At 45.8% G+C, this 70,933-nt stretch overlaps 2 protein-coding genes and 1 long non-coding RNA gene across 9 annotated transcripts in view; 2 read left to right on the forward strand and 1 right to left on the reverse strand.

The window, feature by feature from the left end:
• The window catches only part of Gm33019, a 7,693-nt gene extending 4,000 nt beyond the window's left edge, over positions 1 to 3,693 (forward strand). Inside the window, exons 2-3 of the long non-coding RNA XR_382497.2 lie at positions 820 to 1,165; positions 3,017 to 3,693. This is a non-coding gene — a long non-coding RNA (predicted gene, 33019). The remainder of the gene's footprint in view (positions 1 to 819; positions 1,166 to 3,016) is intronic.
• A 12,713-nt stretch (positions 3,694 to 16,406) lies between these two features.
• Smad5 (SMAD family member 5) lies at positions 16,407 to 55,775 on the forward strand. Of its 7 annotated transcripts, none has more exons than XM_030247171.1 (8): positions 16,791 to 16,973; positions 19,473 to 19,594; positions 36,826 to 37,393; positions 40,801 to 41,052; positions 41,907 to 42,026; positions 46,247 to 46,468; positions 49,197 to 49,453; positions 50,732 to 51,522. In XM_030247171.1, the coding sequence occupies exons 3-8, from the start codon at positions 36,991 to 36,993 to the stop codon at positions 50,873 to 50,875; spliced, it is 1,398 nt and encodes a 465-aa protein (XP_030103031.1). In that variant the 5' UTR covers positions 16,791 to 16,973; positions 19,473 to 19,594; positions 36,826 to 36,990; the 3' UTR covers positions 50,876 to 51,522. The 7 variants fall into 7 exon arrangements, with proteins under 7 accessions (NP_032567.1, XP_006517182.1, NP_001157513.1 ...); XM_006517117.2 differs by having other exon boundaries at positions 16,819 to 17,219; NM_008541.3 differs by lacking the exons at positions 16,791 to 16,973; positions 19,473 to 19,594 and adding an exon at positions 16,407 to 16,528 and having other exon boundaries at positions 50,732 to 55,775.
• A 7,665-nt stretch (positions 55,776 to 63,440) lies between these two features.
• Gm45623 (predicted gene 45623) lies at positions 63,441 to 67,224 on the reverse strand. Its single transcript, NM_001378296.1, has one exon. It carries the CDS (start codon positions 66,686 to 66,688, stop codon positions 66,377 to 66,379), a length of 312 nt encoding a protein of 103 aa, NP_001365225.1. The 5' UTR covers positions 66,689 to 67,224; the 3' UTR covers positions 63,441 to 66,376.
• Positions 67,225 to 70,933: the final 3,709 nt, after the last annotated feature.

The following is a 70,933-nucleotide window of genomic DNA, read 5'->3' on the forward strand; positions in this document are numbered from 1 at the left end:
GTTTCTGTAGCTCCACTGCCTCTCTATGCAATGCCATTTTCCCAGAATTCTCTTCCCCCTTTCCTGTCCTGGCTAGCTTTTACTCTGGTTTTGGATGTCGCCTCACACATCAAATCTTTAAGGAGACATCTGTCCATCATCTATCGATACAGTATCATCTGTCTCATCTGAGCTACTATCTTAGGGTTTTTATTGCTGCGATGAAACACCATGACCAAAAGCAAGCCGGATAGGGAAGGGTAAATCTGGTTTACATTTCCAGGTAACAGTCCATCGCTGAAGGAAGTCAGGGCAGGAACTCAAATCGAGTAGGAATTTATCGGCAGGAGCTGATGCAGAGGCCATGAAGGAGTGCTGCTTACTGGCTTGTTCCTCGTGGCTGCCCAGCCTGCTTTCTTATAGAACCCAGAATCACCTGCCTGGGGTGTCCCCACCCACAATGGCCCTCCCACATCAATCACTCATTTTTAAAAATGCCCTACAGGCTTCCTAAAGTCAGATCTTATGCAAGCATTTTCTCAAATGAGGTTTCCCCCCTCCTATGACTTTAGTTTGTAGCATGTTGATGTAAGACTAGCCGGTACAGCTACCATCTACTGTCTTCATCATGCATGTGCCTTTGTATCTCACCATAGGGTTAGCCCCTTGAAGACAGGAATCTGAAATCTGCTATGAAGTAAAAAGATCTTGGCCCAGTGCGTGGCATATTGTAGTAGTCACTCTATTAAATTTATGTTAGATAAACTAATGAGCCAGTAAGTAGTTTTCAGATGCTCCCATTCCTTTGTATACTCAACCAACCTTTTTTTTTTTTTTCAGTACCTGCTAGAGGCCGGACCCCAGGCTAGCTTCTAGTCATGCAGAAGGAGGGAAGCAACTTTCCATCCGATCAATGTGTGCTCTGAAAACAAAGAGGCTGTTTGGGAACCCAGACTGAAAGCAACACTCTATCATGGGAAGCCATGGCGAACACGTGATGTTTGAGCCGGAGGACAGGAGGCCATGACGAGCATGTGATGTGGGAGCCCGTGAGAGGACCGGCAGTGGGAAGGGAAGAGCTCACGAGTGGTGAGCATGTGGTCTGGGGAAAGAGAGGGAGGACACAGGATGCAAGAGTCTGAGGGAAAACCAATTCTGATGGAGCTTAGAAAGCAGAGGAGAAAAGGTGAGTCAAGGGGTAGAGCCGGAGGCCATGGCCTGACAGCTGCTCCTTATCCTAACAGCTGCGGGAGACAATGTAAAGGCTGCTCATCCAGATGGTGGTGGAGTTGCAAAGATCAGATTGGTATCAGTGCAAGCGAGACGCATCCAAAGGGTCAAGGAAGGATGGAGGAGATGTTGTGGACCTTCTAGGCAGATGCTGGTGCCGGGAGTCGGGCAACGAGGGAGATGGTGAGGTGGGGATACAGATGAGAAGGGAGGGGTAATGAAGAAGAGAAGAGAATCTTCCTCTGGAGCCACACAGGGCCATCAACATTACTACCCATGCATGTTTGTATATATACACATAGCATGGCCACCACCGTACATACATACACACACATGTGCACATATACACATGAACACATACATATTCACAGATACACACATACACAGGCACACACATGCACACACGTGCACATGCACATATACACTCACACACAAGTGCACATGCAGGCGTGCACAGACACGAACACATGCACGTACATACACAGAGCACATGTGCACACATAATGGCACATGCATACACACACATGCACACACACACAGCCTCTTCTCATCTTATTTGGAATAGATGGAGGGGGAACTTATCCAGGTTAAAGGATTCTTCACATGTCTGGACCCCCTTCTTTATTAACCAGTCATTTCTTCAGTAAGGGGAAAACAGTGGGGTTGACTCAAGTGCCTGCTAGTTAAAAAAAACAGCGATAGTTAGATCTGGAGCCTGAATAAGCACAGTAAAAGTGTGCCATGGACAGCCTAGCTCAGTCTGTCACTGTCACTGTCACTGTCACTGTCACTGTGCAGGAGTCTAAGCTCCCATACTGTCTAATCAATACCGTGCATATCTTGTCCACATACTCTGGCTTTCCCCTTTCCTTAGGAAACCCAGGCTGCTGCACACAGCTCAGACCCCCACACCTTTCCCCTCTTCAACCCAGAGAAAGTTGACTCAAAGCGTTGAGCTCCCTTCTCTGCCACATTACCCGACCCCTCTGTCACCCTCACAAACCCTAAGTCCTTCCCTCACAGTGACTCTGAAGTCCCTTCTGAACCCATTCTCACATGCCCGGCACCCCTGCCTGTCAGGAAGAGCCTCCTCATGTGTTTCCCTGTGCTTGGGGCTAACCTTCTTTCTCTCTGTTCTCCTTGGCTTGATGAATCCGTGGCTCCATTTTTTTTTTTTTTGTCTTGGACCAAACCCCAAAGCGTCTCTTGTCAGAGTCCTCAGGCTGCATACATGGAGAGAGAATGAGAAAAAAAAATCTCTCAGGATCCTCAGAATCCAGGAACAGGAGTAGTGGCCCCCACTGCCCAGCCACCGTTCTGTCCCCTTCCCTATCTTTGACCTCCCAGTAGTAACAATAGTTGAGAGATTTCTTTGGTCTGGGGAGCTGAACAGAGATGTGGACTTAGCCGGTTACAAGGGTAGAGAGTGTCTAGTAGTGAGTTCCACTTCAAAACAGGCAACCCTTCTCCTCTGCAAAGCTACCTTCTCCTCCCTGAGAGCATTTCCTAGTTAGTTGCTTCCACTGTTGGTGTGTGATGTGTCGTGTATTTATAAGAGATCCTGGAGCAATCATAAGCTTTGAAAACAGACAAAGGGTCCTCTCAATAAAAACATTCACATTCGTAAAAGTTCAATTTGCTTGGTGTGTCCTGTGGGAGGGCCAGGTGTTGGTTCCAAGCAGCAAGCGGGTGGGTCCCTGATCCTTTCTCCATGCCAGAAGGAGAGAGAATCCTGGCTTTATCCTGAGCGCAGTCCCCAGGTCCTGGCTAGGGGGTGGATCACATGATAATGTTTTCTTTCTCCTAGGCAGTCCCATCAAGTAGGAGGCCTTCCTCAGTTTTGCAGCTGGAATTGGACTCTCTGAGATTTCCCTCCAGTTCACAGGTAAATGTGTGATGTTTATAATGTTACCTAAGGGAAACATCTACTCCAGCCTCACCCCTGATGGGCTGATTCCTTACCCAGGAACTTTTCTGACTCAGACTCAGGGACGTTCCTTAGGGCACTGTGGACAAGAGGATCCTTTCACAGCCCAGAGACCAAGTGAAAAATGTGCCTGGGCTCCAGCCATACTGCAACACTGGCCTGAGTTCAATAACTAAAGCCCCCATAATTGAAACGAAACACAAGCAAACAAATCGTATGTTGTAACTCGGTAGGAACAAATTGTGTGGGCGTGGGCTTAGTTCAAGTCTTATTGTTTAGCATTTTGTAATTAACTCATGTGGCCCTCACCCTGTGCACAGAAGTTATTTGGCTGCTAACTTTGGGGGTGTTCTTCCCGGACTTTCCCTTCAAGGTTACTCTCTCAGGAGATTGAAAACAGCCAGTCAGTCTTCGGCCTGCCTTCCGTGCTCCTCCACCTGCCCTCTGTGCTCCCCCACCTGCCTTCCGTGCTCCTCCACCTGCCCTCTGTGCTCCCCCACCTGCCTCTGTGCTCCCCCACCTGCCTTCCATGCTCCTCCACCTGCCCTCTGTGCTCCCCCACCTGCCTCTGTGCTCCCCTACCTGCTCCCGTGCTCCTCCACCTGCCCTCTGTGCTCCCCCACCTGCCTCTGTGCTCCCCCACCTGCCCTCTGTGCTCCCCCACCTGCCTCTGTGCTCCCCCACCTGCCCTCTGTGCTCCCCCACCTGCCTGCCATGCCCCTTCCATTTCTTGAGCATGCTCTGCCCATCAGCAGATGTGCAGGTAGGGGACCAGAGCATGGCAGAGGAGCTTTGCAAGGCTTCAGGAAGGCCCAATAGGTGATCAATACATCACAGGATAGGGAGTAGGGTGTCTTGCAATGGCCCTGAGTAGAAGTCACAGGTAAGACTGTGGCATTGCCCTGAAAGGTCAGATGAAGGCTAAGACTGGTGTTTAAGTACCCATGTGTTCCTGACACCTCCCCCTCTGCAATCACTTTCTCTGGCACCCCCTTCTCACTATCAAAGTAACTACTGAAGACCCAGAAGAATTTGGTGTCCACCTCTGGCATTTGGTTCAGTTTGGGACAGCTCTGGAACCCTCTGGTGTCCAGACTCTGACGTATGTACCCTGTCCACTTGTGCAAGCTGCCTCACTCTGCTTCTTCTCCCCGACACCTTGAACTGTCTTTGGTTTCTCATAGTCACCATCATGATCACTCATGTGGCTGGGATCACTCTACTTAGAAGGCTCATCCATCCCTATGCCCCTCGGACATAACTTATTCAGGTTCCTTTCAGGTCTTCCCCTTGAGCAGAGCAGCCTTCTAAGCCTCTGGCTTTGTAGCTGTCTTGTCCCAGGCTCCTTTTTACACAGTGTGGCTCTTTGGTCATTGCCTCATTTCTCCAGCTGGGTTACACAGTCCAAGTGTTGCTTGTTGAGACGAGTGTTGCTTGTCATTGTGCCTGGTGCCCGCCATCACATAGTGTGGTATCTCTGTGTATGTATTACATTTACATACACATTGTAGAGGATGAATGAAAGCCTGCCCAGTGTGTACATGATTGGAAGCCAATGCCTGCCTTACGTAGGAAAGCTCTCTCTCTGAAGCAGATGCCCTGGCTCTGACTTTGAGTGCTGGTCTGGCTGGGGTGGGTTGCAGGAAGCCCATGGTGTCTACTATGCTCACAACACAACTACCTTCTTTTTTGTGTCAGTGATTGGCTTTAGATTGGCTTTAGCCCTGTGATTGACTGAAGTAGAGGCAGTTCTGGCCATGGTGGTCCAAGTGAGGGCCAACATGCTCTGCCTGACAAGTTGCAGGTGACAGAGGGTGGCAGAAGCCACTCCTTTCTTGAACAGCAGCTTGGCATGATCTTTAAACAGAGAGCGTCATTTTGCATGGTAATGGTGGACTATGGAGTTTTTCTTTATAGAATTCTAACTACCAAAAATTCTGGGGATAAAAGAACAGGAAGGCCATTCTAGGGACTGTTGTTATTCTAGAAGCCTGGTAGCAATGTCCCGACCAGAGATCAGAAGGACGTCGAGGCTAAAGAATAGGATCTCATTCAGCAATCATAAGCAAGTAAGATAAGCATTCCACGATTTGTAAGAAACACTCATTTTCCTGAGGCTCTGAAGCTAGAAGCAGACCCCTAGATGGCTTTTGTTCGACTTCGGGGCCATCAGAGCCAGGACCACATTGGTCTACTGAATTCACACAGATTCTTGATTCTGACAGTGACCTGGTAGGGGCTCCTTCTACTCCATCACGACACAGCAGCGTGGAGACATCGTGTGACCTTCTTCCTTGCTTTTTCAAAAAATCCAAGCTGCAGTGTTTAGCCTATAGTGAATGCAACAGGACTCTCTGAATCTGGGTCTGTGGAAGCCACTGCTCAGATCGCAGCCAGGCTGCACCCTGCAGGTGGCTCCTCTTTGCTGTGGAAACCTTACCCCACCTCCACGTGAGTCAGGGAGCCCGTGTTGACTTTGAATAACTTCCCTGACTTGAATCATCAGTCCAAATCGCCTCTAATGTGGCATGATAGTAACACCCACGTGTTGTCAACAGCACAGCCACACAAGCATGTGCCACTGAGCAGAGAGAATAAATAGGTTTCACTATTCCCCTATTTCCTTCCAGATAAACATGCTGGAACACTGACTCCGTTCAATTAGGGCCCTTTAAATCTTGCCCAGGGCCCTCGCCAGACTGTTAGAATAAAGTTTTATGGCCTGCTTGCTCTGTATGACTTTGCCGCCACCAAATGACATGGATTCTGATTACAAATTGCAATTATGTGTGCCAACACATTTATTTATTTATTCTTTTGCTTAGTAACCTGTTATTTTCCCAGCTTGGTTCTCAGAGCGTTGTGACTCCCTAAAGTTTGGCATGAAAATCCTTGTTGTCCGAGTACACAGTTGAGGATGGTTCTGTGTTTCATGGAGCCAAGAGGGTAGGTAGGCAGTGTGGTGCAGTGGTTAGGCTCAGCTGGATGTGAGTTCTAGCTTTGTTTCTGCCTACCTGGATGCACTTGAGAACTAGCTTCACGGAGCTCCCATTTCTGCGCATGGGAAACGGCTGTACAACCCCCTCACTGCCTTACACGTCCCACTGCCTTTCCTTTTGACACACTTCCCAGAATACCAAGTGCCAAGAGAAGATTTCTAAACTCAATCTGTCCTCACAGAGAAGGAAGAGAACTATAAGACCGGGAAAGAGATGGGTTAAGAGATGGGACAGTCATCCGGTCCCCTGGTACTCCAGTTTCAGGCAGTTGTGAGACTTAATTAAACTTAAGTCTTCTGGAATGGCAGCGAGTGCTCCTAACCACTGAGCAATCTCTCCAGCCACAGAGAGGCACCTTAAGATGTCGTTTTAGGAAGAGCCAAAACCTCCTGTGGATCTGTGGACTAGTCTAGAATATGGTGACAGTGGCACTTTTTTTTAATGGTTCATACTATAGCTTCTTAATTTAAAAAAAGAAAACAGTAAATATGATAATGTTATTAACTGTTGCCGAGTTGTAAGTTGCCTGTGGCATCCCATGAAGCACAGGAGCAGGACAAGTAAGTACTTGCTCAGTGTGCATTGTCACCCATCCATGTGTGGGGATGGGCAGATAAAGGCACTTCTTCACCTGCTGGCCACAGCTATGTTTATTCATAGGGATTCAAGCACTTTTATCTTTTCTCTGTGATTTAAAGTTTCCAATAAATATGTATTTATCTTTAAAAAGTGTAACTGTAAATTTGGGGTGATTGTTGTCTTTCTCTTCCTCTCTCTCTCTCTCTCTCCCTTTCTTTTTGAACAGGGTTTCTTTATAAACCCAGACTGGCTTTGAACTCATGGTCCTTCTGTTTCTGCCTCTAGAATTGCAAGTTTGTTTCATCACACTGAGTCCTGAAGTTCCTTCTTTAAAATCCGTATTTCAGGAAGAGTTGTCTATAGTAAGTCTGATTCTACTTAGCATATGAATGACGACTGTGAGTAGTTTCATTGCTTAGGGGTAAAATCTTCACCTCAGGAAAAGTTCATTACTTTGCATGTTTTTCAACTGAATGGTCCATATTCACGGCCAATCTTTGCCAAACAAGGAGCTCCTTCATTCATTCATGTATGCATGCATGCATGTGTGCAATACAACAGTATTATGCATAAGGGCTAGGAGATGGCTCATCCATAAAGGACCTTTTCACACAATCATTAAGCCCCAAGTGCAGATCCCAGAACTCATGTAGAGAACTAAGCATAGCAGTTTATATGCCTGGGACCCCTGCATGAAGGGGCTGAAGGTCCCACTCATCTCCTCCACGGGGGACAGTTGGGTTGGCAGATTGAAAATGACAGATTTTGATTTTCTCATTTCTAGTTCTTACATGAAATATTTGAGAAATTTGAAAACAAAACACACCAAGCATGCTCAGGAGACTGGGAGACTGGGAGACTGGGAGACTGGGAGACTGGGAGACTGGGAGACTGGGAGACGACTGGGAGACTGGGAGACTAGGAGACTAGGAGACTAGGAGACTGGGAGATTGACTGGGAGTGTCACCAGGGCAGGAAAAACATCTTTGTATGCCTGATGTTTGACACTTCATTTAGCACAATCCCCATTGCTTAACACAATGCCTGGCACATAGGAGTCACTGCCTGTGTGTATGTGTGTGTGTTCATGTACATGTGTATCAGTGTATTGTATGTGTGTGTGAGGAAGAGTGTATATGTGAGTGTGTGTGTGAGAGCATGTGTGAGAGTGTGTGTGTGTACATGTGCATCGGTGTGAGTGTGTATGTGTGAGACAGTGTGAGTGTGTGTGTGTATGTGTGTTTGTGCACATGTGCATTGGTATATTGTGTGTGAGAGAGTGTTCATGTGAGTGTGTGTGAGCATGAATGAGAGTGTGTGTGTCTGAATGTGTGTACTAGAGTATGTGTGGTGAGTGTATGTGTGAGAGAGTACATGTGAGAGTGTGTGTGTGTGTGCATGCATGTGTGTGTGTATGTACACATGTGAGTATGTGGAAGCCAGAAGTTGATGTTGAGTATCTATATTCCTTAATGACTTCTCACCCTATTTTTTTTAGGTGGGGTCACTCACTGAACTTGGGTCTCTCCATTCAGTTAGACTGCCTGCCCAGAAAGCCCTCGGGATCTTCCGGCCTTCAGCCCCTTCATGCTGGGGTCCCAGGCATAAACTGCTATGCTTAGTTCTCTACATGGGTGCTGGGATCTGCACTTGGGGCTTAATGATTGTGTGAAAAAGTCCTTCATGGATGAGCCATCTCCTAGCCCTTATGCATACATACTGTTGTATTGCACACATGCATGCATTCATACATGAATGAATGAATGAATGAATGAATGAATGAATGAATAAATGCTAAATCTAAAGGTTGATTTTCTGTCCCAGGAAGGAGGGAGTCATACCTTAGTACATAGTAATTGAGGGCCTGCATTCAGTTGTGAAGTGGAACTTAATTACAGTGGGGTATGCAGACTTTGATCAAGTCCTGACCTGTGAGAAGTGAATCCCAGCAAGGCAAGAACTGGATGTTCTCTGAGTGTGAAAGGGAGAGCAGCGGAGTAGACATGGTAAAGAGGGATGGGGAGAGCACAGATGTGGCAGAGAAGAGCCTTTGTGAGAAACACACATCTAAGCAGAGATGTTGGTAGACAAGTAACAAGATAGTTCTCTGCTATCTGGCATGGCATTCCAGAAGTTTCCACCATGGAAGGATGGTGTTGGGGGGGGGGTGGCATATCCATGAAGGCTCTGATTTGCTGAGAGCATGTGACACCCGAGGGTGGGAAGATACCCTCTGGGCAGGCAGTGGGTGGGGGGGAGGTGTCTGAGTTTCATCTTAAATCCAGTGAGAGGCCTTGAAAGGCTAACATTCTTATTTAAATTTTCAAAGCTGGACACAGCAGACACCTCACAGGTACATGGTAATGAGCTGGGCTTGAATCTAGTGCTGCTTGTCCTAGACAACAAATGTGAGGACAAGCGGACGAATCTGAGATAGTTTCCAAGTAGGAGCGGTAAGTCTTGATGCTGGACTCAGAGTGGAGGGCTGCCCTTTGGAACCAACCGCAGCTACACAGCAGCCACAGGCTCTCTGCATCCTCTTAGTTTTTCTCCCAGCCTTCCTCTGAGGTTCTAGATTCCTGCCAGGTCCCTACCCCCTTGTTACATATTAACAATTATCTGCTTTTCTACTTAAAAAAGGCTGACCTAGAGATGGCTTAATAGTTAAGAGTGTTTCTGGCTCTTCCTAGCACCGTGTTGGCAGCTCACAACCCCTGTAACTCCAGCATGCATTGGGGCCTCCTAGGGCAACTATACTTATGTGCACAAATCCACCCACACAACCACAACTGCAGAAGCAAGAACAATACATCCTTTAAAATGACATATTGACACCATACTAACTTAGGTTTTAATCTGTTTTGTCTAATATCCCTGACATCTAAAACACACTTAATCCCTCGTAGGCGTTCAGTAAATGTTTACCATCTTCTTGAATTTAGGAATAAGTAAATGAAAAAAAGATTGGTTGCCCACCGCCACAGAGCAAATTACCGTCTCCGTGGGCTGCAGAGCAAGATGTTGACTTTTCCCACACGAGGCTGTGAATCTGCTCGGGCAGCTTGGTGATTGGCTCCCCATAGGGAGCTGTTGGTGTCAACTCCATAGCATGTGTAAGTGTGTGCACTGTGGGGCTCATGCTGGCCTCAAACTTGAGATCTCCCTGCTTCCACCTCCTGAGTATTGAGATTCTAAGTGAGTGTCACTATGTCTGGCTCTGGGGTTGATTTAAAGGTGGACAGCAAACACTTTGAACAATTATATCCCATCATGTTCCCTGCCAAAGTCATCACAGCAAGTTCTCCTGAGAAGCAAGGAAGCAAATCCCATCATCAATCGTGTAAGACGCCGCGTGGCATCCGTAGCAAAGGCAGACAGAAGACTTGTGCACATCACCACAATCCTATCATCACCGATGGATCTGGAGAACTGCTCTATCTCCTGCTGTAGGGAAGGTTGGGGCAGGACCAGGCAGCAGGGGCAGGATGTCAAACATCAGACTTTCAAATCTGTGCCTAATACATCCAGTGAGCTTGCCGTGGTAGATGTCGCAAGAGGCAGAAGTGTAACTTGTAGAAACAAAAGCAGACTGTAGGAGGCTGGTGGGGAGAGGGTAGCTCTGTGGGTCAAAGTGCTTGCTACCCAGAGCTGATGGCCTGAGCTCAGAGCTCCAGAGTACACAGAGCAGTGCAACAGCAACAGACAAGAGACCCTGCTCACGCATTCACTTGAGCAGAACACATACACAAACACGCATGCACACTCATGCACACCCACAAAGACACAGGCACACATGCACACACACTTGTGTACACACACAAAAACACATGCATGCACATGTATGCACACAAACACACATGCGCACACATACACACATGACACATGTGCACAGAAACACACATGCACACTCATGACACATACTTTCACACACAGGAATAGACCCTAGTGGCTAAAGTAATTGGAAAGTCTAAGAAGCATCTCCGAAGCCTCAGGGGAAGCTGGATCCAGAAACTCAGACTCTGACAGGCATTTGTTACCTCAGCTCTGATTCTCTGTGTTGGCTTTGTTTCCAAACAGATTTCCTCCATATGGTATCAAGATGGTCCCTGTTAGCCTCAGAACCAGCACAAACAGAGAGAGAGAAACTTTTTTCTCTTGTCATCCTGGCATCTCTCATCTACTAAGAGATAATAGGTGTCTATTAGCTTACTGTCCATATGTGAGCTAATCACAGTGGCCTAGATGGCTTAAAGGTACTCTGCTAGCTCCCTGGGTCTTGTGCCTCACCTCTCGGATAGGCAGTATGCACTGTGGTTAAAGTAGGAAAGGAATGGTGTCCCAGAGGAGGCAGGAGAACGAGCATCAGGAGGTAAGAAGGCAGAAAATAACCCTGCAGCCACTACCCTACGGTGGGGAAGCTGTGGGTGAATGAGGTGGATTAAAGTGTCTGGAGTTCATTAGCCACCTTTGAATTAGACACAGCCATTTAGAAATTGTGTAGTTTACTGCTACAGTGCTTGCCTAATATATGCAGGCCCCAAGAATACACAGCTCTCTGTTCTCTGTCTCTCTCTCATCTCTCTGTCTCTCTCTCTGTCTCCCCCCTCCCCGTATGTGTATTCTCTGCAACAGATGGTATCAGAGCCCCTTCAGATGAGTGAGATCATCACCTATTACAATGTAGAGAAAAGGCAAGTTATTTTCCTATAACGTGGATACATTTCATGTAACTAACACATTTGCTAAGAATACATGGAATTTTCTGGCATATCAGCAGGAAACAAAACACCATTAAGCCTTTGCCTCATGTCAGCCACTATTCTGCATGCCTTGAAAGTTCCAGGCATTTAATCCTCAGGCTAATTCTATTGTGTTGATACCCCTGTTATCTCAGTTTTATAGACAAAGAGACAGAAGCAGGAATTGGCTATATAACCTGCTCAAGGTCACACAGATAGAAGTTATATGGCCCTGTTTCACGCCAAGAATTCTGGCTTCAGAGCTCTCGTGATTAACATTACACGCAGTCAAAGGCTTCCTGGAGACATGCATCTTTTGTCTCCTTCCTCCCTCTCTTCAATTCCTTCACACTCCCAGATTTTCACCTGCTGTTCTGGATTTGAAGTGTGTTGGCGCACATATGGTTTGACTCCTCTGAGATGGAGTCTCTGAGGATGTAAGCTGAGAAAGCAGAACCTTGGGAGTTAGCGGAGTTAACTGGGGGCTGTTCGCCAGCGGGAGAGAACAGATGCCGCTTAAACCAGAGAGAGACGAATGTTCCCTCCAAGCCCGGCTGTGGAGAGCCTCTTTGTTTTACGACTCTGGGTGCAAGCAACCCTTTTAATTTCATGTTTTGGATTCCAGCCACAGGAAGTCTTCTTTAATGTAGCAGATGGTTGCAGACAGGCGAGCCAGGTTCTTGCATTCTACATTAAGCTGCCTTCCCCAGAGAGGAGTCTCCTAATTATGTTGATGTGAATAAAAAAGGAAGAAAAAAAAAAGAGGGGCTGTAATGTAACATAGACACACTAGTTGTTTACCATGCATAAAGCAACTGCCGCCTTAAGTGTCTATAAGTATGTGCAAGTTTGGAAACAATTTGAGAATCTGATGAAAGTCATGGACTTTGTCTTTAGAAAATTCACATATAGGTACACACATAAAGTGTGCTCAATAATTGTGGGGGCTTATGGTTTCTCTGCTGTCATCCCTGAAGCTTCAAAGAGTTTCCTGGGCTTTGAGTGGACACAGCTGTCATTCTCTTCTTCCCCTTCTCCTTCTCTTCCTCCTCTTCCTCCTCCTCCTTCTCCTTCCTCCTTCTCCTTCTTCTTCCTCTTCCTCCTCCTCCTCCTTCTCCTCTTACTCTTATTGCGTGTTATTGCTTCAGCTTCCAAGTTAAGAATTTTATCTTTCAATACGTTCTTTTTGATTTTTGAAACGGGGCCTCACTATGCAGTCCAGGCTGGCCTTGAACTCACATGTCATCCTCCCATGTCATCCTATCCAGTGCTGGGATTACTGGTGTGTGCTTCCACACCTGGCTTACTGATTGGTGTGGAAGCCTTCACATTAGAATTTTACTGGAAAATACTTTAAATTATTCTATTAAAAACCACTTTGGTGTAATCTCTAGTTGGTGTGGCCCCTTGATTTATTCTCTATCTTTTTTAAGATTTGTTTTTATGTTTAATTATTTGTATATTTGCTCATCTCTTGTGGGTGTGTGCATGTAAGTGCAATTGCCCACAGAGGCCAGAAGAGGGCGGTGGCTCCCTTGGAGCTTCAGTTATAGGTGGTTGTGGACCACTCCCATGTGGGTTCTGGAATCTAACCCAGGTCCTCTGGAAGAGTAGTTTGTGTTCTTACCCGCTAGGCCAGCTCTCCCTCCCTGGTTTATTCTCCTAAAAGACAACCACAAAACTTCTGGCCAGCTGGGCTGTAGGTGCTCTCCTCTCCCTGGCCTGCCTGGCGTCTTCATGAGTCGATTCTTTGTAGCTCACTGGTTTTGGAGCGCTGCTTGGTTTAGCTGTGCTTCTTACAGTGTTTCCAGTACTAAGGATAGAGGCTGGGGGTTGTCTGCCAGGGTAAGAAGACAGAAAGCACTCAGAGTTTGAAACGGGAGCTTTATTCTACCGTAGGATCCTGTCTGCGGAACGCATATAAACTTAGGCATTTCTTCCTCTGGTGCCCACGTTCCATAACTGAGGATGGCGGGTGTCTCTGGGGGGCTATGAAGGTGTGGATGCCTGTGATAATGTCACTCCTTGATGCTTCTGTTGGGTGATGCCACCAAACCCTGGATTCTTCTAGCTCCACTGGATGTGTAGGTATATTAGGGAGGGTCTTCTGAGTTAAAGCAAAAATGTGGACTTAAAATATTTATTAATAATTTTCAACCAAAACCCACCTCGCCTCAATTATTTTATATTTAAAAATAAAACATAAGAGAAGATGATCTATGTGTTTTCCCAATTTTCCTGAAAATTGCTTACTTCTTGGGTCAGGAAAAATGTAAAGTGGGAGTGGGCCATGGATAAACCCTTTAGGCTAATTCTGTTTATCAAATGACTAACGTAATCAATATCGAAAGAGTTGGGGAGAAAAGGCCCAATTTCTTCTTAAAGGAAATGTAATCAAGTACAAAGGATTTGGAGGTTGAGGTTTCTTGCTCTTTCACGTCACCATGGGAGCTGTGTAGTTCTTAGCACAAGGAGGTCATTGTATACATTTAAGGCAGTTGTTCTCAGCCCGTGTGTCAGAATCCCATTGGGGGTTAAACAACCTTTTCACAGGGGATGCCTAAGACCAGCAGAAAACACAGACATTCATAGCAATAGCGAAATTCCAGTTATACAGTAGCGAGAAAAATAACTTTATGGTTGGGGGGTCACCACACATGAGGAACTATATTAAAGAGTCACAACATTAGGAAGGTTGAGAACCACTGATTGGGGTGTTTATATCATCTCTGGCATCTACCTGCTAGGTTCCCATGGCCATGCTGCCTGGGACAACAGAGAAAGTCTTCAAATTGCAAGGCAGGGGACTGTGTTTCCTGGCTGACAACTGCAGGGCTTAATGATCCAGAAATCTTGAAATTATGTATGTGTATATATAGATATATATACTTTATATCTATATTATTTATCATATTTCTCTATATAGTTATATATTTATATTATTTATATTACTTATGATATATATTTACAGATCTTGATTCCCACTGCATGCATCATGTATCATCTGGTCAGATCACACTGTGCCACATTTGTTCTTAGATTCAGTTGATTACCCTAAGCAAGACTTCTTTATGCCTCTGGCAAGCCTGACAGTAATCTTTGACAACTGTATACTGGGCCCTCTGAGTTCTACATCCTGTGAAGTTTAGGTTACTTCTCAATTCTCTGGAAGAGTCCTACTGGCTGCTAAAGCCCCCATGCTTCCTTTCTGTGTTATTATCTCTTGTAACTGAGGGCCTGGCCTGAATGTACAAAGCCACCCGAGAGCCTGGAGTCTCAAGTTAATTTGCCCAGTGTGCAGATACACAGTTGAGGAAGTGAAATACTTGCTTTTAGGATTATACCCACGGTTCGGGACAGGACCCCAGTACTCACGAAGTGTTCTTACAAATATGCACACAATTTGTGAAATGATTTTTAATAGTTTCTTGAAGTGAGGAACGGCGCTGATACACACAATATTAAGCAAAGTCGGCTGCAAACATCAGTTCCGAAAAAAGGGCATTCTTTCAGTAGGGTTATAGGTACGTCTGGGAGTTGTAAATCCATGCCAGGCTCCAGAAGCCATGCCTTCCAAGGGCCGGTAACAGCAAAGACTTAACAGCCAGGAATCAGTAAGCCAGGCAGTGTTGGCGCATACAGAGTCCTCCTGCGCAGAGTTTATGATGTAGTAAAGAAGTTTAAGATGGAGACCTGAGATTGCACACTGATGGCCTGTAGGCTATATTGGGACCATGGGCTTGTTTTGTTTGGCTTGTACCAGGGTGAGTCTTCTCAATGTCTAAAAAAGAGAAGGGGAGGGCAGGTCAGGGAGCCCAGGAAAGAGACAAAGAGGCAGCTGATCAGATAAATGTGTGATTTCCTTTTAGTATAGAAAAAGATGCATTTCCAACTTTCTTCGAAAAGCCAGAAGATCTGCCAATAATGGGCGGACACTGCCACATTTCTTCCTGCGGATGGTTGGCTGCAGTCACAGCTGCTGCCTTCCCTTGGTGCTCTCTCTCTAGTTCCCCAGCTCTGGCCGGATTCTCACCTATCACCCTTTGACATGGCTGCTTCCATAAACGCCTCCTCACGGCATTTATTTAATCTCTTCCAAATAGAAACAAGCCGTTGGAGTCTGGAGAAACATGGAAACCGCCGCATTTGTGTGTCAAGTGAGGTGACCCTGGTTCAGGCGGAGGAGGTGGTAATAAAAGTGAGGAGAAACTGTCAGAATTAGGGATCTACAGAATTGATATTGGAGGATGGGATTGACTGGGAAAGGTTAAAAATAGTTCCAATTTACTCAAAAAGAAAACCGGTGTGTGTGTGTGGGGGGGGGGGGGATCAGTTTTAAAGACCTTTAAAAATAAACACGAAACTATTTTAAAAAGCTTTCCCTTGCTGTCCAAGCTGACCGTTTGGAGGGGAAGAGAAGCCAGACAGCCGGATTAGTACAGAGCTACCCTGTAAGACAGCTCGAGCACCTCTAAGCCTCCACTTGCTGAAGCCTGAGAGCTCAAGGCGCTCCCGGCTTCCAGATGTGGGGCGGTGTCCCGTGAACAGCTGGGACTGTGTCCTGAGAAATGGCCACTCGTCCTCAGCTCCGGGTTCAGCACTATCTCCACCTGCAGAGGATTTTCCCCCTTTGGGAGCAATATTAAGGCTACATCTAGTAAGCTGTGTGGTATCTGATGCTCAGCCAGAGGTCTCTGTCTCTTAGGGTTTCTATTACAAATCAATGAAAACGGCGAAGTTGTAGCTGAAGATACTTTTTAACGCTTTAGATTGGCTAGAAAGGTCTCCAGCTCTCCAGAGCGAGGACGACCGTTTCGCTATAAGGCGGGTGAGCTTGGCTAACCCAAGTGCCACTTCCAGGCTCGCTGCGGACAGCAGAAGCCAGGCCTCGGCCACTCCCGACGCGCATGCGCCGGCCGCCGCGGCCCTCCGCCGCCGCCCCCCCTCCCCCTCATCATCCGGGTCCCCGGCGAGCGGGCGCCGAGCGCTTGTCCCGGGGCCGAGCTGCTAATAAAGTTGCGGCGCGTGCACAGCGCGGCGACGGCGTGAGGAGAGCGCGCCTGGGCGGCGGGGAGGTGAGTGAGGGGCCCCAGGGCGGGCGCTCGGGGCCCGGCGGAGGGACAAGCGCCGGCGGCAGCGGCCCGCGTGAGGCTGGAGGCCTAGAGGCTCCCCACGCGGGACCTGACGGCACGGGACGGGGCTCCGCGCAGCGCGGGAGGCCCCGGTGCTAAGGAGGCCCCGCGCGGCCGACGAGGCCGGCGCGGACGAGGCCGCTGCCACCTCGGCGCGCCACCGACGCCCGGGCCCGCGCGCGGAGCCGCGCAGGCGGCCTAGGCCGAGCGCGCGCCCCGCCGCTTTGTGTCTGGGAGATAAGGATCCGCGCTTATCGGTGGGAATTACACTCCGGCCAGCCGGCTGGCGGCGACCCGCCCCTGCGCCCGCCCGCCCGCCCGCCCGCCCGCTCGCCCGCCCGTCACTCTCCGGACGTCGCAGAGGCTCCCTCGCTGCGCTAAACTTTGTGTGAGGAAGCGAAGCAGCTTTTGTCTCTGCCCCGGTCCCGGTGGTTCCCTTGGGCATGCGTGCCCAAGTTCAGACTCCATCCCCTCCCCCTGCCCTTTCTCCTCTGCGCTTCTGGCTGCGCCGAGCCGGGAACCCTAAGCTCTGGGAACTTCCCCGGTGGCGGCCGTCTTAGGGTCAGAGCATGCTCAGTGGCCCGGACTTTTCGGTTGCAGAAGGAGCTGGCGGGGATGGTCGAGGTATTTGGAGGTGTGCCAGCGATCCGAAGCGTGTCTCTGTGTGTGTGTGTGTGTGTGTGTGTGTGTGTGTCCGGTTTGTGATGGCCCCGGCGAAAGGAGTCCCGGCCAACCTGGAAGGCAGGAACGGCCGAACACTGTAGGCTAGATCTTTATCTTGATCGTAAAAGACAGTGTTTCCTGAGCAGCTGGAGGGGGGTGGGGGGTGGGTATTTCTGGCTGCTGCTGCGTTTAGATGGGTGTGGTGCTAAGTATATCTTGTTTATCTTTCTGTGGAAAAAGTTTTGAAGTCTGGTGGAGTTGATCACATCATGCCTGTTGCCTAGCACTATCAAGTGTATGCCTACCTAGCAACGGACACTGGGCGATCAATGGAATTTGTTGGTTGCTTTGACAGAGGCTAAGCGAAAGGGTACATGTGATTTCTTTTCTTTCTGACAGGGTTTTGCTAGGCAGACCTTGAACTCTGGCCAATCCTCCTGCCTCAGCTTCCAAGTGCTGGGATTACAGGGGTGAGCCATCACCAACTCTGGCTGTGTGTTTCTTTTTTAAACAAAGAGTGCTTGGATTTTCTTAGTGTATGGGAGTTACCGTTAAAGTTGAAAACCCAGTAGGTTTAGAAACGCTTAGAGTAGTAGTTGAGGGTTTCTGCTAGATGCCAGCCCATAATGCCTGTTGTATGGAAACAGTTCCTCCATGGAGCAGGACGGTTTCACACTCAACTGCTCTATCAGAGCTTATGATCCAGATGAGGTTAGTAGCAGTAGTAACAAATCACATTATTCCTTTTACCCTTTTTGGTAACATTTTCCCCCTCTAAAATGAACCCCAGAAATTATAAAATTCCAAAACAACTTAGAAGAATTGGTCTATCAAAATCTAACCTATATAAGGTTTGTACATATTAAGCTTAGAGGAAAAATAGTTTTGTAGCCATGCATGGTGGCCCACACCTCTAATACCAGGCAGGTAGACAGGTGTGAGGTCCAGGCCATCTGGGGGACTGCATAGTGAGGCGAGTATGATTGCTAGGTGGTGACCTCCTTGGCACTCTCCTTCTTTAGTGTTTCCCCACTCAGTCCTTTAGATAACTGTTGTTACCACTTCAACTTCTGCAGTGTCTTTGTCACAAATGCCGTTCATCATTTTGTCACTTCCTGTAGGTGAATCTTTTCAACTGACTTTTCCTTCCTTCCTTCCTTCCTTCCTTCCTTCCTTCCTTCCTTCCTTCCTTCCTTCCTTCCCAGACAGGTGTTCTGGTGACCCAGACTGGGCCCAGACTTGCTATGTAGTCCAGAATGCCCTTGAACTCGTACCTCTGCCTCCAGATGCTAAGATTACAAGCCTGTGCCATCACATCTGGTTATTTATTTTGGTTGGGTTGCTCTATCAGCTTCTGGAACCTGTGCACCCTACTGTACCAAACACTCAGATTGAGTTTTCCTTGTGTCCATATAGGATATGGCATAGTTAAAAGAAGGAAGAGAGCAATGAGCCTGGGGAAAGTAAAATGTGTGGTGTGTTCTGGGCCGTCTGGCTGGGGCTGCTTAGCTGGTTCTTTGTGGTGGGGGCGCCATAGCATTGGGTAGATGATGTGTGTGTTGCCTTTCTTCGCCCTCTGGCAAAGGTAGCCATTGATTGCAGTGAGAAACAGTGGCAGTCTGTGGCTAATGAGGTTTGAATCAGATTGTTGTGTGCTGCTAGTTATGTAACATGGTGAGAGTATCATTAAAAGTTGCAGGCTGTAGCAAGGTAGAGAGTGAATTCTGCTGACCCTCCTCCTTGGGCTTTAATTTCTGGGTGAACCCGAGGCACTTTAGGCTACAGCTGTAATTATACCTGGGCAGCCTGTTTCCTGTTTGCAGGATGGACTCAAACATCATGATTTCATGGGATGATATCCTGCCCTCTGTGTTAAAGGCAGCATGTTTCCCCTACTGAAAACAGATTGTAGCTCAGTTGAACAAATTTCTTTTCAATGTTTTGAAGATTAGGCAGTAAAATGACAGTGCTTTACTTCTTAGTAACATGTATTGAAATTTAATGTAAACTTCTTTTCCACATGCAGATTCTTCGATGGTAGGCCTTAGTTTACCAGTGCGGTGTGGATCACAACAGTTCTTGATAACTCTCAGGTGTTTGTTATTACCCGGTGTGCATGTTGGCTGGGCAGTGAGAGTCACAACAGCACTGACCTCCAGCCTTCGCCCCTCTGCTGATCTGTCTCTGCAGTACATTTATTTCTGTTCTGCATGGCTTTCTTCAGGTGTTGAAGGCACTGTAGATCCCATGGTTTCCCAGCATGCTTCCAAGACGTCAGGTACTGGATACGTTCTCCCTTCTGTGATGGACAGTCATACCCTGAGGAATGATTCTCATCTTCACTAGGTGACTGACTTTCTGGAGAAAAGCTTGGGAAACTTGGCTTTAAGGAAGCTGCAGTGCACAGATTCCAGTTTCTCTCACCGAAAAGATGATGAAGGGTTTGATCTTCAAGGCCCTGGAAGTTGACCTGTGCCTTTTTACAGCTTGTTTTTCCACTTCTGAGCTTAGTGCAGAGCATTAGCAACTGGAAGTTTCAGGGCAGGGGTCATCCACTTATTGCCACTATCATACATCTTTTACCTCCAGCCAAAACCTGAATGTGATGTGTATGTACTGAGTGGAACATTTAGAAGAAAAATTGTTAACAACTAGATTGTTAGGACTCTCTAATTCCCCAATCTTTTTTTTTTTTTTTTTTTTTTAGACAGGGTCTTGCTATATAGCTCTGGATGTCCAGGAACTCACTATGTAGACCAGGCTAGCTTCAAACTCACAGAGGTCCACCTGCTTCTGCCTCTGCCTCATAGTGCTGGGAGTAACAGCGTGGGCCACTGTCTAATTTCCAAATCTCATAGGTAACATATTTTAAGTCTTTATTGGATGATGTAATTACAGAACGTTAAGGGCTTTCGAAATCAATCAGCTAGTTCTGGGTTCTGTGTGTAGCTATGGTAGATGTGTGAATGTGCCCACACATGTACACAAACACTTTTTCTAGCCAGGTTGGAGGTTTTGGTTCAATGCTAACAGAGGCATTTCCAGTAGTTACTTTCTCCGCCTTTATGTACCGTGTCTTAATTTTGTTGAGATTAATTTTGGGGGGGCAGGCGAATTCCTTATTAGGACAGTTCTCTGATGTGATCCTATAATTTTATTTCACTATTTATTAATATTAATGTGCATTTTTGTAAATAAATTTTGTTCTTGAATCCTTTGTGGCCACTGTCTTTGACTGAATTGTAACTGTAATTTCTAGTTTGGTATTCCATGGACATTTGGAAGTATATAGATCTTTTGTGAGAATTTTAACTGGAACATTACCTTCTGATTGCCTTATGCTGTTGTGTTACACTGAAAGTGAGGAAAGCAGTAGCGGCCACAACACCAAGGCCTTCTCAGAATGGGCGCTCAGGGGACGCTCACACTTGGCAAGTGTAACTTTGTTCTCAGAACATAAGTGCTTCCACAGAGGACTTTGTTCTTTCCAAAGTCCTGGAGTCTGCCTTTTTTCCTAGATGGCGGGCTCATAACTTGAAGTCTAGTTATCTTGGCATGTATTCCTGGGAAGAAGGAACATAGCAGAAATACTTAAGTCTGTTAACTCCCCTTACTTGCATCTTCCTATTCTCTTAGGTGAGAGTCCAGTTAACTTGTTCACTGTTCCTACTCTTTAGAGTTGAATGCAAATTAAAGGATGGCCAGAGCAGAAAGCTAGTCAGTCTGGTTTGTTTGTTTGTTTGTTTTCTCTTTCCTTCTAAGTGGGGCACTTGTACTCTCAGGTGCACACAAGGTGCTGGAGAATGCCATTGCAGGACATTGGAATGGATGCTGTAGACACCAGCTAGCTGTCTGTGCTCCAGAAATTGTGTTGTGATTGAAAGGAGAGCTCTGTGTCTGGCCGTGTGCCTGCAAGCCCGTACAAGCACAGCCTACTTCTGGTGGCAAGGCAGGGAATCTCCTAGGCTCTGTGGGGGTGAGTAAGACATCTAGATCAGGCTCTGCTTAATTAGAGGACTTAAAGAAGCAGCTGGGGCTTAAAGAGTGGTTAAAAACTGGGAAACAGAAATCTGGACGTGGGAGATAAAAGGTAGAGACAACGGCACAGAGAATGAACATGCTATGCTTTGGGAAGAGTCAGGACCCTGTGTTCATCATGCAGAGGCCTTGAGAGCTTTGCAGAGCTTTGGGTGTCTTTTCTTAAAGTTAGTATTTATGTGCATGAGTATTTTACCTGCATGTGCATGCCTGGTGTCCATGTTGTTCAGAGAGACTGTTAGCACTGGGAATTGAACCTGGGTCCTCTGCAAGAGCAGCAGCCACTGAGCATCTCTCTAGCTCATCTTGATGTTTTTTAAATTGGGAGTCTAAATTGAGGAAAATGGTGATTTTACATATATATATGTGTGTGTGTGTGTGTGTGTGTGTGTATGTATGTCATGTGATTGTGACCTTTCTTCCTTTACAGATGTTTCTGTAAAGAGTTGGATTTATGAATCTAGAGGAGCTGTGGGTACTTCTTTCTGTTTGGACTTTTCTGCCAGTAATCATAGATGAAGCTTATAAGTTCTAAAATAATTGTATACCCGGATTTAGTGGTGATGGGTATCTATACCTTGTGATTGTTGGTAGCTAGCTACTGTGTTTTTAGAACCAGAAGGGTAAGAGCTTTTTAAAGCTTCATCTTGACTAGCCTAGAAAGTTAACTCGGTTGTGTATTTGCAGGTAGCTTGCTTCGAGTAACTTGATTCTGAACTTCTTGATTCCCAAATTTGCAACTTAACCTGGGATTCCTGATTAAAATTGAGAAGGTTTTGTTTTGTTGTTGAGATTGGTGTCCCTGGCTTTGGAACTCGCTGTGTAGACCATGCTGGCCTCAAGCTCACAGAGATCACCCTGCCTCTGCCTTATGGGTGTTAGGATTAAAGGCGTGTACCACTACACCTGGCTATTGTTTTTTAAATTTTATTTTTAATATTTTCTTCTCGTCTCGTCTCGTCCCCTCCCCTCCTCCTCTCCTCTCCTCTCCTCTCCTCTCCTCTCCTCTCCCCCCCCCACCCCCCGTGCCTGTGTACGTGTGCATGTGTGTGTGTGTGGCCACATGGTTATAGGTGCTTGTGGAGGAGGACAAAGGAGGCTCTCATACCTCCTAGAGCTGGAGTAGTTATAGGTGTCTGTGACCCGCCTGATTTGGGGGTTGGAATCCTTAGCAAGAGCAACTTTGAGCCATCTTCTTTACCCTGAGCTATCTCTCCCACCTCAAGATACCTATGAAGAATTTTTGGGGAAAATGGTATTGTAATGTTGCCTTTCATAAGAGAATTCATACGTGTGCAAAATGACTCTGTGTTTTAGGATTATAGAAAAGCTTTGTTAAACTCCCTTTGACATCTGGATGTACATGCTGGTGAGTAACTCTGAATGTGAAGAATCCAGAAAAGCTGTGTCCACAGTGAACCATCACTTCACAGTTGTAAACTCATTCTCTTGAAGGGATGTAGGAAGGGAAGTGCATAGAAACCCTTGAAATAGAAGTCAGGCCTCCCTCTGCATTGGGAACATAGACTATATACAGGGACATTGTGTGTAAGGAAAGTTAGCCAGGTACAGTAACGCATGCTTTCATTCTGAGCCCATGTGTGCCCTGATGATATACGTTCTTGGAGACAGGGGTTGGAGGCCAGCCTGACAGCACAGTAACCTGTCAAGAAAACCCAGAGCAGTTCAACTGTGTGATGTGTGATGTATGTAACATCTGAGCTCAAGTCTATGTGAAGCTGAACTTGAAATTCAAATGTCATCAGAAACCCAAGAGAGATGATCAAGCAGGAGAATACTGAGGGGGATATGCTGGTGTTCTGTTAACAGTGAGTCAAGAAGTCCCCTCCATTCAGGGGCTCAGGAGGAGGTGCCCCTCACTCTCCCTCAGTGCAGGCATGGAGTCACTTATGGGCCTGAGAACCCAGTTGGTAAAGGACTTGGTCTCAGGCCGTGGCTCCTGGGCTGAGTGCTTGTGAGGCTTGTCTTGTGCGTACGTTTAACACTTCAATGCTGTCTTTATCATAGCATATTTATGTTCATGCATCACTTGTTTGTAAATTGACTTGGTTGTGGAAAACCAAAGCAAAATTAGAATACCCTTAAAATTGTAGGAGATAGGGCTCTACCTCTGACTCTAGCTAATCTGATTTTTCATGCTTAGTTCTAAGAGATTTATTCCTTAAAAACTATAATTTTTCTTCAAAGGATTGGCTTAGGTGCTGGTGAGTTGTAGGTCATTGTGTAGCATTGAGTTGCATGAGGTAATATTGTCAAGAGAATTTGCTTTGACTGAAAGCTTTGGGGGAAATTTGAAGAATTTTCTCACTTGCCTTTTACTTTGGGTTGAAGCAGTAAGAGAAATTTGAGCAGAGAGTCGGGGAGATGCTATTTCTAGGAATTTAAAAGTCAGAGCTTGAACCATGGGGAAGTGTGTTGGAGAGTGGGTTCTGTGTTGGTCAAGGTAGGGAAGAGCTTAACTCTTGAGTTACTATGCTAGGATATTGAAGTCTTGTGAATATTCTTTATACATTTAATATATATACCATTAAAGTCCTCATCGTTGTTTAGACTCCTTATCAGCCTCCCTAAATGAGCTGGTGGCAAATTCCAGTCTTCCAGTTGATCAGGGTATCACCTGGAGTCATCCTTGGCTGCTGTTCTCACAGCCCATATCTCCTCTCCATCAGGAGTCCTGCTGTCCCTTTGTCTGCTTCTCACCATAGCAGCACTGAGCACACTAGCCAGAGTGCATCTTTGTGTTTTGTCCTGTTTTTGCGATGCCTCCTTAGCTCTCTGGGGCAGTCCCCCTCTGACTTGCAGTGTCTCTGCAGTCCCCCTCTGACCTGTAGTATCTCTGCAGTTCACCTCTGACCTGCAGTGTCTCTCACTGCTCCCTCCCAGGGCGGGCTACTCTGCTTCTCTTCCTTCTCCAATCCCAGTCCTTGACATCTCTCCTGTTCACTTCATTCCCAGGCAGCTTGCATTTCCTGCTGACTGAGCTCAGTAAGGGAAGACTGGGTTAAAGCTGATAAGATAATGAGATTGTATTAAATGTTGTAAAACTAGTTTGAAAGTAAGCATATGAAACTGTAATTCTTGGTCTCAAATGATAATAATTTATTTTAAAGCAATAAACTTTTTTGGAGAACTCAAAGGAATATAAATATAATAGAGATCTATTTTTTTAATATGAAACATTATTTAAAGGAAATTCACTGGAGAAGAAGAATCTGGCATTTGAGTTGTGCTGTGCCATGAGCAACTTTAAAGATTTAAATAACTACTGAGATATCATTTATATGTGCTGGGGATTGGTTCTAATGCTTTGATTTAATCAGGACTTTGTGTGTCCAAATGCTGAAGGACCTTGCCCTCAGTTGGTTTTTGATCGAGCAGTAAAGATGCCAGCAGCCAGTGGCTTGCCAAAAGGAGATGGGGTGGGACCAGAACCCTTAGATTTGTGCAGGGGAGGAGAGAGAAGAATTGCCATGACTTTGGTTTGGGACCGAGGTAGGGGGTGGGGTGGGTTAGCGGATAAAATTTAGAGCTAAAGAGGGAAGATGTGCGTGCATAGACCATTGGGCCTCATAGAAGGTAACAAGGCAGCAGAGTTAAAGGTAGATTTAGAAGGTGTTGAGCCAGGAGTACCAGATGGAAAAGTGTGTTAGCCATGGGAGGATAAGAACTACCCAGCCTTTGAATAGCCTAGGCATTTTAAAATAAACTGGTGCGCACATGTGTGCATGTGCTTTTGTGTGTGTGTGTGTGTGTGTGTGTGTGTGTGTGTGTGTGTGTATCTGTCTGTCTGTGTATGCGTTTCATTGTTTCATTTGCAGATCCAAATTGCTATGGGATGGGTGGCTGGAAGTGCAACCTACCAGGAGCATAAAGTGGAGTAGCCCAGACTCACCACTAAATTTATGTTGTGCATTTCACCTATTTATATTAACAAAACGTCTTGTGTTGTTTAGTAATTACTGCAAGGAATTTTAGGATATCCGGTAATAATTTTAGAATATTTTAGTCTCTCACAGAAACAGCATTAGTAGTCATTTCCAGCTTCTCCTTTCTTCAGACCCTGGTAACCTCTGATCTATGTCGTGTCTCTGGATTTAGCCGTTTGTTTCAAGAAGTAGCCTTATATGACTAGCCTTTCATTTAGCATTATGATCAGGGTTTATTCCTGGCATAGATTTTTTTTTAATGATTCATTTAACTTTCATCATATTTATATACTCATACATGTACTCAAGAAGATAAATCAAGAAACCCATCCTCTTAGACTGATATACATAACTAAGTATGAATGAAATCAACAGTGTATCTCATTAGCATGCTGCTGGTATGTGGCTAAAGCAAGCTTTCTCCTGCCCAGCCCTGACTCATGGAAAACATAGGGAAATGACTGTGTGCTAGGTGCACTGTGCATTGTGTTGATGCTGTTAGGTGAAAACTCTGCGTCATGTAGTTGGCTGCTACAGAAGTTTTCACCCAAAAGCAGCAGCTCAGAGTTCCTCTGCAGTGGTGGCTGTTATATCAGCTTTGTTCCTTCCACAATGGCAAGTGAGTGTTGTGGTCAGGCTTGCTGGTGGCCAAGACCAAGTCATTGTGCCCAGCAAGTTCCGGGCAGTGTGAGCCTCTAGATGTGCTGGGGACAAAACTGGGTGCAAGAGCAGCAACTGCTTTTAACTGAGCTGCCTTTCCAGTCCCAGCAGTTACATTCTTAGAGAAGTTACTGAGATTCCTGATATAGCTGTGTTCTTTTCAAAAAGCTTAAAAACGTAACCTTTGTGAATAACCAATACCCCTGTGGTTGCCAATAGTGCCATTCTTACCCCATGCCTTCTAATAGATTGCAGCAGTGACAGCTGGGACAGAAGTTTGATCACTCTGTGACAGTGATAACTGGTCAGCAAAGTGCTCACTTAACGTAAAAGCACTTCTTGTAGTTTTGTTTGTTCGTTTGTATATTTGTTTTTAAGAATTAGTGTTATTAGACGCGTTCTCACGACCGGCCAGGAAGAACACCACAGACCAGAATCTTCTGCGGCAAAGCTTTATTCTTACATCTTCAGGAGCAGAGTGCAAGAAGCAAGAGAGCAAGAAGCAAGAGAGAGAGAAAACGAAAACCCCGTCCCTCTTAAGGAGCATTCTCCTTCGCCTCGGACGTGTCACTCCCTGATTGGCTGCAGCCCATCGGCCGAGTTGACGTCACGGGGAAGGCAGAGCACAAGTAGTCATAAGATACCCTTGGCACATGCGCAGATTATTTGTTTACCACTTAGAACACAGCTGTCAGCGCCATCTTGTAACGGCGAATGTGGGGGCGGCTCCCAACATCTCCCCCTTTTTCTTTTAATAAGAGCAAATAGGCCACCCATATTAATGAGAGTGGAGATAGAGGTCAAATCCCCAGTGTGTAGGTAAAGGAGCCATGTACAGGATTAGCTCTTAGGCTTACAGGCTTTTACCCAGAGCAACCCTGACCTGCTCCCGTGTCGTTTTGCCTGGGGGAAGGGAACTAGGACACTGAACCTTCATGAAAGATGACATGTCTCCCTAGAATAGGCTCATATATGCCGCAGAGCCTTTCCATTGCAGTGCTTAGCCTTGCAACTCTCTCGGGCTGCTGAAGCACACTCACTCTATCCCGTGCAATGAGTCTAGCCTCATGGGATATAAGAGCTGAGTGGCCAGCGACCTATTGCCTAAGCATAGATATATCAGGGGAAGCTCCATGTTCTAGTCCTGCAAGCGCCTGGGCAATAACCACCTTGTCTCTCCTAGTTTGGGCCTTAAGCTTACAGACCAATCAAAGAAGCAACACTAATCCACAGCAAAGTGTATCTCCAAAATAATATTAATCCCACCCATTTTTTAAAGAAAGAAAATGCTGAGGAGATCCAATTGGGTAATCCTTTGGTCAGGGACAGGTCCAAGCGCGTGGAGTTGACCTGAAGTCTCAATTCCCGAAGGATCTGTTCAAATTCAGCCATCCAATTCTGTAACATATACTGAAAAAGACTTTTTGACAAATTAGCTGTCCTAGTAAATTTAACATACTGAATGGAAGTAACACACAATCCCGGAAACTTTTGTTCACAACCCTGCTGAGTTATTTGTCATAATACATCTAGTTGTATCTGGACAAGATCTATGAGTTGATTAACCAGCATGAGACCTCTCTGTATCTTGACATTAGCTGAGGCCTGTTCATCTATGACTGTAGTCACTGAGGCTGACAAAGTGTTAATGGTGTCAGTCGTCTGGACCTGTCCAGACAGAGCCAAGGCTGTCTGAATTAAGGCCAAACCCAGTTCCTAGTTAGTGGTAAAAAAGCAGGAGAATACTTGAGCATTATACATCACCGTCATTGGGAGTGGAAATGTCGACATTATCCCCCAACGCTGCTCTCTCTTTATTATTGACGCCCTGGACATCACCAAGACGAGGGACATTAGTATTCCCTTGGTCAGTCTGGATTTTTCGGGTGAGTCTTTCTGGTACCCAAAATGGGTTGTCTTCATTCTGTGGGAAAACACAGATAGCTCCCCTGGATCTTATCAAGATAGGATCCGGGCCATACCATTTATTATCAAGGACATTTTTCCATTTAACCATCTCATTGGGCCTATCTGGCTCTGAACAATGACGTTCAGCCGCAGTATGGCCATGAACATCAATATTTAAAAAATTGAGTGTAAAGAGTGCCAAAGACACCGACACTCTTGGTGCTCGGGGTACAGTCTCCTCAAAAGTTCCCCTCTTCTGTTTTATAAGATAGGCTTTGAGGGTGCGATGCGCACGCTCAACAATACCCTGTCCTTGAGGGTTGTATGGAAGTCCAGTCAGGTGGGTTACGTCCATCTGACGGCAGAACTGTTGGAATTTTTGAGACGTATAAGCTGGTCCATTATCAGTCTTAAGGAGTCTGGGTTTCCCCCAAGCACTCCATGCCTCAAGACAATGTTGAATCACATGTGAGGCCTTTTCTCCGGTTAACGGAGAGGCAAACATGATGCCAGAACATGTGTCAATGGACACATGGAGATATTGAAGTTTTCCAAAGGAAGAAACATGTGTAACATCCATTTGCCAGACCTGTAGAGGTCGAATACCGCGTGGGTTAATTCCCACATGAGGAACTGGCAAAAACTCACAGCAGCTTTGACATTGAGTAACAATGTCACGGGCTTCTTTTCTTGTCAAGGAGAAACGACTGCGTAATGTTTCAGCCGTCACATGAAAATTGTTATGAAAATTTCTTGCAGCCTCTACCGGGGATGATAGGGCAGCAGCCACCACTTTAGTGGCCTTATCTGCCAAATCATTTCCCAGAGCCATGGGGCCAGGTAGGCCTGAGTGGGCTCTAACATGAGTAATATAAACAGGAGATCTTCTAGATAACAAAACTAATTGTATCTGCTGAAAAATATTGGCAACTCTACTGGAAGGCTTAATCACTCCAGCCACTTCTAAAAGATTTACTGCATTTACCACATAACAGGAATCTGACACAATATTAAGGGGTTCTAAAAAGGTTTTTAAAACTTCTAAGACCACTAAACATTCTACCACTTGAGGTGAATTTTCATTATATTGTTTGGATACCACTTTACCATTAGCCACATAGGCACCTATGCCAGTTTTTGATCCATCAGTATATACCACAATCCCATTTTTAAGTGGGTTTCTTACTGTTATTTGTGGAAACACAACAGATTGATTTTGGGCAAACTGTAAGATTGGATGTTTTGGATAATGGTTATCTATTTTTCCTGAAAAGGAGGTAACTAAAACTGCCCAATCATTAGATGTGGCTGCCAAGGTTTGAACCTGTGCAGCGGTATAAGGTACAATTAAAAGATATGGACTTTGCCCAAAGTGGGTGATTGCTGCTTTTAGGCCTTTAAGGGCAAGCTGTGCAATTGCATCAGGATACCAATCTATTATTTTAGCTGGGGATACGTTTGGATGGATCCACAACAATGGCCCATTCTGCCACAAAACTGCAGTTGGCAATTGTGCTGTCTTAAAGACACACAAACTGAAAGGCTGCGAATCCTCAATACGTTGTAATTGTGCATTCTGTAAGGCTTTTTCCACCTTTTGTAAGGCCTGGTTAGCAGCTAGAGTAAGAGTCCTAGGGGAGGAGATATGAGGATCTCCTTCTAAAATACTAAACAAAGGCCTTAACTCAGCGGAAGGAATCTTTAAAAAGGGTCTGAGCCAATTAATATCTCCCAACAGCTTTTGAAAATCATTTAAGGTATGGAGGTGATCTCTTCTTATCTCTACCTTTTGGGGCACAATCTTATCTGGGGACACCACAGAGCCCAAGAATTGTCCTGTATCAGAAATTTGGACCTTTTCTGTGGCTATCTGTAAACCCCACTGACTTAAAGTTTTAAGTAGAAAAGGATATGCCTTTTGTAGCATGGTAAGGTCTTTATGGCACAGGAGGATGTCATCCATGTAAAGGAGCAAAATTAAAGAGGGGAACTGTTTCCTCACTGGCAAAAGAGCTTCTTGCACATAAAGTTGGCACATTGTAGGACTATTGGACATTCCCTGTGGTAAGACCTTCCATTGATACCTCTTATCAGGTTCCATGTGATTAATAGAGGGGATGGTAAAGGCAAATCTGGGCCTATCTCTTGGACACAAAGGTATAGAAAAGAAACAATCTTTAATATCTATAATAATTAAATTCCAGCCACGTGGTAAGGCGGAAAGTACAGGGAGACCCCTCTGTACTGGGCCAAATAAGTTCATTTGCTCATTAATGGCTCTGAGGTCATGGAGCAGTCTCCACTTTCCTGACTTTTTCTTAATTACAAAAATTGGAGTATTCCAAGGTGAGGTAGAGGGTTCAATATGGCCTAGTTTTAATTGTTCCTCTACCAGTTGAATCACAGCTTCTAGTTTTTCAGAGGATAGGTGCCATTGAGGAACCCACACTGGGTCCCCTGTTTTCCATGGTATGGGTCGTGCTGCCCCAATGGCCGCTATGGAAAACCCAGACCCTGTCTGTCTTGGTTTCCATTAGGTGAGATGGGCTCTATCCTTCCCTGTTCTTGATGTCCTAACCCTTTTCCTTCTTTATAACCCATCTTTGCCATGATATTTTTTGCTTTAGCTGAATACCCTCCTGATGGGGCGTTTTCATTGGACAAAATAAGGCCCAAATGCTGCATAATATCCCTTCCCCAGAGGTTAACCGGGAGTGGGAGCACATAAGGTATGAATTTCCCTTGCTGCCCTTCAGAGGATTCCCACGTCAAGGCAACGGAGCTTATAGTGGGACATGATTGATATCCTAGGCCCTGTAATGAATGAGATGACTCTGTGGTGGGCCATGCTTTGGGCCACCAATGTGTAGAAATTATACTTTTATCTGCTCCGGTATCAAGGATGCCTTCAAACTCTTTTCCGTTGATCTTAAGGCGGAGCTTAGGTCTATCATTTAAAGATACAACCAAATAGGCAGAATCATTTCCTGAGGAGCCCATTTTCTTTATCTCAGGTCCTGCAGATTTCTCCCTGGTATTATCAGGGAGGAGCAGCAGCTGAGCTATCCTATCTCCTTTACTAATAGAAAAAACGCCTTTAGGGCTTGAGCACAGGACCTGTATTTCAGGGGAATGTTGACAATCCATAACTCCAGGGTGGACTACTAAGCCCTGCAAGGTGAGTGAACCTCGGCCGAGAATAAGGCCCATGGTTCCCGGGGGCAAGGATGGTATAGGCTCCACCGGCACCGGCTGAATACTCATTTGAGGCATTAATAGGAAGTCGGAGGCGGCACGCAGGTCCACCCTTGTGGGTCTTCCTGGGTCGTCTCTCTGACTGCTTCCTGGGTCCTGACAAACCGGTTCCCATATCTTTGAGGGCCCTGGGACCGAGGGCCCGATGACCCGTTTTTTGGCACATCAGTTGATTGACTATCAGGTGGGGGAAGAATTCTGCCCTTTATATCCCTCACAGAGCGACACTGGTCAGCTCTATGATAACCCTTGCCACACTTAGAGCAAAGAGTGAGAGTCCCTCCCTGTTTATCTGGAGCTCTGCAATCTTTCTTAAAATGCCCAGGCTTTCCGCAATTAAAACATGTCCTCTGATTATTTCTGCTCATGGAGCGGTTTTGGGATTGAAGGATGGCAGCCGCTAAACCTGCATTGCTGAGGGGTCCCCCAAGCTCTCGACAGACCCTGAGCCAGTCTTGTAAGCCTTTGTTCTTTCTTGGGGCTATGGCCGCTCGGCACTCCTTTGTGGCTTGCTCGTAGATTAGCTGTTCTATGAGAGGCGCAGCTTGCTCTGACTCTCCAAAAATACGCTCTGCTGCCTCTGTCATTCTGGCCACAAAATCTGAGAAGGATTCCTGAGGTCCCTGGATTATTTTTGTTAACTGACCAGTGGTTTCACCTGCTCGAGAGAGCGCCTTCCAGGCCCTAATAGCCGTGGAAGAAATCTGGGCATAAGCTCCCCAATGGTAGTTTGTCTGATCAGCAGAATAAGCTCCCTGACCCGTTAACAAGTCAAAAGTCCAATCTCTCTGCTCTGGAGTCAAAGCAGCTGCGTTTGCTCGGGCCTGCGCCTGTGCAGCTTCGTGCCAAAGCGCTTTCCATTCCATATATTTGCCCATACTAGGGAGAGCGGCTTTTACAACCGTTTGCCAGTCAGCAGGAGTTAGTGCCATGCCAGCGAGCCTGTCTAACTGCACCAAGGTAAAATTAGCATTGGTTCCGTATTTACGAACCGACTCGGCAATTTCCTTAATCTGTACGTATTCTACCGGAGCGTGGACACGCCCACCCTCGGCTCCTTCAAAGACTGGAAATGCCTGTTCTATTTTCCTTTGTTCCTCTCGGGGAATGAATGAGTCTGCGCACTGCCTCTCTGCGCATTGCTGACGCACTACGGGCTGACGCACTACGCAGGGCGGGGACTCCGCATAGGGCGGGAGTGCACCTGGTAGCCGATTGCCCTGAGGCCAATTAGCAAACTGGCCTTCGCCAGCCGCTTTTGGCTTTTTTCTTGACCGATTAGCTGGCTGGTAATGGGCTGCTTCTTCCTCCCAGTCTGTTTCCTCAGAGGAGGATTCTTCATCTGCTTCAGAGCTACTAAGAGCTGGCTTCCTGAGCTCATCTAGTGACGAGTATCTCCTAGAGACCTCCGCTAATCGATCTTTTTTCTTCTCCCTTTTTCCTCTTTTTCTTCTAATCTCTCTCCAGGTATTCCTACCTAACCTTAACTTTTCCTCGGGTTCAAGACCCTTGGAAAGGCCTGTATACTTATTTTGTGAACCATATTTTCTCTTTGTTCCTACTCTTTCTTCCCGCTTTACTTCTGATAGCTTGTCCTGAATTTCCTCTAGAATTTTCAGCCCTATCTTAATCACTTGATAGCATGTGAAAAAGAACAAAAGGGCTCCTAACACCAGAAAAAATTCAAGGCCAAACATACTCACTGGTACTCTCGTTCCCCAGCTGAAAAGTTCTGAATTCATACAGTTGAATCCTTCTTAACAGTCTGCTTTACGGGAACCTTTATCACCGTCGTTCCCCAGCTGATGAGTTCTGAATTCGGCAGTTGAATCCTTCTCAACAGTCTGTGTTACGGGAACCTTATAACCTTGATTCGCAGTTCTGGTTCTGGAATGAAGTATCCCTCCTGCGCCAGTCCGGAGTTTTTTCTCGTCCCGGATTTTCTCGTCCCGGAATTCGGCACCAATTGTTATTAGACGCGTTCTCACGACCGGCCAGGAAGAACACCACAGACCAGAATCTTCTGCGGCAAAGCTTTATTCTTACATCTTCAGGAGAAGAGAGCAAGAAGCAAGAGAGCAAGAAGCAAGAGAGAGAGAAAACGAAAACCCCGTCCCTCTTAAGGAGCATTCTCCTTCGCCTCGGACGTGTCACTCCCTGATTGGCTGCAGCCCATCGGCCGAGTTGACGTCACGGGGAAGGCAGAGCACAAGTAGTCATAAGATACCCTTGGCACATGCGCAGATTATTTGTTTACCACTTAGAACACAGCTGTCAGCGCCATCTTGTAACGGCGAATGTGGGGGCGGCTCCCAACAAATTAGAGTATATGCCTTCAATGATTCATCTTTTTAAATGTACATATTTGTATTTTATGTGCATTGATATTTTGAATGTGTAAGGGTGTCAGGTCTCCTGAAACTAGAGTTATTTATAGACAAGTTGTGAGCTGTCATATGGGTGCTGGGAATTGAATCTAGGTCCTCTGGAAGAGCAGCCAGTATTCTTTACCATTGAGCCATCTTTCCCTCCCCCCAGTTCTTAAATTTTGTTGTGAAAAGAAAATGCTCAATTTTAAATTATGGACAGGCAGGAATTGTTAAGATAAACAGTGAATGAATCAATGCAAATGATTACATTTAATTTTCCTCAGAGAATAGGTAACAACATCCTTTAACATGGCATTAACAGCATTAACATTAAGTTTTTATTTTTTAAAAAATGTGTAAAATATGCATAAGATGTGCTGGCTCATGCTTGTTATCTCAGAACTTAGGACCAGTTGAAGTCTCTACAGCACTCCATCAGTTTTGTCCATTTTTGAATGTCATAAGATAGAATGATGTGATATGTAATTTTTTCATTTTTATATCTGAAGTCCAGTCATAATTAGTGTCTGGAGTGATATATTCTATTGTATGAATTCCATCTCCATGATCTGGGACTTTTACATACTCTGGACATGTACTTGTCTCTTGGGTTCACAGCATTCATTTATGCCAGACATATACCTGGAAGTAGAATTGGTGGGCCACAGGGATCATTATTCAGTATTAGTGGATGCTGTCAAGCATTTTCTAAAGTGGCTGAGCTGCAGTATATGAGAGTTCTGTTTGGTCTGTGTTATCATGAATATTTAATTGCTCCCTCCCACCTCTTTGGCATATTAAGAGCCCTCTGGACACAGAGCCTGTAGTGGTATGGCTGCATCAAGTGGTAGGCTAGTGTTAGTTCTTTAGGAACCCTTGCAGTGATTTCCATGTAGGTGTACCAGTCTGCAGGGAGCAAGAGTTCTTTCTTCCCCAGGGTTGCTGTTTTCTTGATGACAGCTATTCTGTCTGAGTAAGATAGAATCTCTAAGTGCTTTTAGTTTGTATTTCCCTGATGGCTAAAGATGTAATACTTAAAAACATTTATTGGCCATTTGTATTTCTTCTTTTGAAAACTGTCATTTCACTAGCCTGCTTGTTGATTGGGTGATCTTTTCGATGTTAATGTTTATGGCTCATTATCCTAGGAATCAATCCGCCTGCAGTGTACTTGCTGAAGAGTTTCCCGGCAGTTCTGTAATCTGTCTCCTCACTGTGCTTGCTAATTGTTACCTTTTCTGTTCAGAGCCCTTTAGTTTCCTATCATCCCATTTGTCCATTCTTGCGAATAGTTCCTGTGTTGTTGGAGTCATTTTAAGATAGTCCTCGTGTGTATCTATCTTAATGCGTTTTATCTGTGGTTTCCTCTAGCAGTCTGAAGAGTTTCGGGTCTTAGAATTCATATCTTTGATCCATTTGGAATTGATTCTTCTGCATGTGTAAATTTCATGTTCCATTTGATGAAGAACATTTCTTTTTTTCTAGTATATTTTTGGCTGTTGCAGTGTGGGCTTCTTTCTGGGTCCTATATTCCACTTCATGTCCACATGTCTGTTTCCTGATAGTAGCCTAGAGATGGAGCTCCGCCGGCTCTGTGGGATGAACTAAGATTGAATGTTGTGGGGCTCGCAGCATTCCTTGCTCCTTAGGGTCGCTTTGGTTATTTGGAATCTTTGGCATCTTAGGATTAGTTTTTCTATTTCTGTGAAGAATGTGATTAGAATTTTTATGGAATTATGCTGCATCTATAGATTTCTAAGGGCAATATTTTAAGAGCCACTTTTGCAGTATTAATCCTGAGACTATGACCATGTACTCAGTGTCTTTATAGTTGTGTTTTAGACATTTGTCACCACCTTAGTACGTTGAGTCCTCATTTTTTAAAGCTATTGTGAATGGTTTCTTTCTTGGCAAGTTTGGTATTGATACGAAGGAAAGATAATGTTGTTTTGTGTGTTGACTCTGGATCCTTCTACTTTACTGATTGTTCAGCAGATTTAAGGATATTTCTGGGAGAACACTCAGCATTTTATAATTATAGGACTGTGTTACCTGGAAGTTGGGACAATTTGATACCTTTTTATTTGTGTCCTTTTCATTTCTTTCTCTTGTCTTTTTGCTCTAGCTAAGACTTTGAACATTGTATTTTTTTTAAAAAAAAGATTTATTTATTTTATATATATGAGTGCACTGTAGATACAGTAGATACAGATTACAGACACACCAGAAGAGGGAATTGGATCACATTGCAGATGGTTGTGAGCCACCAGGTGGTTGCTGGGAATTGAACTCAGGCGCAGTCAGTGCTCTTAACCTCTGAGCCACCTCTCCAGCCCCTGAACATTGTATTTAATAGGAGTGTACAAAGCACACCCTCTTATCTTGCCCTCAGCTTCAGAGGATGCTCCCAGATTTATAGATTGATGGCTATAGGCTTGCTACCTACGGTCTTCATTGTGGTGAAGTATGTTCAGGCTTTGCGTCTGCAAAGATGTTGTGTACAGTCAGAGGTTTTTTGTTTATCTCTTGAGATGATAGTGTGATTTTTGTCTTTAAGTGTGTTTATATGTTGTGTTACATCTGAACTTAATGATATGTGTGTGTTGCTGATTCATGCATTCATGGAATGATACCAAAATGTTACAGTATTGTATTCTTGAATTAGATTTGCAAGAGTTTCATTGAGAATTTTTGTCTGATGTCAGGGAAGTTGGTCTGTATAGCTTTCTTGCTTCTTGTGTTAGGCTCTCACCTGGCTTGAGGATTAGGTGATGCTTCAAAGAACGAGCCTGCTAGTGTTCCTCCCCTTTCTCGATTAAACATTTTTTATTTGGTGTTTGTTTTCTAAACATTGACCAGGTATTTCGCAGCCTTTTTAATTGCAGTTGGTGCCACAGTGATCTTTTTGCCCACACATAACACTGGAGTGCCACGGCACATAGCTTCCATAACACTGGAGTGCCAGGGTACATAGCTTCCTCTTGCTGGAGCGTCTTCCTTAGCTAATGTGCTTAAAGATAGACATTGAAAGTACAAACTGACATTTTGAGGAATTGAATAACATTTATGTTCTAGATCTCCTCAGTATTTTTACTTTTAAAAATAGATAGTTGACCCTTCCTGGTAGTGATAAGTGTTAGGCTGTGTTTGACGTTTGGTATATATGACAAGTCTTATTCTGAGTCGGCTCATCTTAGATGACTCTTTGAACCTCTGCTTTGCCAGTGAACTATTTGGTTCCGAAGAAGGGAGTGTGTAGCTACAGGTGTTTTAGAGACATTTGGTTTTATTGTTTTTGTTTTACTTTGAATGCTTCTCTACTTTTACTCTGATAAAATGGTTTTCACTCGTGCTAACTAGTCTTCTTAGACTGAATCAGGCTCCCTTTGCCCTCTTTCAGGACTTGCACTAAGAAGAAGCCTATGGCACCTGTCAAGTTAAATGTCACTCCCCGCCTCCACTTGGACTTTCTGCTTAAGACCTGCATGTGACTTTTCACCTGCGAGCCACGCTTTTGGTATCTACTGACTTTGATTACAGGAAAGTGTCTGAAGATTTGTATCAAATGACGTCAATGGCCAGCTTGTTTTCTTTCACTAGTCCAGCCGTGAAGCGATTGTTGGGCTGGAAACAAGGTGACGAGGAAGAGAAATGGGCAGAAAAGGCAGTGGATGCTTTAGTGAAAAAGCTGAAGAAGAAGAAGGGTGCTATGGAGGAGCTGGAGAAAGCCTTGAGCAGCCCAGGACAGCCAAGCAAGTGTGTCACGATCCCCAGGTCCTTGGATGGACGTCTGCAAGTTTCTCACAGGAAAGGCTTGCCCCATGTTATATATTGCCGTGTTTGGCGCTGGCCAGATTTGCAGAGCCATCACGAGCTAAAACCATTGGATATTTGTGAATTTCCTTTTGGATCTAAGCAAAAGGAAGTTTGTATCAATCCATACCACTATAAGAGAGTGGAGAGTCCAGGTAAGTTTCACTGTCCTAAGAATTAAAAGCATCAACTTGTCTCTTACCAATTGCATACAACTAGGCTTATTAGCGAAAAGGCTGTATCAACCTTTTTAAAGATTCCATTTTAGAAGGAATTCTAACTTTTCAATTTAGTTTTTGTGAACACCCCATGCCTGCTATTGATAAGCACTTTCTCTAGTAACACCCATTTCCTTTCTGCGGCCTACATGTTTCTGTCATGCTAAACACATGTTCCATATTCACACGAGGTCCTTCTCTCCTTCTCTCCTGTTTGTTTGGGAACTTTGTTGTCAAACACTGTCAATTTTTCTGGCTTTACAATTTTCTTCTCTTACATGTCTTTCACTAAATTATTTTTACTTTCTGCGCCTGTGTGTATGTGTATGTGTGTGTATGTGTGCGCGTGCATGTGCACACGCGCTTCTGTCATGGGACATATGGAGATCAGAGAACAAATCTTAGGAGTTGAGAGGGAGGCCTTTCCTTACTCATTTCTCATTCTTCAGTGCCTAGAATAATACTCTTTTCTAGGTACAGTGGTCAGTTTTTTGTTTTTGTGTTTGTTTTTGTTTTGTTTTGTTTTACAGTGAATTAATTACATAAGCTGATATCTTAGTCCTTTTATTGCTTCTTAGCAGACTATCACACAGACTGGATAAATTCACTCAACTGAAAAGAATTAAACGCAAAACCAACGTGTACCTCCCCAATTTGCATGTAATTAGGTTTACTAACTAAAAGGTTACTTTAGCCTTTGTTAAAGATTAACAATAGAAATCGTGGCGGGCAGAAAGTCCAGGATTAAGAGGCCAGAAGGTGAGGGTCTTGTAATAAACTCTCCTGTAGAACAGAAGAGTGGCATGGGTGTCAGTGAGCCGGAGAGGAGGGAGGGGAGCGAGGTGCACAAAGAAACCTACTTTTAGTTTTCCTTTGGTGCCAGCATCAAATCCAGTCTTGTGCATTTTAAGCAAGTACTCTACTGTGGAGCTACACCCTAGCCCAAGCAACCTGTTCGTGTAACAAAGAGTCCACCTCCACAATGACATCATCTCATTACTTCTGGTGAGAGCCCACCTCTCAACATTGCCACGTTTCCAGCTTGTGAACTTTGCAAGATAGATTCACCACAGCAGCTGAGATACAAGTTGGGTTCTTAGTTATTTTAGTTGCTACATAATAAATAGCCACACATGTGGTAGTTTAAACCCAAAACACATGTATTACCTTATATTTTCTGGGGGTCAGGCATTAGTCACTTTAGCAGCATCTTTTATGAGTTTCTAGTCAAGGTGTTGGTCAGGGCTGGGTTTACCTCGGGAGTCCAGATGTGACAAGATTTAGTTCCTGTACAGGGCATTGGATGCTTGCTGGTGATTGGCTGAAGACCGCCTTCATTTGCCTTTTTCCTCAGTAGGTCACCTGTATGTCTGCTCTTGCACTGCCATTCTCTCTCACAGTAGTAGATTTTCCTTCTACAGACTATCTCTGATAGCATGCATGCTTGTGATGATGGTAACGAGAGTTTTCCTGCAGGAGGGCAATGAATTCTTAAACGCTTCCCCATTACTTTGCCCATAATTCTGTTGGTTAGGAGCATGTCATAGGCCATATGCTGAAGGGGGGAGGTTTATCCAATTACATGACTACACAGACTCAGTCTTCCATACTGGAGGAATTGTAAGCCTTGAATAGTTGAATGTGGAGGCTAAAAGACTAGCAGTGACCTGAGTTATTGGTTAACATTAACCATGAACTTTAGAGCTGCTGCTCTATATGTGAGGTGGATCTCAGTTTCTTATGAAGCCCAAGGAGAGCTATAATATGAGGGAATTGAGGAAGAACAAGGCGGATTTAATGGAGGAATATTTTCTGAAAAATTCTCAAGCTAAGCATTTGCTAGCAATCCATCTAAGAATTGTATCTGTTCCTTCTCACTGTCAGCGTTTGAAGACAGTGGGCAGTAGAATGGTCTTCCTTTTAGTCCACCTTATCATTCCATATGAAGCACAGCAGTGGTTTGGAAATGCCTTGCTAGTTCACCTGATGGATAAATAAAACCTTCATGCTTGGCTGCAAGTCTACACCTCTCCTGGGGAAGGGGTAGCTTCACTCGGGAGGGCTAGCCTAGTTAGGGCTCCTTGACCAGCTAGGGACGGTAGGTGCCTCTCCTGGTCCTGTGCTAATAAAGGAGGTCGTTTGTGACTCTGGCTGCACTGAGCACTGGTGGACACGTGTGCTTTCCTAACTCTGGTACTCTCTTGTGTAGAGTTAGAGATGGAGAAAGCACCAACATCCCACAGCAATAAAGTCTATGTTTACTGTTGTAGACAAAGTAGCTAAGCCTTAACTTATACAAGAGTGCACAGAGTGGCATGAGGAAGTGTCACAGAGAGAAAAAGATAATAAAAGGTATGATGAGCATGAAAGTAAGGCCGGCGAGGTGTGCCAGTATCTGTTTGACTAGAAAGAATTATCTGTTGGCTGAGGTTATGAGTCCTGGGGTTATGATTTTACTATATATTTATTACCTGTAACCTCAGGCAAGTTAGAGAATCTTTCTGTGATTTAATGTCCTCTTCAGCTGGATAGTACGGCTACTAATGACCTTACAGAGTTGTCAGGGAGATTCGGTTAGTCAGTGTCTGTGTTAGTGCTTAAACATTATGTTCCCCAAGCTAGTTTGAAATGAAGGATCATTTCTCCAGAGAGATCCAAGTAGAGCATATGGGGAGTGGGCAGAGAGGAAGTGTTCACACACCCAGCTACTTAGAACTGAAAACTGCGAGAGTCATTCAAATAAACAGTGGAAAAGAACCACAGATGAAGTTCTACTTCGAGGGCTGATTTTGAAGGAAAGACCAGGCCTGTTGCTTCATTGAGGAGATGTTACCAGTTCAGTTCTCTAAGTGCTAAACATGAGCCCTCTTACTAACTTTGAGAGTGGTCAGCGTTGGGAATGTAGATTTCTCAGGGTTCCACGTACTGACCTCAACTCCCTCTGTAATCTTATATCTGTGTAGATCAGTGACTGTCTCTTCCTCTCCTGTCTGCCTCTCTTCACTCCTGGCATCCTCAGGTGACGTCCTCTTGGCCCTGTCAGGTGTTGTTATTTTCAGTATTTGGTACTCTGCCGGCTGCACATGCACAGTTCTTGAATTCTCGTTAGTTGCATTAAGTGCTTATTATGGCTGTTTTTCGATGCCTTATGTGCTTCAGATAGAGAGTGCCGTCCTTTATGAACTTCCTGCTTCCAGAGTCCTTCACACAGGCTGAATGCTAAAGGTGTTGGGGTTTGGTTATAACATAAATACAAATCCAGATTCTGCCTTTAATCACCACCCCTTAAAGGTTCCTGACTGGCTGTGACTTCGTTTTCTGATTGTTTTTTGTTTTTCTTTCAGTCTTACCTCCAGTATTAGTGCCTCGTCACAATGAATTCAATCCACAACACAGCCTTCTGGTTCAGTTCAGGAACCTGAGCCACAATGAACCGCACATGCCACAAAACGCCACGTTTCCCGATTCTTTCCACCAACCCAACAACGCTCCTTTCCCCTTATCTCCTAACAGCCCCTATCCTCCTTCCCCTGCTAGCAGCACATATCCCAACTCCCCAGCAAGCTCTGGACCTGGAAGTCCATTTCAACTCCCAGGTAAGACTTTACTGATAGAAAAAATGATCTCTAAAACTAGGCACTTGTTTTAAGTGCTGGTCTTCTGAGTGAACTATTATATAAGATCTTGCTGTTGATGACATATTCTTGAAGAATTTATTTTTCAAGTTCTTTTATGTTTAAAAATCTGGAAATTGGGGAATTAAGTCTACGTTTTTAATTTGCTGTTAAGAGTTATCTCAAAAACAAATGTGAATGCATCATCTTAGATTTCAGTGCCATATATAACTCTGTCTCAAGATACCCTATATAAACCTTGGGGAACTTCTCTTCAGTTTTATAGTTATTGAGAAAAGTAAGTCTACCTGTAACATTTGCAAAAATTCACAACTCTGAGTGTTAGAAGCCCAAAGATTTTTATTAATTTAATAAATAAAATTAATAGATTTTAATGCCCATTTACTAGGGCATGATGGTTCCTAGGGCATTGCAACAGAATGAAATAGCTGTTGCTACTGTTAAAGCAAACTTGGAGTGACACAGCAGTATGTGATGCTGATGGTACTGTAAAATCACCTGTGCTGTGTGTACTGGGTGATTTGTAGCCTCAGATTGCTGTGCAATAGCTGCAGTGTCTTTGAACATAGATTAAAGGAAAGAAACTTGACCTTGGGTTCCAATTTATTGTTAATCCTGGTATCCTGGATTACCAAGGGTCTGAGTTAATCCATGCTTGTAATAGGTCTGCAGGAGAGGCTATGTCTGCTCTTGAACAGTGTGTGTCGTACATCTGTATGTGCTCAGTAATGAATCCTGCTGATAACCTTGTAACTTAAAAAGAATGAAGACCTTACTCTTCGAGGAATTAATGTGTCTCGTTCTCTTTCTCTTAGCTGACACCCCTCCCCCTGCCTATATGCCACCTGATGATCAGATGGCCCCAGATAATTCCCAGCCTATGGATACAAGCAGTAACATGATTCCTCAGACCATGCCCAGCATATCCAGCAGAGGTGAGAGCAGTGCCCTGTTGTCTCTTGTTGGGATTATGTTTTCTTCTTTTAACATCTTGGCCACTTTTCTTTACTTTTTTGCAGTGCTAGGAATTCAACCCAGGGCCTCATACTCTAGGTAAATAATCTCCCACTGGGTTTTTCCAACTCTTGCTCACTTGTGAAAGAACCTTGACTATAAAGTCGATGTGAGTTAGGTTAGTGGATTTGGCAACTATGTGACGTTTGGGATCAAAATGTAGAGGTTTTTTGTTTGCTTGGTTTTTTTTTTTTTTTTAACCTATTTGTTCTTTTTGGCTATTTGTTCTTTGTGAGATTTACATCATGCACCCCAGTCCCACTCGTCCTCCCCCCCCCCCCCCTATACCTGCCCTCCCACCCTTCAACATCCCCCACAACAGAGAAAATAATCTCACCCTGGAAGCTGTAGTGTGTCCCACAGTGCACCCTTGTCCACAATTCTTGGCTTCTGATGACTCTTCCGTGTGGTGCGGCTTCTTTCTCTTAGCACGACAGCCTTGAGCCCAGTGTATGTTATATTTGTCAGGTTCAGTTACTTAGGTGAGTAGTGTTCCCTTGTGTGCCACCTTTGTCTGCCCGCTCTCCACTGAGGAGCTGCTGTGCTCTGCCCACGTTTGCACTGCTGTGTGTAAACACACACAACACAACCTGCTCAGAGGCTGCCCCAGGTCTGCGGCTGTAGTGGAGTGGAGATTGTGGCTCTTTGGTTATGTTAGGCTGTCGGTTGGATTATAGTGCTCAATTTTTCTGTATCCTTGCTTATTTTCTTTTTAACTGTTCTGTCCAAATTGAGAGTGAAAGATTGGAGTCTCCAACAATTAGGATAGAATTATATCTGTTTCTACTTTCAGTTCTTTTGATGTTTGCTTCATTTATTTGAGGACTGTTGTCAAAATGTTGAGTTCAGTAATAGGAATACATTCAGCGTTGTGCAGCCATTGGCGCTCTCTGCTTCCAGAACTTGTCATCCTCCTATGTAGACTTTGTGCCCATCATGAATTTCCTGTCCTTCCCCCAGTCCTTCCCCCAGTCCTCATCAGTAGTTACCCATGTCCTGTCTGCACTTTCCTGTCTGGGCATCTGATCTAGGTGGCTTATCCAGTACCTATCTGTCCTTCTCCATTTGGCTTCTTTTTGTTAGCTTGACCTTGCCAAGGGGTATACATGTCACAGAATATGTTCAAATAGCACTTCTCATTAGGGAAGACTACATTCTAGTCTATGGCATGGCACCTATGTTTTATGTATCCACTTATCTATCTATGAATTCTTGCCTTCATTCTGCTTTTTGGCTGTTGCATGGCAGGCTGTTATTTGAATCTCTTTGTACAGTCCCATCTCCCTGAGTGCTACGTGTATTTGGGAGTAGAATTGCTGTTCTATGCTAATCATGTTCAACCTTTGAAGCCACCACACTCTGTACAGCAGCAGAGCAGCAGCAGCACTGTGTTCCCAGTGCACTACATAAGCATTCCAAGTCCCCTCCAGCCTTACATCCTCGCCAGCTTGCTATCTGCTTTTGTCATTGTCCCTGCTCTTCTTGCTCTTAGTTATACCTGAGAAGTCAGTGTGTATTACATAGGAGGTTTTAGTTGACAAATAAGAAAGGGTGGTGGTGTTTTTTCCCATAATGTTACTTACTGTTGTACATTGATACATTACCATCTACATTGGTACAAGCATTTTTTACAAGATCAGATACTAACACTTTAGGTGCTCGGGAGATGTCTTTGAGTAAAGTCTTGCTGTGCACATATGGGGGATGGAGGTCTGAGTTCAGATTGGCAGCATTCACATAGAAGCCAGGCACACAGCACACCTTTAATCCCCACACTCTTCCAGGGGAAGGCAAGTGGAGACAGAAGAATCCCCGCAAGTTTGAGAGCCAGCCAGTCTTCCAAACCAAGTAGCAAACAGCCTAAGAGCTCTGCCTCAAACAGCACTTATTCCTGTAAGGCAGAGTCAGTACTTATTCCTGTAAGGCAGGGTCAGTACTTATTCCTGTAACACAGGGTCAGTACTTATTCCTGTAAGGCAGGGTCAGTACTTATTCCTGTAAGGCAGGGTCAGTACTTATTCCTGTAAAGCAAGATCAGCACTTGAGCTGTCCCTGGCATTCACATGCACCACAGCACACCACAGACAAAGTAAAAAGATACTGCTATTTACACATTCTAAAGATGAGTGTGTATGAGTGTGTGCTAACTCATACCTAATGGTGAGGAACTAGGTTTTCTGCAGTTGTGGTTTGCTCAGAACTTTACTTAGTTTTTTTAGTTCATCTTTTTGTTTAAAATAATCTTACAGGTACTGATGAAAATATTTTCAGTTGCCGGAAAAGAATTTTACTTGACTAAGGCTGACTAATAGTGTATTGTAGACCTGTTTCTACAGGGTGTGCTATTGCTACTGTATTGGGAATTGTGTCCTTCCCAAAGTGTTATGGACCCCCTAAGCCTCGTGGCTGTATTTGTGAGCTTTTAGGACGTAATTGGGTCTAAGTGACACAGGGGTATAGGTCCTCCTGGTATGGTGAGTATCCTTATAAGAGGAGGTCCCTTGTTCTTTCTCTGTCCTTGAGCTCAAAGCAAAGGCTGTGCTAGCAAAGAGTTGTCTGCAGCCAGGAAGTGGCCCTTCATTAAACACTGAAGCTACTGCCACCTTGACCCCAGACTCCCTCCCTGACGCAGGACTGTGAGCAGAGCTCTGTTGCTTGCATCACTCCATCAGTGTTGCTTACTAGATCATCCTAAGCCACCTGAAGAAGTTGGTACCTAGAATGGGTGCCGCTGTAGCACTTTAGAGATACACAGTCTGTTCTTTAGCAGGAGAGATTTTTATGCAAGAGATTGTCTGGTTTCTCCTGATTACTACTAATAATATATAAAAAGAAAGATTAAAGGGGGAACTGTTACTTTAAAAAGAACTTAAGATTTAAGAGACTTTTCACTTTCTACACATTGCAAATAATAACGTGTATTTGGAGAGACACTTTGAGATTTACGTTTGGGAGTGATTAGTGTGGGTGTGGAGTAGGGGCCTGATAAGTTCCCTCTGTCAGGAGCAGTGCATTTGACTTGAGGGCGCACAGGGGGATCAGGGTAAGGGAGACTGTTAGACTTTTATAAGACAGGACATTTTAAGCTGGCTGTAAACTCAGAAGAGCTGTCCCTGAGGGTGATTGTTTCATCAGGGGCTGAGCCGTGCATGGGCTGATGATGCTTAGAGCACACCACTACAGGACACACTGCAGTTCAGTGTGGACTAAGACTCTGGGGACTTGGGAGATGGGATTTACGTGAGACAGAGGTGAAATAGTAATGGACCTATTGTTAGTCTCTCTGATTAGGTTGAAACCTAGCCCTTGGTATAATGCTACTTAGAGATAAGGCCATTTAAGAGGCTATTAGGCTTAATAAATTCCTGAGATTAGGGTCTTTGAGATACAATTGTCTTTACATGATTAGATACAGAGGCCAGGAAGCTGGCTCTGTGTATAAAAAGAACTTGTTTCCACAAGCCTGACGACCTCATTTCAGATCCCTGGAACCACTATACAAAGAACCGTTGCCTATCTCTGTGTTTGAAGCACTTTTACAGTAAGATGGAAGTGGATGCAGGAGAATTTCCTAAATCTCAAAGGTCAGCTAACCTAGAGTATGTGGCAAAGCAGAAACAAGAGAGACCCTGACTTAAAAGAAAGTAGAAGGCAAGAACCAACTTCTAAAGGTTGTCCTCTGATCTCTACATCTACATGCACACACCTGCACACTTGCATTCACACTTGAGCACACACACACACACACACACACACACACACACACACGGGCACACACGGGCACACACACACGGGCACACGGGCACACACTCATGAACACTCTACTAGACAGCACATTTGCTGATACCTTGATATCAGAGCCTCTAGAGCAAACTGTGAAAAACAATTGTGGTGGTTTTGCTATTGTTGTTTTGTCTTGAATTTAAGCCTCTCAGTCTGTGATATTTTATTATAGCTGTCTAGAGCAGGCCAACGTAAGTTGCCTTGGACTCTAAGCCAGGATGTCAGTAAAATTTAAATGAAGTATCTATTTTCTTTGTCACATAATGGTTAGGACATTAGATGGTTAGGATGAACGGTAAATTTACACAGAAGTTGGTGTTTGGGATAATGAGTTATTAAACCTCTCTTCTGTTTTCAGATGTTCAGCCTGTCGCCTATGAGGAGCCCAAACACTGGTGTTCGATTGTCTACTATGAATTAAACAATCGTGTTGGGGAAGCTTTTCATGCATCTTCTACTAGTGTGTTAGTAGATGGATTTACAGATCCTTCAAATAACAAAAGTAGATTCTGCCTGGGATTGTTGTCAAATGTTAATCGTAATTCAACTATTGAAAACACTAGGCGGCATATTGGAAAAGGTAATCTTGTCGTTTCTTTTCATTCGGTTGAATTAAATCATGTTTTTGTACCGGCTGGATACAATTCATTGAACCATCCAAAAAGTCTTAAGGCATGGCATTTACCTCAAGTTGCAAATATTAAAGAATGTGATTAAATAAAGATACAACTAGTCTTCTCTTTTTTATCCTGCTTAAGTTTTGTTTCTAGTACTAAAGATCTGGAATCCTATTGTTCATTTGTTCTTGAGTATTTACCCTAACAATTAGGACAAATTAAGTTAGGGCCTAATTGGAATATAAGGGATAGAAATTTACCTTGTTCACAGCAGTATCCACAGTAACTAATACATTGCATGCCTCGTTCTCTGTCTGTCTGTCTGTCTGTCTTTCTTTTACTCTCTGAATGTATATATATGTATGTATATATGTGTACATATGTGTGTATATATGTATGTATATGTATATAAAATCTTGGAAAAATATGTGCATGTTAAAGAGGGATTAGAAATGTAAAAAGTATTGCACTTGGAGTGTTTGCTCCTGTAAGATTAGCACAGTATGGAGGCAGTGGAGTTTGGGGTGGAAAATAGAGTATGGATATCCAGAGACCTCATACGTCAGAGTTTCCTTATAAACCAACATGGATCTTGGTTGGTAGCACTCTGCATACTTCATGGGATGCAGTGTCACACCTCAGAGGGTCCGCCTCTGTAGGGTGTGCTGCATGTCCCAGGAGCTGGAGCGGCTTGGCTTGTGTAGCCTGCTGTTCTGTGCTCCTTTGATTTACATCTTAGTGGGAGTTAGCAGCAATGGCAGACAACAATAATTGTGGTAGGTTTTCTTATGGATGAGATTCAGAAAGATAATCTGAAGCCAGGTGCAGTGGCTTACACATGCAATCCCAGCACCAGGGAGGCTAAGGCAAGTAGGTCCCAAGTTCAAGGCCAGCCTGGGCTACATAGCAAGACATTCGTAATTCAAACAAACAAATAAAAACACCCCAAACAAACAACAAAACAATGTGAACAGTTTTTATTGATTTTGTTGTCAACTTGTCCAAACCTTTTTTGTGAACTGTGTCTCCTGTATATGTTTCTCTGTCAATTCCCCTACAGTGAGATCATTTAAGGGACATCTCTTTGGATCAGTTTTCAATTACTTACCAGTGTTCCCACTCCAGAATCCATTTCTGTTTACTCAGAAGCAAGCCACATTTTTTTAATACCATATGCTGACACAATTCTGTGACTTCTGTTTGAACAGAGATTTACATTTATGGAGATCCTGCTAAAGTAGGCATTTTGTGTGAACACAGACAATAATGGAAACATGTCCATTGAGGGCAGTCAGTGTTCTCTCTTATCTAGAATATGGCGGTTGGCAGCATGCTGACTGAGTGAAGCAAGACTGTGTGCTTCTGAGCAATAGACTGTGACACCCGTTTCCTTTATAAAAAAAAAACAAGCAAGCAAACACAAAAACAGCAAATCCTCCTATCCCCAGAAGCACACAAATGTATTCTATAGAAGTGTATGTAGCTGTCTGAGTTACGGTTCTATATCTGTCAACAGACGCCATGACCAAGGCGGCTCTTACAAGGACAGCATTTTATTGGGACTGACTTACAGGTTCAGAGGTTCAGTCCATTATCATCAAAGTGGGAGCATGGTAGAGTCCAAGCAGACATGGGGCTGGAAGAGCTGAGAGTTCTTTATCTCCATCCAGAGGACGCCTGTCCTCAGGCAGTGGGTCTCAAAGCCACTCCCACAATGACACATTTCCTCCAACAAGGCCACATCTAATAGTGCCGCTCCCTGAGCCAAGCATATTCAAACCACCACTGTAACTCAATATGTGCTGCATTTAAAGGATATACACCAAATTTGTAGCACTGTCTACCTGTGGGGAAGAAAATCTTGAGGTACTTCTTAGATATATTGGAAAAGCATTTTCTGAGTCAGCTTCTTAGTAATAAAGCTTAAATTTTACTATCAGAACTGGTTTCTCATAAATATATTTCTAGAAAATTTTAAAAAGTTATATTATTTTGTGTGTATAGGTATTTTGCCTACAGGTATGTCTGAGTGTTGCATGCATACAGTGCCTTTAGAGGCCAGAAGCGGGCCATCTCCTGGGACTGGAGTGAGATGGTTGTGAGCCTCCATGTGAGTGCTGGCAATCCAGTATGGGTCCTCTTCAAGAGCAGCCAGTGCTCTTAACTTTTGAGCCATTGCTCCACTTTCATTTACAAACAAACAAACAAACCCAGAAGTAAAGAGAGAAGGCTTTTAAAAGCAAAGGAAGATGAGCCTGCTATCTTAAAATTTTCTGTAATCTGGCATCACATATGTGTGTCTGGGTTTCTGTGGGTAATGATTAAAATGCTGTGGTCTTCTTTGTTAGCAAACAGGGTGGAAAACATCACTAACATTTATGATGACTTTTTGGAAAGTATTCATAAAAAGAAATGTTAAAGAGCACCTTTTCCTTTCTAGAGAAACAAACGGTGATGAGAAAAGGGAACACAAACTCCGGGGTCAGGCAGTTTACAAACCTGCCAACTCCAGCCCGAGGCTTGGCCTCTTGAGGCTCTCGTAGAGTTGTGGAGATAATTTCTGGCTGCTGAAGGCCATCTAGTGGTGGTTGTAATCTGAGCATTACTGGAGTTTGCTGTGCATCCTGGGTGCTTTGGTGGTGTCTCACAACCATTTGCTAAGCCATCTCTCTTGTTGCCTGTCTCTTTAAGGTGTTCATCTATACTACGTTGGTGGGGAGGTGTACGCTGAGTGTCTTAGTGACAGCAGCATCTTTGTTCAGAGTAGGAACTGCAACTTTCACCATGGCTTCCATCCCACCACCGTCTGTAAGATCCCCAGCAGCTGCAGCCTCAAGATTTTTAACAATCAGGAGTTTGCTCAGCTTCTGGCTCAGTCAGTCAACCATGGATTCGAGGCTGTGTATGAGCTCACCAAGATGTGTACCATTCGAATGAGCTTTGTCAAGGTGAGTAGCTACGGTGTATAATGTGACTTCAGTCATTGTAAGTGTGCATGCATTATAAGGAATTATTAAATGAAGTTAAGCAGTGTTTTTGACTCAATTTCATACATTTGAGTGAACTTTTTGAATTTATCCCTTTAACCATATGATTCATTTTGTAATCTACACATAAGATCCAAGATTAATTTCAATAATGGGTAGAGGTTTGATTTACAAAGTATTTCATCTAATAGACTAAGTTATTAGAAAGTATTTAACATTAACATTGCATTTTGACTGGCTCCAGTCCCACTGCAGTAATAGGGACATTTATAGTGCTTTATCACTTGTGTCTCAGGCCTGTGGCAAAGGACTTATAAGGCCTGTCACTCTCATGGCCTGAGCTCACTGACCATTATAAAGATTGTGTCTCATTAACAAAATGTTGAGAGACTCAGAGTGGTGAGTTTCAGCAGTTGGAAGTGCACCCTCCTGGGTCAGGAAGAGCAGAAGTAGGCTTGTGTTTTGTTTTGTTTTGTTTTGTTTTGTTTTGTTTTGTTTTGTTTTGTTTTGTTTTTTTATTTTGGCATGTAAGCCCAGTCCACACTTTCCTTGCTGTTTATCAGAGGTCTGAATTTACTTTCTCTCCCCCTTTTGAAGTGTGATTTTTTTTTAATTGTCCAGTTCCCCTGCTGCCCCATTTCTCTTTCCTCCATCCCCCTAGTTTCCCTGGAGCAGAGCTACTATAATCAGTGGGACAGAAAACTTGATAAATCAGGAAAATGAAAGTAGAACCAAAACCGCCCCACATTTTTCAGTTTTTATCCGAAGCTTACTTTATCTGGTTAATTTCTCACCTTTAGGGATAAGGGCTTGATGTGATTCTGGCATACAGTGAACTACATGATATGGGTCGGTCAGTGTCCATACTCTCTCATCAGATACAAACACGCAGGGACAGGAGCCCCCCAAGTCTGCCCCATGAGGGCGTGGGCTTTATTTACTCAGTGAGAATATGTATCACAGCACGGCATGATTTAGCTGTGAAGGATCATAGTCTGGAGTTTTTGTAACAGTTAAACATGTTCTTAGTCCTATGGGTCTGTGTCTGAGAAATTCTGTTATTTGTTGAAGAGTTGAATACTGCAGATGTGTCTTTTAATACCATATGTGAGTGCTTACTGGTTTTCTGTAGTTTAAGTAAGTCTTATGTGTTTCTGCAGTTAAGCTTTTTATTGTTAAAGTTAGTGTGGACTGTTGACTGTTCAAGAGCGATTTGCTTTGCTGCCTGTTCATTTCCAGGGCTGGGGAGCAGAGTACCACCGACAGGACGTCACCAGTACTCCCTGCTGGATTGAGATTCACCTCCACGGGCCTCTGCAGTGGCTGGATAAAGTCCTTACTCAGATGGGCTCTCCGCTGAACCCCATTTCTTCTGTTTCATAGTGCAGAAGTATTCTTTCAACTATATTTTTAGTGGACTTGTTTTAATTTTAGAGGAATTTCCAGTACAGATGCTGTGAGCTGACATGGAAAACAGATATTATTTTTTCTACGTAATTGTGACCAACACATTTGTATTTTATGATGATATTACATTTGTTTGTATTCGTGTTCATTGTGATTAACTTTCAAAAGTATTGTAAACGATGTAGAGTATTTTGCCCCTGTTGAAATGTTTAGCATTGATCTTAAACTGGAACGTACTTTTTCTTATTGTCCCAACGTTTTTTAATTTGTTAAATTTTTTTTACAAAGTAGTTCATCACATAATGAAATTTTATCCTATAAGAGAACATATATTGTGGAAAGCAGTAGATGATATTTCTCTGGGAATTTCTTTGCCTTACCACCTTTGAAAAAGCATACATTGTTTGCAAAACCTCAAAGTAGGGCTTGCTTAAAGGAAACTGTTGAATCTTGTTTGAAGGACACTGCAGTCCTAACGTGTTCAGTGAAAGCAAGGTGGTAGATTTCTGGACGTCATACATTTACATTTAATATAGGTAATATTCATCAGTGTAATGTGACTTCATGCCATATATATTTTGTAAAACAATTCCTTTTTAAAAACTTCAAGTATTTCTCATTTACTCAAATTTGTTGTAAGTCCTACTTAACAGTTAGTTACTATGTGCTCTGTGGCCTTGTTCAGCATTGTTTGCTGCTTTGGGCCAACAATTCAAGAACTCTAATTTTCCTGTGCATTAATCTTTTCATTTTGCACTTTTATGGGTGACTGTCTTAGTGTAGCCTCTGGTAAAATACTATTAGGTGGCCTGGTTTTAGAGCTCCTCCTCGCTGCCTTGGCACTCCTTTGTGCAACACGACCACTTAGAGATGACAGCTGTGAGCTGTGCTGCTTTTTCTAGCCTTTAATTTCCAATGTAGTTTATAATGTTGTTCTTCTATAGCTCCAGCTAAGGTGCCTGTTAGTCCCCTACAATGTTATGAGCATTATTGACATTGAAAGGTTATGTATGTATGAATACCTTTGCTCCTTACCAGACTTGTCATACAAGGACTCGTGCAGTGTAGCCAGTAGAGGCTCTTTGGTTGGCCCAAGAATGAGGCTGTTGGTGTAAGTGAATCACAATAGGGATTGGGATAGTTCATGTCATATGTCATATAGCAAGACAATGTAGAGTGTAGGCTTGTCTCTCTGCATCAACGCTCTGCCTCTTTCTTTTTATCCTTTTAGAACCTACATGGACGCTAATCTCCACAACACTGTTGGATGTGAACACTCTTAAGACACTCATCTAGTTCACTGTGCCTTGTCCTTAGGACTCTTAACCACTTTCTAGGGAGCAGTTATGGCCTGAGATGGACAGTCATGGCCTGAGAATGAAGACACTACTTTGATAAAGAAAAAGGCCTCATTTGCCTATCAGAGTGAGAAAGGTTTTTTTCTGGTGCCTTTTGAAAATATACAGAGCCACTTGGTTCTTCTGCTGAAAATGTAATTTTGGTTTGACTTTTTAGAGTGCCCTTCCTGCCTTTATGAGGAAAACAGCTATTTTTTTTTTTGGGGGGGGGGATTCCTTTTGTTTTCTGTGCCATTATTTATTGCCTTTCAGAGTGCAACCATTGGGTGGCTTTGCTCCTTCAGAGAGGGCTCCTTGATAGCCTTCAGTAGCTTGAGCTGTAGACATAAGTATTCCATAGCAAGAGTGTGTCAGCTCCATGAGAGAGATGTCTGCTTTATAGCCGAGGCAGAAACCGTTCATGTTCCTTTACTTGGCAGCCTTCAGGAACAGGTTTGTAAGAACGTGTCTTGAGTTGAGTGAGTGTATGTCTGTGAGCTCTGCTGAAGTCTGGACACAAGGGCCTTGCCTGCTCCTTTTTTCAGCAGTGGGTTACATGTTGTCTCTCCACAGTCTTCATGTCATAGGTCTCGGACTTGCAGAGTCCTATGTGGCCTGCCATCTGTACAGTGGCAGGACTGAAGCTCTGAGCTGTTCTGAGGTTCATGGAGAAATCCCAACCTATTCTGTGGTCAGTAAATGGAGACTGTGTAGTCTACCTGCTCCTGTACTGTCCTTACTGTATGTAAGGATATACAGACGCCTGTGGGTAGGCAGTACTCACAGTGAGATGAAGACAGCAAGTGTGCACTGAACCACAGAGGGCAGGGAGTAGGGCCTCTGAAGAAGCCACCAGACCAGACCAGTGCCGGTACAGTCTTTGTCAGAGATGGCTCTGATGGGGCCCAGACTGACCCTGACCATGCTGAGTTGCTGAGGGTAGCCTTCAGTTCTCTACCCTCTGAAGTGCTAGGATGACAGACATCCGCCATCATACCCAGCTTCCGTGGTGCTAAGGATCAGCCTCAGTCTTCAGGCGTGCTAGGCATGTACTTTGCCAAGTATTTAGTATACAAAATACATTAGTATCTGCCAGGGAAAAAAGATTTGCAAATAATAAAGATTGCCATCAGTTTGATAAATGTTGTAAATGGAAGAATCAAAATCTCAGCGATGGATTACAGCAACAAGATGCTGCCTAGGAAAAGCAGGACCAAGAGGTACATTTGACTAGTATACCTTCAGCGTAGCGTGATGACCTCACTGATGTCACCCAACTGAACTTAAGGGCTGTAAGTAGGCGTGCTGTGGGCCTTCCAGAACTAGAGAAAATTATAGGAGGAAGTCAGTTCTAAAGTATCAAAAGCTGGGTAATGGTGGCACATGCCTTTGATTCTAGCACTCGGGAAGCAGGGGCTAGCCTAGTCTACAGAGCAACTTCTACACAGAGAAACTGTCTTGGAGGAAAATAAAAAAAGAAAAGTCAAAGAGCAAACAAATAGAACAGAGTAGGAATCCGTGTCCCCTTTTTTCTATGTTTCACGGTTGCAGGTGTAAGAAAAGTAGTCATAGATGTGGCTGAGTTTCTAAGATGAAACCAGTAGTAAGATTGCTAAATATAACACTTCAACCAAGTTAAACACCCTTTGGGGGTATGAATGAAAGTAACACTGCAATATGAAATGAACCGTGCAAGTAACACTTGGGGTTACCTCACAGTCTCCCTATGCCTGAGAGGACTGTGGGAAACATTTCCATCCCCTGCCAGTATCGCCATTGGGAGGACAGAGTAGATGAAGAAGTGAAGTCTTACTGGTCCAGGGCACGCCTGTCAGCAATGCCATTTGTGCTTCTGCCACAGAGAGCACCGAGAGGCTTGGCTCAGTATCCTCGAACCTTCTCTGGTCACTTCCCTGGCAGCACTTGGGTCCCTGTCACTCACTGGTCTCTTAAAAGTCCCGTCTCTTTGCTTCCTAAAGATTCTCTAAAAAAATTACTATTTTTTATTTCTTTTTTAAAAGTCTTTGTTATTTTGTTTTGGGATACAGTCTCTTTGTACAGTCCTGGCTGGCCTGGAAATTACTATGTAGGCCAGCCTCAAACTTGAAGTAATTCTCTTGCCTCTGCCTCTGGAGTTCTGGGATTACAGGCATGCACTGCAGAGTACAGTGAGCTCTGATGGCTTTTAAAATTCAGCCCCTTTGAGGGTTTGGTTTTAGATCCATTAGCTTTGTCTGAACCCATCTTTGTCCGGCCGAGTAAATCCTCTGCTATCCGGGGTCTCGGTAGAAATGTGTTCTCAGTATACATACGACTAAACATTGGTTGTTTATAGGTAGCCTCAGATATTTGGTAGAGCATCTTTTTTGAAAGTAATCTCCAGCTAGGTGGGTATTTCCCTCACAGCAGTAGGATTTTCCCTTTAGGAGATACCAGTTCTTCATCTTTCTTGTGAAAATAATGCCTTTATGGGGAGTGAAGATTAAGGAGTTGTTTCTACACTAACAGAATTCTATTTGATGGACAACTTGGACAGTTCTGTGGACTTGGGTGGGTTCTAGTGTGCTAAGAAGGATAACAGTATTTAATAGTGTCTGTCATCAGGCCTTGCTCATCTCCCTGTCTAGGGCTGTAGGTCAGTGCTCGAGCACTTAGCAGGCATCGAGTCTAGTGTTCAGTGCCCAGCATTGCACAGAACTCAGAATATATCTGTACTGAAACTGAAGTGACCACCTACAACCAGGTGGTATGCCAGAACCACAGAAAGGAGATTCACGGTGATGTGTTTAAAGCATTGGGCTGGTGACGGTTGCTGTGTAGTAATGACCTCTTCCTCAGCAAAGAGAGTCCTGGAGCAGGCTGTCCTCAGAAGAGGGAAGGGACTGGTGTGCTCCTTGTGCAGATAACTTAGTGTATAAATCGGCATGAGTAGCTATCCTTTAAGGATTTGTTTGAAGTTACTCTTTGTAAAAAGTTGAGAATTTTGTGTGCAGTTGGGCACATGCTTGCCCTTCCCCCACCCGCCATAGTCCTGCCTCTCTTGCTGTGAACTGGTGTCAGCTACAACACTCCAGCTAGGTCTGAGCTCTTTTGAGAGAAGGTCTCGTAGAGCACCATTCTCAGAGAGAAGCTAAAGCATGGGGAGCCTTAGGACGGTCAGGCAATGCACTCTTTACCACGGCTGGCTAAGGCTGCAGCTTGACCGTCCTTACCTAAATCAGGTAAGAATGTGATTACAGAGCGAGTGCTTGTGTTCCCCGGCCTGCCTTCTCCGAGGAAGATGCTTCATCCGAGGATGATGCAGAGCAGACGATGGCTGCACTGTAGGTCTGCCTCCTTCTGTGTATGGGTTCTGCTGCTGCTTACGGCATAGGAAAGTACACTAGCAGCGTGCTTCAATTCTGCCATCTTTTGATACTTATAAAAATGTATTAGGTTTTACTGTATTGTGCTCTCAAAGCCATAACTCTTAAGAAATTTGGTTTTTTTGCATATTGTTTGCTAATACTTTGTTTTAATAAACCTCAAAATCTGCTTACAGTGTCTTTGTTTATTTTCTTATACTTTGCCTGCCCCCGTGGTTCACATAGTGGTGGTCTGAGGAGGCGAGACTGAGCCAGAGCTGTCAGTGCTATTGGCAGGAGGTGCGTGGACCATGCATGCACGCCTCCCAGTGCATGGAAGCTCTGCTCGGAAAGACCCAGTTCCATTTCTATGGCACTTGCTAACCCTTTTGTGTGTTTTGTGTTGACAAAAGACCGAGGCCCATTCTGGGGAGTTTTAGTTTAATCACTAGCTCTTTTCTGGATCTCACTTGTAAGAGGGGGGCTTGCTTAGCAAGCTGGCTATACCCTGCAGTATAGAGTGTGCCAGACAATACTTGAGTTCTGGGCCTCATGGCTCTGTTCTCTTAGGAGGGGTGCTTAACCACTCTGAGCCTCAGTTTTTGCATTTATAAAATAAAGATCTCCTTCATAGAAAAACAAAATGAAACATTACAAAGAAAGTATCCAGATTATTGTTTGGCACAAAATAACTGGTTAAAATTATCTATTAAATTTTTTAACTTTGATGTAAGGCCATTATTTCTAATACTATCTGACCTTGACTGAGGTTGGCACACTGTTGGTAGATGGTCAACTCTTTTTTTAAGTTCTTTATTTTGTGTATCCGTGTGTATTGGCTGTCATGTCATGTTGTGCCTGTCGAGGTCAGATAAGGCCTAGAGGTTCTTTTTACCATAGGGATCCCAGGGATCCAGCTGAGGTCTCCCTCTGGCCCAGCTAGGCTGTTTTTTCTCCTTTTCTCCACTTTTTTTTTTTTTTTTTTTTTCTGGTAACTGAAGTCAGGCTAGCTTCTGTGATCTCCCTCCAGTGCGCATTTCCCCTGGCTGACATACTCCACACTGAACCGGTGAAGGTCTGTCTTGCTAGGGTGTATAGGCAGGCACTGTGGCCAGAAGGAGAAAATTTCAGAGTAAATTCCTTATCCCAGGAGAAGGAAGTTTTAAAAAAAAACAGTATTCTTTAGAGGAATTTCTGCAAACAAGACCTTAGTGTTTTGGAAAGCATTTGGTGAGGTGTTCTGTGGCAGTCTCTCTGGTTAATTTAGTGCAGCGTACGATGTGATGTCAGCTTCTATGAGCCTAACAGTTGGGATGATGCAGCGGCAGGGCCCAGTGGCTGCAGCCGGCCAGTCTGTGAGACGGGAGTTTTCGTGATGTTTGTTTCATAAGCATGTCTGAAGAGGCCATTGGCAAGCTGGCTGCCCTCTTAAAGCTTTATTTAAAACTGCATGAGTATATGGAAAGAGGATTTTTTAAAGCATCTCTCCCCCCATTTAAACTATGATTATTTGTTGAGTCCGTAATTCTACTTTTTTTTCTCTTATCCTAAGTGTTTCCTCTAACATTTTGCTGCCTTAAATGTGTTGGGGGTGGGGGGAGGAGAAGGGGAAGGGAAACCTTACAAGATGAGCTGTTGGCATCTGAAACTCTCTCAAACTTTATTTAGATGGGAAAGGATCAGAGGATTTGGGCTAATGTTTAAGACTCTTTATTGTACATGTTGTATTGAGAAGTAAATTCCTGTTATTCCTGGTAAGAGGCATGTCCTGGGGCAGTTCATTCATATTTGAAGATGGATTTTGTTTGTTTGCTTATTTGAGCCAGAGTCTCATGCAGTCATATAGCCAAGAGTGACCCTGAGTTCTGCACCTCCTGCCCCTGGCTTCTTAGTGCTGGGATCTCAGGAATGGCTACCAGGCTGCGCCCGCCCACCCATCAAAGCCAGGCCTTGTGCATGTTCGACAGGCGCTGCCCCCAGAGGAGCAGTCTTAATCTCTACCCCTTCTTCATTCAAGAAACTTTACACATCTCTTTTTAAGGATTGATTTGCAAGAGGTAAATTCCGAGAACTAACAGCACAGAAAAGCGTACGCTAAAGCTCCCAGTAGCTGAGCACATCTAGCCGTGTGCTCTTCTGATCTGCTCAGGTGCTCACTCACTGCTGATCCTCTGCTTTCTCTGACAAGTTTGTAGCTAAGGGAGGGGTGGCACTGTGTGTGTGACAGCGTATGTTCATGTATGTGCAGATGTGCACTCACCCTCACAGGCTGCAGGTTGGTCTTGGCTGTCATCCTCTGTCACTTTTGACCTTTTTGAGACATAATCAACTCCTGAACCTGGAGCTCACCAGTTGGCTAGACTGGCTGGACTGCAAACCATGGGATCCATCTGTCTCTGCCCACCAGCCCTGGGTATCACACACACACACACACATACACACACACACCATGGGATCCATCTGTCTCTGTCCACCAGCCCTGGGTATCTCACACACACACACACACCATGGGATCCATCTGTCTCTGCCCACCAGCCCTGGGTGTCACACACACACACACACACACACACACACACCATGGGATCCATCTGTCTCTGCCCACCAGCCCTGGGTATCACACACACACACACACACATATACACACACACACCATGGGATCCATCTGTCTCTGCCCACCAGCCCTGGGTATCACTCACACACACACACACACACACACACACACACACACACACACACACCATGGGATCCATCTGTCTCTGCCCACCAGCCCTGGGTATCACTCACACACACACACACACACACACACACACCCACACACACACACACACACCATGGGATCCATCTGTCTCTGCCCACCAGCCCTGGGTGTCACACACACACACACACACACACACACACACACACACACCATGGGATCCATCTGTCTCTGCCCACCAGCCCTGGGTATCACTCACACACACACACACACACACACACACACACACACACCATGGGATCCATCTGTCTCTGCCCACCAGCCCTGGGTGTCACACACACACACACACACACACACACACCATGGGATCCATCTGTCTCTGCCCACCAGCCCTGGGTATCTCACACACACACACACACACACACACACACACACACACACACCATGGGATCCATCTGTCTCTGCCCACCAGCCCTGGGTATCACTCACACACACACACACACACACACACACACACACACCATGGGATCCATCTGTCTCTGCCCACCAGCCCTGGGTGTCACACACACACACACACACACACACACACACACACACACACACACACACATGGGATCCATCTGTCTCTGCCCACCAGCCCTGGGTGTCACACACACACACACACACACACACACACACCATGGGATCCATCTGTCTCTGCCCACCAGCCCTGGGTGTCACACACACACACACACACACACACACACACACACACACACACACACCATGGGATCCATCTGTCTCTGCCCACCAGCCCTGGGTATCTCTTACACACACACACACACACACACGGCTTTGTGTGGGTTCTAAAGATCTGACCTTATCCCTCATATTTGCCTAGTACTTCCCTTACTGTGCCATCATCTTCCAGCCCCAGATTATGAGTGGTGCTCTCTACCTGCTTCTCCCTACTTCCCTTCCTTCCCTCCAAGTCCTCCGACACCACTCTGCTCTCCTTCCAAGCATGGCCTCAGTAATTGTTCCTATATGCTCATATGTATATGCACATACATGTATACTCCCAAACAACCTGCTCACTCAGCCTGTACAATGCCACCTACATGCCTGCCTTCAGGGCTGGCAACCTGGCCCTAGATGACCCATCTGTGCTCCTCTCCAGTAAGACCCTCTTGTGCCTTCAGTATTGCCCGGTTTCCTGTAGTTCCGTGTGTGGGGCTAGGGCCTCTGGGTCTTTCACCTGTCCTCTTTGACATGTCCTTGTCATTTTTCAGCTCCTGTTTAGGTACTCATTCTGGTGAGAGTTTTATGAGTGTAGCAGTTGGTGCAATAACTAAGGAAATGAGTGAGGAGAATTCTCACACCAAAAATCTACCATATGACCCAGCTAGACCACTCCTCCAGGTGTGCCCCAAAGACTCAGCAGATACATGCTCAGCACGTTCATTGGTACTCTCTTTGCAATAGCTAGGAAATAGAAATGACCTAAATGACCTTCAGCTGATGACTGGATGAAGAAAATGTGGTACATAGACACTATGGAAGGCATTCCACTCTGAAGGAAACCAGGAGCTTTCCAAGGAGATGGGTGGAACTAGAAACAGTCATACTGAATAGATAAATCTAGACCCAGAAGTAGAAATGTCACATTTCACTCTTATTTGAGGCTCCTGGTTCCAGATCTTCAGCTAGAGCATATACTGGAGTAACTGTAGAAACCAGGAAAGTAAAGGGGGGGGCATTGACATTGTTGGGGGAGCAATAGGGAGAGAAACAGGTGCAAGTGATCTGATTGTGAAGGCGGTGCTCTGAGAGGGGAGGAAAAAGGGAGATTAAATACAGAAGGAGAGAGGAGACTAAAATAATAGTAAAGACCATACTATTATCTACCTTAGAAACGTATGGCATGTAAACCTGGGTATAACTACATAGTTTAAATAAAATTCTCTCATCTGGGATGCTAGTGCTCTTTCCAAGAGCAAAAGGCCATCTGAGAGCAGCACAATGCAGGAGAGCTGTTCAGGGTTGTCCACGAGACTTCTAGAACATTCCAGGCTATTGCTGTGTCAGCACTTGGGATTTCTGTGATGACAGACCTGCATCCCTGCTGGAGCAGTTCCCAAAAACGATGAAGTCTGCAGTCTGACATGTTGACAGAACACTGAAGTCTGGTCTGATTATAATACTAGGGTTCACCTTCTAAGTTATGTAATGGGGACAATTTTTAGTTAAATTGATTCGAGTTCAACATCATCAGATCTCATCACCCAAATTTCCCAAAGGAAATTCAGTTAAGAAATTAGAGCGGGTAGATCTCTTCTTTCTCATGGAACCCTTGGGCCATGGTATGACAGGTACCTGCAGCTGCTGCCTCGGCAGACCCGACTGTTGCTCGGCTGACCTATAAAGTCAACAGTGCAGCTGGTGTTTCTGCCTGTTGACAGTTGGTGCTCTCTCAGAAAGGGGTGCAGTTTCCTTGATGTGTTTGAAGACAGAAAATCAGAAGAGACATGAACTATTTTAGAGCCCAGGGTTGAATGTGCTCCAATCTGTGTAATCTGCTTTACACCATGAGGGTCCTTCCCCAACTGTTGCGTGTGGGGAAGGCCTTTCATGGCTGGCGCTCATGTGGGCTGCCCCAGAGGACACCTCTAGAACCTAGAAAGTTAAAGTGAAGCTTCTGTGGACGATAAAGAGCGAGAGGACCTGGATAGTGTTTGTGCAGCTCACAGTTGTGTCAACATTAGTTCAGAAGGGTAATTAACAGCAAACATCCCACACTTAATCTCCTCACACGTCTGTGAAGTTTTTCATTAACTTAGAACTGGTTAGGCCACCTGAGTGTTGCCAACAAAGGTGGAGAGAAATGCAAACACAGACGAAATGAACTGGATGCCAGAGAGAATGCTTTGGTGAAATTACCCTGCATCGTCTGCTTAGGGACAGGCAGGACCTTACCTCTGCCCAGTGCTGCACAACTTGGTTCCTTTCCCCAGCCTGTCTCTTCTGACCTTGAGCAACGTAATCCAGCCAATATTTGAGAACGGTTACGTGTCATGCTGTGGATATACAGATAAAATAAATTCTTTTCCTGTTCATTTTCATTCTCAATGGAGGCGGCAGACAAGGGAAATAAAATGTCCGTTCACTGGTAAGTTCTGAGGAGGAAATGGGAAGTGAGTGGGGGCGGGGGGAGTCACAACCGTAGATGTCACAGCCAGGGAAGATCTCAGTGGAAAGCTAAGTTTGGGTTCAAGTCCAGGAAGAGGTGAGGAAGTTGGTTGAACGTTCCCATGCCAGGCCATTGAGAAGGCATGGGAGCGACAGTTCCAAGATCCCTTCTTTCCTGCAGGAAGTAGAGTGTTGGAAGCAAAATTAGGACCATGTACTAATATAAAACTGTGCTCCGTCTCCAAGGGAGAAAATAATAATAATAACTCAAGTGTTACATCCACAGAGACGAGAAAAGCTAGTTGTTAACACTGGATTACCACCTTTGGGGAACAGGCTGCTTGGAGACCCAGTCTATAAGGAAGAGTTTCGACCCCGTATTTTCTAAGATACAGGTTTAAGGCACAAAGTCAATGAATATGCAGAGGCCAACCTCACCTTAAACCCTAGCTGTTTCCCCAGTATAATTAACAAATGCCCACTGGATGCTTGTTTGGTGTCTTTAAAAGAAATGCTAGGCATCGTAGAGGAAGTGGTGAGCAGGGTAGATGTCTTCATATGACTGCACGCACTTGTGGGGGAAGAGACAGGCTAATTACAGTCATGACGTTGCTCTTGCTAGGGACGTAAGAAAGGTGGGAACTGGAGTCTGGAGGTGAGGTCAAAGACACTGAGTTTGAAATGACCACCCTTTCGGAATGTAGAGTGAGGTGAGAAGCCGGAAGCAGACACAGGGAAATGGGCAGCCTGTGCTTTCTGCAGTTCACCCTGTTCAGCCGAGTTCATCTCCCCAATGGCTGGGCTAGCCAAGAATATAACTTATCAGTCTGGGGAGCTCAAACAAGTTCTGACAAAGATTAGAAATCAGAAGTATGGGACGGCATTAGCCAGAGGGAAGAGAAAGCAGCTTAATGCGGAAGGTTCTTAGGGATTAAACGGCGGTTTCAAGTTCAAGAAGAATATGAGGACATGAAGCTGGCTGTGGGCTAGAAGGTTCTAGACCTTGTAGGCAGAGTTAGGATTTTTGTTTTTAATCAGGTGAGAGAGGAGAAGCCGTTAGTGTAAGTAAGCTGGGACTGAAGACAGACGCTGCAATCGGGTAAGTATTACAGTTCTGATTGGAGGTAGATGATAGGCTGTAGGGCAGTGGGGGTGGGGGAATTTGATGGAGTGGACAGGCATTTAGCAGATGACCTCTGCATATGAGCAAAGGACATGGCCACCAGGCTTTTTTATTACCTTGGGCAGTCATATGCTGATGCAGTTAATATTGAAGATCCTGAAGAAACCTTAGATTGAGACGTCTTGAGTTCTCCTACCTGGGTATGGTGGAGAGACGAGCTGCCCCTGACATAGGCGGGCATGCTGGAGAGTGAAGACCTCTACCATCTTGTCCCACAGGAGTGAGAAGACTGCAAATCTCTCGTAGAAAGCAGCCTCTGTCCTACTGTAAGCACTTCTGGGGCCAGCATCCTGACTAAACACACAGCTCACATTCAAGCATGTCTGACGTACTGGACACGAGCCGAGCCCTTGACCTGAAATGTCTGTGTTGAAAGTCCCACGAGGTAGGTGCTGTTATTCCCCTTTTATAGCTGAGGAAGCAGGTGTCATAGAGGCTTAGGACCCAGATGTACAGTGTAGGATCAAACTCAGGTCAGCTGACTCTGGAACTCAGACTCCTGGTCCCCATTGCTGTCTCTCCCTAGTTCCCTTCTACTGTTCCCACACTCCCAACCCTTCGCACGCTGTTGGGATGTCTTCTTGTTAACACTCTCTTCTGCTTCCAGTGGGTGCTTTAGAGAGGAAGCACAAATGCCTTGACATGGTCTCTTTCTCTATTTAGCCCACTACACCCAACACTCCTAAGATTTTTCCATTACAGCTTGGGCCCAGGATAGATAGCAAAGGCAGAAAAGGATGTGTGATTGTTTCTAACCTCTGAAGAGCCATCTGACTTAAACTTAGGCTGCTGAAACAAAATACCATACACTTGATAGATTCGACAGCAAAAATTTATTTTCCCATAGTTCTGGAAGCTGGAAGTCCAGTCTCAAGGTTCTGGTTAATTTAGTTTCCGATGAGGGTTTATAGATGGCCAGCATCTCTGTATGTGTTCACATAGCCTTCTCAGCCACAGGCAACAAGGAGCATATTCAAAGCCTCACCCATGCCCCCATGAAGCTCCAATTCCATAGTGTTAGTGCAGCCACTCTGGGAATCAGGACCTCCGTGTACAAATTTAAGGTAAACATCCACATTCGGTCCACAATACTATCTAAATTGTAATCGTCACACTGTAATCCACTCGCTTACATATTAGAGAGGACAGAGAGGTCACATGCTGCTGTTCCGGGGGAATCCAGGTCCAATATGAGGAAGAAACAGCCCAATGCTACCCTAGAAAACGGAATGAGGTTATTCAGAATAGCAGCGCTGGCACACAGTGCTCGTACTGACCCGGCTTTAGATTCTAGCCCTTTGTAGGCCCAGTTATCTGAGAGTTTATCCCAGAAGCAAGCACCTCTTGTCACCTTGCTCCATATTTTATGAAGGGATCTCAATGGTACCGGATCCCTGTGGCTATAGCCGGTAGTACCTTAGGAGCCACAGGGGAGTTTGTAGCCAGTTGCTTGGTCATGTTCTTCCCCGAGGGGACTGGCCCTTGTTTGTTTGTTTGTTTGTTTGTTTGTTTGTTTCTTGTGGCCACAGAAGACTGGGCTGTAAAGGAGCACGTCCTCTTTGGGAATCAGCTTCTTCCCTCAGCCTCAGATCTGTTCCTCAGCCGACATTGGAGAACTCATTCTATGCCTGCCTTGTTCAGGCCGTGACACTGGCTTAGTATGCTGCCTGGCACATCAGATCTGATACCATAGCCATTTCGTGGAAGAGGACACAGGACATAGGTTAAGGACTTCAGATATGGCCATAGGGGATTTAAGCCAGAGGGTTAGAGCAGAGCTAGAATTTGAACTCCTCGGCGCAACACCTTCAAAGCTGACCACCAGGCTGTAGTAGAGGAATGTCCCACCCCTACATACCATCCCTACCTCTCCCAGTCCCCAGCCCTGAGCATGTGTGTGCTAGCAAGGGGCTCATGGTTTACCTATCTATGCCCAGAGTTTTCTCTGCAATCAGGGTACCTGTGCATTAGCCACAGTATCCTTGTAGAGGACATGAAGATGTTTGGTTCCTTTTCCAGATAATAACCTAAGATTCTATGAGGAGATAGGACAGAGGAGGCGTCCCGACAGGGACCCAAGGATGTGGGGATTCAGAGCTCTAGAGCCTGGCTGTGTGACCAGGTCTTCAAGCTTCCTAGTTCCTCCTGCCACCTTCTCTAGGGTGAGGGTAGGAGCAGGGGGGTGGGGGTGTGTGGGGGGTGCTCAGTCTTGCTGAACCTCCTGCTTGGCCGTCTGAACATTTCCAACATCCCATGTCAATGTGTCAGAATCCTGTGTCTGTGCACTTGAGTGGGGGTGAGGGTGCTTCTCCTGCTTCAGATTCACAAAGCTCTCCTGACTCCAGCATGGTTTAAGAATTATCTGGATTAATATGTCAAATTCCTCTTCAGTAAAAATGTCTCTTAAGCTCAAGTGAAGTGAACGTCTTTAAGCCAAGTGGCTCCTGGGAGTGTTTTACACACCCACTAAAATAACTCCCTGGGGGGGGGGGAGTTGGCGGGGCACGGGCACATGGTAGTCCATGCCCTGTGATCCCAGCATTCAAGAGGCAGAGGCAGGCAGACCCTCTGTGAGTTCCTGACCAGCCAGGCCTGTGAGACCCTGTGTCAAAACCAAACCCACCTCCTGGAACTAGGCTAACTTAGAAAATAGTCAAAGTTGTCACAACCTGCCTCCTCACCCCCTAGTTCTTTGTCACCATTGTTCTCGTGGGGATCTCGGGGCTGGCTTTTGTCTGCTTGGGAGGAAATGCTACCCCACTCCCTCTCCTTTCAGGACCTCACTTCACCAAGCCCCGTCTCTGCCTCAGGGCTCTGAAAGCTTTAGGCCCAAGACAGCTGTGGGGGCACGGGCATGAGAGAAAGCTCTGCCTCTCAGAGAGGGTCTCTACGGGGTCCAGTTAACAGGACCATTCAGCAGATCAGGTTATCCTTGGAGTCTGCCAGAAAACAGAACCCCAAAGAAAACAAACGCTTTCCAGAGCAAGCAAAAAGCTAGGGAAACCCAGACAGCAGGTATGCTCAGACTGACCTGACCCTCGCAGAGGAGGTGGGTCAGCCTTGGGTCTATTCCTCCTGGGGATGGGCCCTTCACAATCCCTTTCCCAAACGGTGCAACCAATGATCAGTGTTTTCGGTGCTGGATCTAATTTGGTGAGCTTTTATTGTAGAAACGTCTTGGGTGGAGACACGAGATGCAGACTTTCCGTTGCAGCACCCCCGCAGCGGTGGATGTAATCCTTTGTCCCTCCACAGATCCCTCAGCCCCTGCTCTCTGAGGAAACTGGGTACTCGAACCCAAGCAGGACACACTGAAACCTTGTGTCATTTCTCTATCGGATCCCCAGTGTTAAGGAGCAAGATAGGCGGGAGCAGCTGCAGACAGCCCATAGGGCCCCGGAGTCCAGTCCGCACAGTCAGCTCCTGATTAGTCCCGCGCTCGCGGTGCCTGCTGCCTGTCTGCGAGCAAAGTCAGGAACTCACCAGGCAGGCAAGGAAGGCTCCTGTGCCCGGGTGGGTCTTTCTGGGTGGTTTCCTGACAGGACCTGTTGTAGGTGGTGGAGGGGGGTACTCGCCTAGGGAGTACTTTTAGGCACTGGGACCAGGACCCCAGGCAACCTCCTAACACCCCTTATTCTCCAGGTCCAAAATGGTTTTTGGGAGACTCCGAAGCCCAACCTACTCTGCTCCTGCTGGATGCTTTCTGCAAGGCCAAAACCCAAGCTCCCCGCGGCCCTGACTCCTCCTGCCCTATACCGGTCGCGTCTTCCAGGGCGCACGGGCGTCGCGGAGCGAGCGATCGTGGGGCAGCGCAGCAAAGGCCGAGTGGCGCAGCTGGCAGCCGATAAAGAGGACGACGAGCGCCACGGACAGCAGCAGGAGGAAGAAGAGCAGCAGGTAGGTGGGCAGGTCGGGCTTGGTGGCCGAGCCGTCCCGAACTCCACGCGCGGTGGCCAGCTCCAGCGGCAAAGCGCCCTCTGCCTTGACCGTGGCTCCGGGGGCCAGCGCGGCACTTCCCGCCGCCTCCGGCCCGCTAGTGGCGTTGAACACGTCGCCGTACATGATCCGCGGGGACCCGCCGACTCCGGCAGGACCACCTCACTTCTGATGCTGTAGACCGGCGCTGCTAAGAGCCTCCATGACGTTCCCCTCCCGCCTAGCCGCGCTCACCTGGCGGGGAATCGGCGCCCCCCAGGCGGCGAGGTCACTGGGACCCTCGGCGCGCGGGGGTGGTGGTGGTGTCGTCCGCCGCTCAAGATGCTCAGCCGCGGCAGACCCCGGCACCTCGGGAGTTCCCGCTTCTGTCTGTTGCTACCTGGAGAGTTCTGAGCCCCGGGCCCGTTTTACGGCTTTCCAGCCGCTCTTCAGCTCCGGTGAGCTCCGAAGCACCCCTGGGCTGCAGCCGCTGCGAAGGGTGCAGGTGAATGCAGAAGCAGCGTGCGGGGCTCTGCTTTGGGCGCCGGTGCTCGCGGATCCTCTGCTCCCCCGGGTGCGGTGGCCTTTTGGAGCGGTCCTGCAGCCTCCCAGACGCCTGGTGTATTATAGCGAACCTGTCCTCACGCGCTCTCACCGCTGCGCTCCTGCCTGAGCTGGAGACTGAGCTCGGAGCAGCTTCTGTCCTGGGAGGGAGGGAGGCGGGGAGGTGGCAGGGTTTGCAGCACTGCCCTGAGAGAGAGGCTGCGAACCAATGACTGAGGATCAGAAAGGACAGCGCTGCGACCGCCTGCCTTCCATCACTCACCAAAGAGGATACTGAGGAGAGAAGCGGGAGAAAGAGGAAACAGAATAGCGGGAGAAAGAGGAAAAGAAACGGAGAAAGACGCTAAGACAGTGGGGTTCTCATTCTTCCTCCCATCTGCAAAGCCTGGGACTGAAGGAGCTGGGATTTGAACCTAGCCTACCTGGCCGGGAGTCCATAGCTTGGCCTCTACAGTGAGTCCCCTCTCATGGCAGAGGGGTTTTGGTAGCTGCTATTCATGCCTCTAACCACACGTTGGTTGAATATAGGGCACGGCACGGGCTTCAGAGTTCATGTCCCACACTGTCATAGCACCGTGGTACCTTTGTATGCAGTGGGGTACCTGAGCACCTTACCTCGGGTGGAATCTGGCAGTCAGTAAGGATCTCACCTACCAAGGCTGCACAACTGCAAAAGAGTCTCAAAGTCCACAGGCTGGGCTCAGTACTAAGTCTACCTTTTTGGAGGTGGGGTGGGGGTGGGGGTGGGAGTGGGGAGGCTGATTTATGAGCAGCCATAGGCCATCAGGTAGAACATTTAATTAAGGGGGTGAGCTGGTTTGTTTGTTTGTTTATGGTCAATTTGACCATATGCAAGAGTCATCTGGGAATCTCAAACTGAGAAAATTTACCATGGGAACGTCTGTAGGGTATTTTCTTGAGCAATGGTTTTGTGGGAGGTGTCTGTGCCATCCCTGAGGAGGTGATCCAGGGTCGCATAGCATGAGAACGCAGGCCATGGGAGGCAAGCCAGTGAGAAGAGTTCCTCAGTGGCTCTTTTTTTTTTTTTTTTTTTTTTTTTTTTTGGTTTTTCGAGACAGGGTTCCTCTGTGTAGCCCCGGCTGTCTTGGAACTCACTCTGTAGACCAGGCTGGCCTCGAACTCAGAAATCCGCCTGCCTCTGCCTCCTGAGTGCTGGGATTAAAGGCGTGCGCCACCACGCCCGGCTCCTCGGTGGCTCTTGCTCCCCTTCCTGCCTGCAGGCTGAGCTCCTGCCCTGATGTCCCTCAGTGAAGAACTGCGACCAGGAAGGAAGCTTCTCTAAGCTGCTCTTGCTCAGACCCTCACACCTGCCACATCCCCATTTCTTTCCCCCCCTGCCCTGCCCCCAGGTGTTGCCAGTTTGCATAGAACCCCAGTGACTGGCTGCCCATTGCTCAGACGGAATTCACCTGGGCAAAATGGCCTGAAGATGAGTTGTTCATACTGTGGGGACTCAGGCTTCCGCGGGAGTTGGTCACTTGCTCAGCAACCCTTGCCTGCTCCACTCTCCCATAAAGAGTCAAGAAGAGAACGTGAGCTGGTCATGGGCGACTCAGATGGAGAGGCCTGGGAAAGGCTTGGTAACTAGAACTTTCTAGTGGGCAGTCCGAGGGACTGGGGATGGTGTGTGTGGTGTGTGTGTGTTTGTGTGTGGAGGGGGGGGGGGGAGTAGCAAGTCCTTGTCTCATGCAGGAGGCAAACAGCAGCTGCCACACTCCTCAGCAGGCAGTCTCTCTCTCACTCCTCACCCTAGTGTCAATTTTGTTACCTCACCGATTGTGGGAGAGCTTGACACAACCAGTCAAGTGCATGTCTATGCCTCCCCCCCCCCATATGTAGTGAGTACCCAGGGAAAACCTAGGATGTCTGTTGAACGAGCCAATGGAAGGAGAAGTTAGCCAGTCCTTTCTCCCCACTGCACACTGGGCTTGCAAAGACAGTACCCCAGTGACTGGCTGCCCATTGCTCAGACGGAATTCACCTGGGCAAAATGGCCTGAAGATGAGTTGTTCATACTGTGGGGACTCAGTATGAACAGTGGCCAAGGTGTGCCTGGCCAGAGGCCATCCTCACAAACCCCTTCTTGGTGCTGCAGACGCACCCTGGGCACTCCCATTCGGACTTGAAACTGTGGTCCCAAGCACAGTGATGAACTACCATTCACTGAAGAGCTCCAAGGGCTTTTGCGCTTCCCTGTGGGGGACTCTGCAGAGCCTCCCTGGGCCAGGAGGGGGCGCTGTTGAAGTTAGGGCAAAGGCAAACTCAGCGCTGCCCACACCCGCTCAGTTGCCAACCTTGACAGCCTTGGTCCTGGCAATCAATCCTTGTGCTTAAAGAACACAGGTCTCTGGGCCTCCATGTTTGGCTCCCGTTTAGACCAACAACTCCCTTATCTGATGGGAAAGCTGGCTTGGAGAGGTGCCAAATTTTATCCTTGTTAGCACAGGACACCGTCACATAACCAATGCAGGGCCACAGTTGCAGGGGCAGGAGTCACTTTCTCTGTAGGCCTGACCTATTTCTCACAGCATGTGAACAGAGGTGGGACTTTACAGACATGCCAAACCAGAACAGGTCTTACTGGCACCATAGCCACACAGTGGTCCTCGTGGGGTAGGGCCGGGATGGAGGAGTAGTTCTGGGTCCTTGTGCGACTTGATTGAAAGGCTTGGCTGGCTCGGTTTGGGGCCTGGCCTGGAATTCCCTCCTGAGCTCTGGATGGGAAGTGGTGAGGCATTTTACACGCTTGAGCTGGGCACCAGCCTGGCTAGATGAGAGCCCAGGTAGTGGGTTCCCTGCAGCTGTGTGGGCAGCTCAGGTGGGAAGGGGCATCCTGGGACGGACAATGCTTTTGGATTGTATAGGGAGGCTTGATAGCGGATAGACTTCCCTACTCAGGAAACAGGTTGTGTTTCTAGGTCAAGGCTGTGGAACATGGGTCTGTGAAGAGGGCTTGGTGCAAAGGGAGGGTCCCTGCAGCACCACAGGCTCATGGCGGGGACAAAGGTCATCTCTGATCCTGAGGTCCCTGATGCCACTCACTCCTCCCACATGGCACTGAAGGATGCTGACGTCGTCTGAGTTTTCCCTCATGGCAGACTGTTTCTGTTCATGGCCCTATCCCAAATGGAGCAGGCTTGAGCTTTAGGGTTCATCTCCCGCACTGCAGCCCATGATGACACTGCCATTCCTGTATGTACCCCAGGCAAGAGATAAAACCCAGGAAGGGGAGTCACTTGTCAAGGTCACCCTGATGTGTTTGTACTGTAAGGGAGCCTCCAATTCCACCATCTGGGGGTGTCCACGCAGTCTATACAGGAGCACGTTGTCAAGCTGCCTTTCCTTGACAGAGTTGGAGGGGGTACATCTATATTGTCCTTCTGGGGAGCCCTCTGGTATCGATGGGGAAGCCACAGTTGATTTTCTGAAAGATATTCGGAGCCCTGAGGTTGATCACGTTCCCTGAACATCCACGGGCAGGAAATTAAACAAGGCTGGTACTGAGTAAATGCAGAGATGAAGTTTACACAGCTTTTTATACAAGCCAGAGCGACCTTCCATTAAGGGCGCTTTGTGTACTCACACATTTAAGTCTTGAGAAAGATTATAAAAGGGGGCTCTGAGGCCGCCGTTGACAGGCAGGGGCCACAGAACTGTGAACTCACAAAGACCTCTCTCCCATTACGCAGTTGTTAAGTGGCATGCGCGCCTTTCCTGGTGCCTGCCTGCAGAGACCTGGGGGACAGGGGCGGGGGGGGGGGGTAAGGACGCCCTCCTGCTATGTCAGCCACTTGCCGGGCTGTTGAG

Source organism: Mus musculus, chromosome 13, assembly GCF_000001635.26.
Source record: "Mus musculus strain C57BL/6J chromosome 13, GRCm38.p6 C57BL/6J".
Lineage (NCBI taxonomy): Eukaryota > Metazoa > Chordata > Mammalia > Rodentia > Muridae > Mus > Mus musculus.

Bases quoted from the DNA above. Each gene is read 5' to 3' on its own strand.
- Smad5 (NM_008541.3), top strand. From the start codon at position 36,991: ATGACGTCAATGGCCAGCTTGTTTTCTTTCACTAGTCCAGCCGTGAAG. The intron at 42,027-46,246 runs GTGAGAGCAGTG...TTCTGTTTTCAG, and splicing joins GCCCAGCATATCCAGCAGAG to ATGTTCAGCCTGTCGCCTAT. The intron at 46,469-49,196 runs GTAATCTTGTCG...TGTCTCTTTAAG, and splicing joins TAGGCGGCATATTGGAAAAG to GTGTTCATCTATACTACGTT.
- Gm45623 (NM_001378296.1), bottom strand. From the start codon at position 66,688: ATGTACGGCGACGTGTTCAACGCCACTAGCGGGCCGGAGGCGGCGGGA.